This window comes from Gastrolobium bilobum, unplaced genomic scaffold (assembly GCF_033153095.1).
Source record: "Gastrolobium bilobum isolate Gb01-03AN ecotype WA unplaced genomic scaffold, APGP_CSIRO_Gbil_v1 utg32013, whole genome shotgun sequence".
In the NCBI taxonomy this organism is placed as follows: Eukaryota; Viridiplantae; Streptophyta; class Magnoliopsida; order Fabales; family Fabaceae; genus Gastrolobium; species Gastrolobium bilobum.
In genome coordinates, this window is record NW_026896584.1 from 182245 (window position 1) to 239309 (window position 57065).

Here is a 57065-nt window from a genome sequence, read left to right on the forward strand (position 1 = left end):
TCGTAACTAGCATCTTAAATTCCCTTAGGGTGTGTTTGGTTGAGGTTTTCTTTTGGGATAGATGGGGAAGTATGGGTAGGTATCCCAAAATGCTATGTTTGGTACAAGTTTATGAAAAAAAAGGTCTAGGAAAGAAGTTTGCATAGGAAACCATATTTCAGTTGATTTTGTGCTCAAATTCACTGTTTAAGAATACCTCTTGATATGTGGTATTTATGGAAAACTAGAGAAGTAGAAAACTGAGAGTGAAAATTGTGACCAAAGTGACCCTCCATTTTGTATTAGAAAACTAACTGTGACATTTTCGTAATTGAACAGAGATCTTTTGTTTTACATAAAATTAAAAATTATTTTCAAGACCATAATAGACTTTCGTAATTTACAGTTATTTTAAAAACAGGGACATTTTCGTAATTGCCACTTATTTCCCCATCTATATTTTACCTCAAACCAAACATAGACTTTATAAATCTTACCTAATTTGCCCGGTTAAATTTTTTCCAACCAAACAACTTTTTTTACATTTTCTTACCAAACTCATTTTTCAACCATTTTCCTATCAATTACATTTTCCTAGTATTCAAAAAATTTCTTCTCAACCAAACGCCCCCTTAGAGTGTGTTGAAACGCGCTCTCACTGGGAATTTTTCACGTACTAGTGCATTAAAATGTGCTTTGGCAAAAAGAATTGGCTTGCTTCACGTGATTAACGCATTAAAATGAGCTAACACGCTCATTGACAAAAAGCACATTATTTTCGTGTTTTGAGCAGAACTTGGAGCTATATTCGTCTAATTGATGTGATCTTGGTCTTGTTGGAAAGATAAAAGAAAGATTTACAATTTCTATGCAGAACACAAGATCCAAATTTATCATCTTTGTTACGAAAAAGTGGCCGAAAAATTGCTTCAGGGAGATTTTCACTAAATCATTATTCCTCACTTATCTCTTTAAGTCTTTTTAGTTTAACCATTGCACCAATTCAGCTCAATTGTCCTACAAAACAAGCAAGAATCATTCACATGAGTCAATAATTCACAGTTAATACTTTTTTAGCCAAATGATTCTAAATTTTCATGCTTTTGATTAGATATTAGAGTGATTTTAGTTTTTAAAAACATGATTAACTACAAGTGTATTATGAAGCAATGGTCTTTGGGCCTTATAGGCCTTGCATTGGTTTGGGCTTCCAATCCCGCATGAGATGAGTTCAGATCAAGAAGTTTTTTTTGTTGATTTTTTTTAAATTAAGTAAATTCAAGCACACAAAAGTAGTTAAAATTTTAACAAAATATACAAGAATTTGTTTGATGAAATAAACAGTTGACAGTCGAAATCTTAGGAAAATGGAAGAATATTTATTGAATGGATCGGAGTAATCATTCCAATAGAATTGCTTTTATTCTAGCCATCATCGAGAGACAATTGATTTGAAAGGTCCCAGACTTTAGTATTAATTCAACATTATATTGATTACTTATTTGAATATTTTAAGAATAATGATAACGTATTGCCTATGACACACTAAATCATTATCCATTGCCAATCACAGGTTGAGTAATTGCTTATCCATTAATGGGCTACAAGGCCCATATGTTAGTTCTTGTTCTTTCATTTGAAATGGATGCTCTGTTAGAGTATCTACTGCCACTCTTTTGTCATGAAAACCATTTGTTGGAACTAGGTTAAAAAAGGGAGATGATCTTTTTAGATTTGCATAATTGTTATCGTTAAGAGTTAACATTGAACAAGGATATTAACTTTGGTGGTGACACTAACAATAATGATGATGCCGACAATATTGAAGTGGACTGTGAGAACTTTTTTGATTAATCTAAGCCAAAACTTCATGCAGCAGAAACAATACGAATTAATACTAGTTGGTGAATATAATTAAGGTAGAGAAAAATCGGGATTTTGCTTTTTGCTTTTTCTTTTTCGTCCTACTGATGTGGAAGCACCTTTGTATATAAAACGATGTGAAATCTACAGTGGTCGAATATATGGCAGAGCAAAATAGGGTTTTCGATTCCCCCTTTACTATTGATGTGGATTCACCCTCTCTTCCGGATGGCCCAATAACTCTGTAGTCCAAAGGTCAGGGCCCAATCTCAACCCAAGATCCACGTCAGCCCTATCAGCTGAGATAATACCCCAACTCCCAACAGGGTGACTCTCCCAACAGGAAGCACCAAAATATCCTACATTGGGACCATAACCTCCAAAGGCAGTCGCCCCAGATGCCATAAGGGAAAATTGCCCCCTTTGCCCCACGCTGACACCACCAGGTATAGAGGGCGCAGCGCTGCTACAACAGTAGCGCCTGCCACACCCAACACTGCCACCGATAGTGAATCCCAAGAAGGGTTGACTCCCTTCTCACCAATCCACACCAGGTGCACACCACCCTCCCTTATAAATAGCCCCATGGGCATACCATGAAGTTATCTTATGTATCGTTATTCTGCTCATTTACTTTGAGTCATATTATCACTTACTTATCCATTGTTGATTGCTTGCTTATATTTGGCAAAATACCTCTTAGCTTGGTCTGTACCTATGCCAAGGGTATTATCCATACAGTGACTCATCCCTGAAGGGAACATAGTGGACTTGTAGATCCCAACGGTACACCTTCTATTTAAAACGAAGTGGTTGGTAATATATGCAGATCGAGGATAATGATTTTCAAGTTTATGACTTAAAGATACTTGTAATGAATGACTTATGTTTGGGTTCGAAGTTTTTCATTAGATCAACACTCTTGAGTAACATTGTTAGTAATATTATTTGGTTGTTACAATATCCTTCTCCATATATATATATATATATATATATATATATATGGGAATGATCCGTTTACAAACTTTTTTTGAATTTTTTTACAAATTACACTATGAACATAGTATAGTTTGTAAACAAAAAAGTTTGTAAATATAACCTGCCCCATATATATATATATATATATATATATATATATAGGCAGGATCCTTTGACACCGGTGTCATATTTGAAGTTTGACACCTCATCAGTGAGCCGTTAGATCAAAAAAGATTAACGATTCTGATTTGTAAGCATGTGACACCATTGATATTTTTTTATCTAACGACTCTCAGATGAGGTGTCAAATTTCAAAATTTGACACTGATGTCAAATGATCCTACCTCATATATATATATATATATATATATATATATATATATATATATATATATATGAGGAAGGATATACTTACCACAAAAAAAAATTACAACCTTTACAACCAACCTAATCACAATTAATTTCCATCAATCTAACGGTTATAATTTATTGAAAATTATTAGGTCGTATTTATTAAAAGTTATTAATTTCCAATAAATTATAACCGTTAGATTGACAGAAATCAATGGTGATTAGGTTGGTTGTAAATGTTGTAAACTTTTTTGATGGTAAGTATATCCTGCCCCTATATATATATAGGGGCAGGTTCTTTTTACATCAGTATAAGACTAATAAGTCTTACACCACATCTTAACCGTTGATCAGTTAGTATTTGTAGTATAATTAATGATTAATTAATATTAATTAATTCATATGACTTCCTAAATTATAACCATTGTATGTACGAAAATCAATGGTTGAGATGTGATGTAAGACTTATTAGTCTTACAGCGGTGTAAAATGATCCTGATATATATATATATATATATATATATATATATATATATATATATTCAACTAGCTAAATGATTAAATTTTAAGAACTCAAATGGGAGATATATAAAAAATTATTTAATTATTGAGTTATTTTGGCTTCTTTTGGTATGGGGAAGACAATAAAAAATGGAAAAAGTATGTATCTTTAAAAGAATAATCTTTTTAAATCAAAATAGTGTATTTTTTTGAAATTTAAATTAAAAAACTTTTCCTTTTATTCTCTCTTCCATGTTTTATTTCTTTATTTTTCTTAAAATGATATAAGTGTGTGTCCTTTAAAATAACACACATTTTTCCCATAAAAGATATACCAAAAGTAATTGTGAAAGGTAAACACTACTATTATTTTTATGTATTTTTATTTTTGTATCCATGATGTGTTCTGCCTTGTAATTTTCTAGACTATAGTTTTATGACCATTGAATCTGTTGCCTATGTACTCCCTATTTCAACTTTCACTCTCTTGAGTTTTCTTAACTTAAGTTCATCTCCCATTTTGGAACAAATCTTTGGCGCTATTGTTTTACCATACATTTTTTCTACAAAAAATAAAATGTGAGAATTTGAAGGAAAGTATGTAATTTTTTTTGAATCTAAATAGAATCAAAATTTTCTAATTTAAGAAACTGCTATACCGAGTTTGGTATAACAACAATACCAAAGAAAATTTCCCAATGTTGGTTTTACTTGGCCACTTTATTACACTTATAACTACTTATTTTCTATTTATTTTTGTGCAACTTTATTTATCGCACAAGTGTTTATTCTTCGTTGGTTGGTTGGCGTTAGTACTTGCAGTTAACATGGAATTCTCAGAAGAATGGAAGTCCTTCTTCCCGATCGGTGCATCCTCTATAGCCCCTCTTCTTCTATCTGAATCTAACTCTACTGCATTGGGTCCCATCCTATTTAACCCTGATCCTCACTCACTCACTCACCCTTCTCTTCTCTTCTCCTCTTTTCAACCTCTCTCTTGCCCCCACTTCATCTCCTTCCTCATCTCTCACCCTCTCGATTCCTTCTCTCCTCTGTGAACTTTCTTCCATTCTTCCCTCCACTGCTTCCTCCATTGCCTCCCTTTTTTCCTCGCCATCATGAAAATGACACAACTTCTTATTTCCTCCACAATCGCATCCACTTCCTCAACTACTCTGATCGCCCAAGCGTCGTCGTTTTCTTCCCTATCGGTGCCAATATGAGAAAGTTGGGTTTTTTATATTGTATGTTAAGGATTCTAAGTTGCATATTCAGCTTGATAACAATGGCAATATTTTTCGGGTTGCTAGTGGATCCTCTCACCGAATCTTGAGGATTTCAGTGAACCCAGTTGTTGATTTTGGTCTTGGAGTCTCTAGTTTGTTGGATAATCCTTCTCCTATTATTGGGTATTTGTTGGCTTCTACACTTTATTCTGTTTATTGGTTTGTTCTGAAGCATAATTCGGTTTTGGAGAGGCTCAATGTGCTTTATTTGGGTGGTAAAGTATTTAAGACTTGGCTTGTTGGAGTCCTCATATACTGGAAGAGAGCATGGTTTTTTTGGAAAATGACCAGTTGTTCTTGTTTGATTTGGAACCTAATAGTTCAAGTGCGAATTTCAAGGGAACTAGATTGAGAGTACCCTGGAATGATTCAGGTTTTTCCAAAATCAAAGTATGGCTGAGTTGTGAATTTAGTTGGCACCCAAGGATTTTGATTGTTGCACGTTCTGATGCCATTTTTTTGGTTGATTTTGTTGGGCTTCCTCCTTCAATACTAAGCCCAAACCCATAGAAAGGTTTCCTAAAAACCCTAAACCCTAGATCTCACCTCCTCTATATATTCATCAGTTGTGGGTGGAGGCTAGGTTAGATGAAAAAATATATTTGAGAGACTCTTGAGTGATACTTGAGAGATTTGAGAGCAAAGCTTTACGCTTTGTGTTTGAGAGATCTCTAGAGAGTTTGAGTGAAACATCTCTAGGGAGGTTTGATTATCACCATTGTTGGAGAGGTTGAGTTAACTACCACATTGGTGAATTTGATTATTTGTAACCATTATTTTCATAGTGGATTTTTGATCTGGACTAGGTCCCGTGGGTTTTTACTTCTTCATTGGAGAAGGTTTTCCCACGTTAAAATCTGTTTATTTTTCTTCTCTCTCTCTCTCTCTCTCTCTCTCTCTCTCTCTCTCTCTCTTTCTCTCCTATTTGCGTTTTTTATTTTTCGCTGCGCTGCTCGACCTGGTGAAGTTTAGGTCGAGGTATTGCCGAGATCCGAGATCAGGATCTTGCTGATTGACTTCCGCACAAAAAGGCTACTTAGCCAAGCTTGAGGGAACCGAATTCCCATAAGTGGTATCAGAGCCCGGGTTTGACGGGTTCTGAGGGAGACGAGATGGAAACCAGTGGCATAACCAATGATGGAGACATGTTCAAGCTGACCCCAGACAATTTCACCTATTAGAGACCGATGATGGAAGATCATCTCTACTACAAAGATTTACACGAGCCCATTATCTGTGATGGGAGACCGGAAGGCAAAACTGATAAGGAGTGGGAGATTCAGAGTCGTAAGGCGGTAGCTACAATCAGAAAATATATTGATAAAAGCCTCTTTGAGCACGTGTCCGAGTTTACAAACGCGTACGAGTTGTGGACGAAGTTGGAGTCTATGATTCAGAAGAAGACTCCTAGGAACAAAGCACACCTGGTTCACCGACTTGTGAAGCTGGAATACAAGGATGGCATGAGCATGATTGAACACCTCAATACCTACAAAGGTATTGTGAATCAGCTGTCAAAGGCTGAGATGAAAATTGATGATGATGCAGGCCTTGCTGCTGTTGAGCTCGCTGCCAGAAAGCTGAGATACTCTGGTGGTGACCTTGAATAATTCGACTCCAGATGGAAAATTGAAGATGGATGTCGTGACAGACAGCCTCCTGGGCGAAGAATCCAGGAGAAGAGAACGAGGTATTTCGAGCACGACTGAGGCCAACGTTGCTGATAATAGAGAGAAATCTGACTCCCGGGGTAGAAGCAAGAGTCGGGGTCGAGATCGTGATAGAAGAGGAAAGTCCAGAGGTCGATCAAAGCCGAAAAATGAGTTGAAGTGCTTTTACTGTGGAAAGACAGCTCATAAGTAGCCAGACTGTTGGACCCTACAGAATGACGAGAAGAACGGCTCTGTGAAGCCGGATCAGATTATTCCCAAGAAGAGGGAAGACAAGAGCACCACTGCGGTGGCTGCCAACTCGGATGCCGAGATATTCCTCCTTGGTGAGGATAATTATTTGAATGTTGCATATGATGACTGCACCTGGATTGTTGACTCCGGTGCCTCCTTCCACGTTACTCCACACACAGGTTTTTTCTCCTCTTATCGAGGGGGTGATTTTGGAGTCGTAAAGATGGGAAATCAAGTGACCAGCAAGATTGTTGGTGTCGGTGATGTAATCCTGACTACAGATGTCGAGTGCCGACTTGTGTTGAAAGATGTAAGGCATGTTCCTGACATGCGACTAAACCTAATCTCGGTAGGCAAGCTTGATGATGCCGGGTTAGTGAACTATTTCGGTAGTGTTAGATGGAAGCTGGCCAAGGGAAATTTGGTCATGGCCCGAGGTAAGAATAAAGGCTTCTTGTATATGATGCAAGGAAAGATTAATGGCAGAGAAGCCAATTCTGTCCGAGATGAACCTAGCTTGGAGCTATTGCACAAGCGCCTCGGCCACATAAGCGAGAAAGGGCTCCAGATCCTGAACAAGAAAGGATTACTGACCAAGTTGAAAGGCCAAGCGTTGGAGAGTTGAACGCACTTCCTAGCTGGAAAGCAGCATCAGGTTTCTTTTTTGAGACCGGATAAACCCAGACGACACATGTATATTATTGGCCTCGTCCTTACTGATGTCTGCTCCATGTCGGAAAGATCCCTTGGAGGAGCTCAGTACTTTGTTTCATTTATTGATGACCATTCCCGTAAAGTGTGGGTATATTTGTTGAAGTATAAAGACCAGTTACTCCAATCCTTTAAAGAATTCCATGCTATGGTTGAAAGGGAGACTGGCAAGAAATTGAAGGTGGCCCAATCTGACAATGGTGGTGAGTATTGCGGCCCTTTTGATGCATATTGCAGAGCGGCCGGGATCTGACTTGAGAAGACGCCCCCCAAGACTCCACAATTGAATGGACTTGCTGAGAGGATGAATAGGACTATTGAAGAGAAGGTATGAAGCATGTTATCCAATGCTGGGTTGCCGAAATCATTCTGGGAAGAAGCCGTCAGAACTGCTGTTGACTTGATCAACCTCTCACCATCATGACCACTTGAAGGAGAAATTCCAGAAGAAGTCTGGACAGGTCGTAAAGCGTCCTATAATCAACTGAAGGTGTTTGGATGCCGAGGTTTCGTGCATATCCCTAAAGATGAAAGGGCAAAACTTGATGCGAAAACAAAAGAATGCATCTATCTTGGTTCACCGAGATGTGAGTTCGGGTTCTGACTTTGGGATTCAATCAATAAGAAGATAGTGAGAAGCCGAGATGTGATCTTTCATGAAGATGAGAACATTCATGACATCTCGAAGCCCAAAGTCCGGGTTACTGTCAGACGTGAACAACCCATCCCTCCTGTCTGAGCTGAAGCATGGGGAGAAAATCAAGAGAATAAAGAAATTGAAACAAGCTGATGATGACCAAGACACTGAGGTCCGAGTTGAAGATGAGATCCAGGATGAGAATGATGAACCGGGTTCTCAAGTTGAAGAACAACCGAGATATCCAACTCGAGAAAGAAGACCCTCTACAAGATACCCATCTGATTAATACATCATTGTTGCTGAAGACGGTGAGCCTCATAGTTATGATGAGGCTATGACGAGCTCAGAGAAACAAGAATGGGAAAAGGCAACGCAAGATGAGATGAAGTCTCTGCACGAGAATTAGATTTATGAGCTGACCAAGTTGCCTGAAGGAAGATGAGCACTGAAAAATAAATGCGTCTACAACATCAAGAACGAAGAGAACGGGCAGAAGCCGAGATACAAAACCCGGATTGTAGTGAAAGGCTGCAATCAAAAGAAGGGTGTAGACTTTGAGGAGATTTTTTCTTCTGTAGTGAAAATGACCTCGGTCCGAACTGTGTTAGCCATTGCGGCTTCTATGGACCTCGAGGTAGAACAAATGGACGTGAAGACAGCATTTCTTCACGGTGATTTAGAAGAAGAAATTTATATTGAGCCACCCGGAGGGTTCCGAGCTCCATACCAAGAAGACTTGGTATGTCGATTGAAAAAGAGCCTTTATGGCTTGAAGTAAGCACCTCGGCAGTGGTACAAGAAGTTTGAATCATTCATGACTGATCATAAGTTTGAGAAGACAGAAGCCGACCACTGCGTATTTGTGAAGAGGTATGAGGCCGGGGATTTTTTGATTTTGTTGTTATATGTCGACGACATGCTTATTGTAGGGAAAGACAAGTAGAGGATAGCCGCCCTGAAAAAGGCGTTGAGCTTGTCCTTTGCAATGAAGGACATCGGCCCTACAAAGCAGATTCTCGGAATCAAGATTATTTGAGAAGATTCTGAAGAGATTCAGCATGGACAAAGCCAAAACAGTAAGCACCCCCCTAGCCGGACACATAAAGCTAAACCAGAAGCAGTGTCCGAGATCTGATGAAGACAAAGATGAGATGATGAAGGTCCCGTACCAATCCATCGTCGGAAGCTTGATGTATGCAATGGTTTGCACTAGACCCGACTTGGCGTATGCTGTTGGAATGGTAAGCCGGTATTTGTCAAACCCTGGCAAAGAGCACTGGGAAGCAGTGAAATGGATATTCAAGTACCTCCGAGGTACGACCGACTTATGTCTCCGATTTGGAGAAGGAAAAGCCGAGTTGCAAGGCTACTCGAATTTTGATTTAAGGGGAGATTCCGACTCGAGGAAATCGACAACGGGATACATGATGAGATTTGCCGGAGAAGCTGTCTCTTGGCAATCAAGACTTCAGAAATGTGTTGCACTATCGACAACTGAGGATGAGTACATTGCCGCTACTGAGGCAAGCAAAGAGATGCTGTGGATGAAGAAGTTCCTTATGGAACTCGGCCATGATCAAGACAAGTACGAGCTGGGTTGTGACAATCTAAGCGCAATCCATCTTGCGAAGAATTCGACCTATCACTCCCGCACTAAGCATATTGATCTGAGGTATCACTGGATCCGAGATGTGGTGGAAGGTGGAGAGCTCGAACTCGCCAAAGTGCACACTGACCAAAATTGGTCCGACATAACGACAAAGCCGGTTCTAGCAAAGAAATTTGAAGATTGCTGCGAAGGAGCCGGGCTGATGCTGAAGCCGACGCATTGAAGTCGGAGGGGGAGATTTGTTGGGCTTCCTCCTTCAATGCTAAGCCCAAGCCCATAGAGGGATTTCCTAAAAACCCTAAACCCTAGATCTCACCTCCTCTATATATTCATTAGTTGTGGGTGGAAGCTAGGTTAGATGAAGAAAAATATTTGAGAGACTCTTGAGTGATACTTGAGAGATTTGAGAGCAAAGCTTTACGCTTTGTGTTTGAGAGATCTCTAGAGAGTTTGAGTGAAACATCTCTAGGGAGGTTTGATTATCACCATTGTTGGAGAGGTTGAGTTAACCACCACATTGATGAATTTGATTATTTGTAGCCATTATTTTCATAGTGGATTTTTTATCTGGACTAGGTCCTGTGGGTTTTTACTTCTTCTTTGGAGAAGGTTTTTCCACGTTAAAATCTGTTTGTTTTTCTTCTCTCTCTCTCTCTCTCTCTCCTATTTACGTTTTTGATTTTCCGCTACGCTGCCCGACCTGGTGAAATTCAGGCCGAGGTATTGCCGAGATCTGAGACCAGGATCTTGCTGATTGACTTCCGCGCAAAAAGGCTGCTTAGCCGAGCTTGAGGGAACCGAATTCCCAACAGATTTTAGATTAAAAGAATGCAGTGTGAGTTGCCTAATGAAGATAGAAACATTGTGTATGTATGCTCCAAATGAAGACGAACAGTTTCTTACCTTGTCATGGGCGGGTCCTGACAACTTCTACTTTACCGTGGCTTCTAGTAGTCTTGTAGAAAATTAGAATTCAAACATGTTTCCGTTTTTATTTCCTATTAATTAGGATTGATTATGATTGATTAGGATTGATTATGATTGATTATGATTAATTGTGATTGATTAGAATTGATTGTGATTAGGATTGTGATAGGATTGATTAGTCATCGCTTAGTCATTCTTAGCGATTCTTTCTTGTATAAATACTCACTCATGTAATTTATTCAATATCAATATACAAAAACTTCTTTTCAATATGGTATCAGAGCGGGTTCGTTCCTACCCTAATTCAAATCTGAAATAACCATCCAAACACTTCCATCACCGTCAAACACCTCCTAAACACCGCCTTGAATCTGTCCAACACAGAAACCTAGTTTACTGACCTCCGATCAAAAAAAGTGAGGTGACCATTCGACTCAGAAGGATCCGACGAGTCGACCGCCGCTGGACCCATCGCCGTCAGCCGCTGCACGCGCCACCACGCGCCGCCTTCCAGACGTTTTTTTTCCGTCGCGACTTGCACAGACCTTCTCGCCGGCTTCTCCCCTTCCTGTTCCAGAGGTCAGATCAAAAGTTTACAAAACTTGATTTTTCATCAACGGTCAACCCTTCTCTTTTTATTCATGGCTTCCTCAAAACACTCTTTTTATTACCACGAGCAACCTCCTAAGGCCACTAGTCATGTGGTCCAGCAAGGTACAACTTTCCATGTTGATAGTCAAAATCATTGGATCCTTGATTCTGGAGCCTCTGATCATATGACAGGTAATCTTGGCTTGTTTTGTTCATACACTCCATATTCTGAACCTTCTCGGGTCAAGATCGCCGATGGCAGTTTTTCCCAGATTGCGGGACACGGAACCATTAAACTTTCTGAGCTGATTACTTTGACATCAGTTCTTTATGTTCCTTCTCTGACTTGTAATCTCATTTCCATTAGCAAGCTCACCTCTGAGTTGCATTGCTTTGCTAAATTCTTTCCACATGGTTGTGTTTTTCAGGAACAGGACTCGGAGAGGATGATTGGCAGTGCTAGAGAGGATGGTGGACTTTACTACTTTGAGGAGGATGTGACTCATGAAGCTGTTTTCGTAGAAAAAAACTCTATGTTTCCTTTTGATTCATGTAATGATGTTATGCTGTGGCATCGTAGGCTAGGCCATCCAAATTTTATTTATCTTCAGAAGTTGTTGCCAAACTTATTTATTAATAAAAGTCCAAGTTTGTTTTCTTGTGATATTTGTCAACTTGCCAAGCATACTCGTGCTCATTATCCTTCTAAAGTTCACCATGACTCTTCCCCATTTTCCTTAATTCATAGCGACATATGGGGTCCAGCCCGTGTTAAAAATATTTCAGGTACTCGATGGTTCATTACCTTCATTGATGACCATTCTCGAGTTTGTTGGGTGTATCTTCTAAAGGATAAGTCCGATGCTGCATCCGTGTTTAAAAAATTTCATGCCATGGTTCAAACCCAATTCCAAGTTGCTATACAAATTCTTCGTACAGATAATGGCAAAGAGTATTTTAACTCTATTCTTGGAGAATATCTTTCCCAACATGGCATCCTTCACCAAAGCTCGTGTCCTGACACACCCCAACAAAACGGAGTTGCGGAAAGAAAAAACCGACATCTCCTTGAAGTTGCTCGGGCTCTTATGTTTACCACGAGTGTTCCTAAATATCTTTGGGGAGAGGCAGTTCTCACTGCCTCGTATCTGATAAATCGAATGCCATCTCGCATTCTGAAATTTCAGTCTCCTCTTTCTAGTCTTGTTCGTATCTTCCCTTCCTTCCGAGGTGTCTCCTCCTTACCTCTCAAGTTATTTGGTTGTGTTGTATTTGTCCATATTCGCTCCCATCAACGGTCTAAGCTTGATCCTAAGTCTCTCCAGTGTGTCTTTATTGGTTATTCTCCTACTCAACGTGGCTATAAGTGTTATTCACCCTCTCTTCGTAAGGTCTTTGTCTCTATGGATGTCACTTTTTCTGAGAATGACCCTTTCTTCCCCTCGACTTCTCTTCAGGGGGAGTCTATAGGAGTAGATGAAGATCAGTCATGGGAACCTATTAATGCCACAGTATTACCTCTACTTTTGGAAACAGGGGGAGCTACAGAATCCTCACCATCAGGAGCCTCCTCAAAATGGGGACAAGATTATAGCAGGCGGAAGCCTCCTCAAAGTGTGAATAACCCAGAGCCTCTACACTGCCAGGATTCTGAACCATGTTCTAGTTCCAGCACCCCAATACTTGAGTGTCATGGTGAAAATGATCTACACTTGCCCATTGCTCTCAGAAAAGGTACTCGATCTTGTACTACTCATCCTATTTCTAATCATATTTCATATGGAAAGTTGTCCCCAGGGTTTCGTGCTTTCAATACTATGTTGGATAGTACAAAGATACCGAGAAATATACATGAGGCTCTCAATGATAAAAAATGGAGGGATGCTGTCTTTGAAGAAATGAATGCTTTAGAAAGAAATGGAACTTGGGAGATAGTGACCCTACCCAAAGGAAAAAGGCAGTAGGATGCAAATGGGTGTTTACAATAAAATTCAATGCAGATAATAGCATCAACAGATACAAGGCAAGATTGGTTGCAAAGGGTTTCACTCAGACTCATGGGATAGATTATCATGAGACTTTTGCTCCGGTTGCTAAAGTCAATACCATCCGAGTTCTCTTATCTCTTGCTGCCAATCTAGATTAGCCTCTGCAACAGTTAGATGTGAAGAATGCATTCCTAAATGGTGACTTACATGAAGAAGTCTATATGGATCCTCCACCTGGTTTTGAAAGGGGAAATGAATCAGTGTGTAAACTAAAAAAGTCTCTATATGGATTGAAACAGTCTCCTAGAGAATGGTTCGACAAATTCACACAAGCAGTCAAAAGAAGAGGCTTCATTCAAGCACAGACTGATCATACTCTCTTCCACAAACACTCTAAGGATGGTAAAATTGCTATTCTTATTGTATATGTAGATGATATAATTCTTACAGGTGATGATATTGAGGAATTGAACACCTTGAAGAAATTTCTAGCAGCTCAATTTGAACTCAAAGACCTTGGCACTCTCAAATATTTCCTTGGTATGGAAGTTGCTAGGAGCAAAACAGGCATCACTCTAACACAAAAGAAATATGTTCTAGATCTTTTGTTGGAAACAGGAATGTTAGGGTGTAAACCTGCTGAGACACCTGTGGAACCTAATACCAAGTTAGGTATTGAAGATGGGAATGAGGTGGATAAAGAACAATATCAGCGATTGGTTGGTAAACTAATCTACTTATCTCATACGCGTCCTGACATTGCCTTTGCGGTGAGTATGATTAGTCAATTCATGCACTCACCCAAGGAGAAGCATCTTAGTGCAGTCTATAGGGTGCTTAGATACCTCAAGAATACTCCAGGAAGAGGATTATTCTTTAAAAAGGGGTATAAAAGGACAATTGAAATCTACACTGATGCAGATTGGGCAGGCTCATCAGTAGACAGAAGATCTACCTCAGGCTATTGCACCTATGTGTGGGGAAATCTTGTTACTTGGAGAAGCAAAAAGCAAACAGTGGTTGCAAGAAGTAGTGCTGAAGCAGAATTTCGAGCTTTAGCTCATGGAGTTTGTGAAGGAATCTGGTTGAGAAGACTTCTTCAAGAGTTGAAGATTTCATATTCCCTACCAATAAAACTATATTGTGACAACAAGGCAGCTGTTAGCATTGCTCAAAATCCTGTGCATCATGATCGAACAAAGCACGTGGAAGTTGATCGTCACTTCATCAAAGAAAAATTAGATGATGGAAGTGTGCATTTGATATATGTTCCAACCAAAGAGCAAACGGCAGATGTCCTTACCAAGGGCCTACACCGTCCAGCATTCGAAGACTTGATTGGCAAGTTGGGAATGATCAATATTTACCTCCCAACTTGAGGGGGAGTGTAGAAAATTAGAATTCAAACATGTTTCCGTTTTTATTTCCTATTAATTAGGATTGATTATGATTGATTAGGATTGATTATGATTGATTATGATTAATTGTGATTGATTAGAATTGATTGTGATTAGGATTGTGATAGGATTGATTAGTCATCGCTTAGTCATTCTTAGCGATTCTTTCTTGTATAAATACTCACTCATGTAATTTATTCAATATCAATATACAAAAACTTCTTTTCAATAAGTCTTTTACTTCTCTGTGATGTAGGGAAGCCTTTGATGCCAGTATTACAATGGGTACATGGTATTGACAGACCATGCTACGTAACTGTATTAAGCTTGTCTATGTTGAGGTCCCACTCAAGGGAAGATACTTTTAAGTTGGCTTCTGAATCTGGATTTTGCATTTTATTGGGATCGTTTTTGAATTGTGAGTTCAATATCTTTTGCTATGGATCTACATTGCGATTTCAAAAAGGATCTATTGCTTTGAAGCTTTCAAAGATTAATAACACCACCTTCTGTGCTTGAGGGCTTCCATTTGAGATCAATTTTTCTAGTTTTGAGTCTCATTGTGGAAGTTGTCTCTTAAGGGAAAGAGTTGTCTAAGGATGCTCTTCCTGAGTGGATTGATTGGCAGCTAAAGAAAGAGATAGCTTTGGGATTTGGCATTTTATGCAATGACCTTGCTGCCTTACTTTGTGAACCAAATGAACATGGTGGTTTTACATTGATAAGGCTAATGTCATCAGGAAAGTTCGAATTGCAGAGGTATCATGCCTCTTGGGCTCCTGCTAAAAACTTAATAGATTGCCATGAACAGGTATACGTTTGGACATACACTTGCTATATCCAATGAGTGCAGAGAAATATAAATTTCCAAAATTTCTTCATTACTTAAAATTGGATTACCTTTATGCATATTCTAGTGGTAATCTTACTCAATTCGTATTTACAAAAATAAAAGATACCTGCATGGATGCTCAGGACAAATAACCTTTTGCAGCAGAAGTGCATGAGTTCTTGTGTGAGAAATTACATGCTTGTGGATTTGGCCAATCAAGATCATGTCCTGCAATTATTGCTGTTTTTAATGATGTCAAGCTGCCAGCAAGCTTCCATGAGATTGCTTTAAGAAGATTGTGGGCTGATTTGCCTTTGGAGCTATTACAGTTGGCATTTTTGAGTTCTTCTGAATGTCATGAAGTTGTTGGAGACCTAGACCAAAATTGGGTAGCTTTGGAATTTTTAGCTGTTCAAGACCTTTCCTTGGATATAGCTCATACTTCTCATGCTAATAAGGGCCCTTGTTGTCTGGGTGAAGTGGATATAGTACAGACGAGCTGGACGTAGTCTATATTAGGTGAACTAGGATAAATCACCGTGTCAATCTCTTTTCTCTTTTCTCTTTTCTCTTTGTCGATTTTGTGTGATTGTCAATTTCCAACATTCAATTGCCTCCATTTTTTTTAAGGAAATCTTCACCTCACAGCAATAATGACGTTATAGGTCCAGTTATTCCTTTTCCTATTCTACTTGTGCTCAATGAATTTCGCAATGGGTGCTTATATTCGGAAGGAGGTGAATTTTCCGTAGAAGCAGAGTTAGACCTCAAATACAAGGAAGTTATGAAAGTGGCTGCTGAGATTGCACCTTATGGCTCTACGCACCTCAATGATCACGCAATCTCACTTGCTGATTATGGAGAGGAAACTTGGGTTTGTTCATCGAAACCAAAATCTTTTTCGCGACACCATCCAGTTGCATTCAGTTGCAGTGCCCCATACCTTGTACAGGGAAACTCTGTTTTTAGTGATACAATTTATAATGTGTGAGGTTTGTTTTGAGATGATCTCTCTGTATCTTTTTTCATCAATTCTCTTTGATTTCCTTCTTTTAATCATTGGTTGACTACTTACATGACTTCTTTTGTGACATAGTCCAACTGAAATGAGGTTCTTTTTATTGAACTAAACCTTTTGTGCTGGTAGGGGGCTGCACATGCTGTTAAGATGGCTAGAGAATACACTGAAGTGATGATAGAAGAGAAAACCTTGGAGAATCGATTCAATCTTGACTTGGGAGAGAAAAAGTCTAGCAAGAAGGTTATCCTACTGCCAATACATGCTATTTTAAATCTCCAAGAACCAAAATATAGGTGAAGTGACTAGTCAATATAATTCTTATGGTGTTTCTTTCAGGTTGGGGATGTTATCCTACCTACCCTCGTGGACCAAAGGTAGTTCTAAAGAGTTCATCAGTAAGCATAGGGAAGCTCTTGAATCTGATTATGTCTCGGAAAATTGGCATCAATGGATTGACCTCATTTTTGGATATAAACGAAGAGGGAAGGTGGGTGTCATTGCTTGTCCCCCCATCTTGTTTGACTGTTCTTGTAATTTCTGAATCTTATTATTACATTGTTAAAAGTTTTCATTAACTTTTATTGTTGCAGGTTTAACTCTCCAATCTAATCTCACTTTCTTTAATCCTTTGCATGCATTTATTTATGTGGAAGGCTCTAATCTAGTTTGCCCTTGGACATGACCATGATGGTCTCGCATGGTGAAATATTCTTTATGCTTCATTTTATTTTTGAAGAGCAGGGGAAAATAATGTTTTTATTTCTTGTACTGCCTGATATTTTGCATCCATCGTACTTTGTAATATTAGCATCTTGAGTTGCATTTATATTTTTGGGCATGTAAAATCTTTCATTTATATATATATATATATATATATATATATAGGTGTAGGTTATATTTACAAATTTTTTTATTTACAAACTCTTATAAACTATATTATCTTCTCTCAGGAGAACACTAATCACATTATCTTTTCCCGGAAGAACATAGTGCAATTTGCATAAATTTATAAACGGATCATTCCCTCTATATATATATATATATATATATATATTTTAATTCGTACAAAATGACATGCATCGTACCCTTATTTTATTTCCCCCCTTTTTTTTTTTGGTTTTAGTTTATCCTTTAACATTACCAGAAAAACTTTTCTACACACATAACATTTTGTGGAGCCCACACTTTTTAAAGCAAAAAAAAAAACTATGACACGCAAAACGAATCTTTATAACATTACACAATCACTTTTTCTACAACATAACTCTTATAAAACCCTTTTTTTTATCAATAACTGCGACTTGGAAGCTACGTTACATCGTACATGTCAGATCTGGGAGAAGACTAAGAGCCTGTTTGTTTCACCTTTTCCAAAAAATAGCTTTTATCTCTTTCTTAATTTAGAAGTGCTTTTTACAAAAGTTAAAGCTATTTATATTTTTATAAAAATACTTAGTTTTTGAAAAAAATATTTGACTTTTGACTTTTGCTTTTTTTATAAGTTGAAATTTTTAGCTTCTGAAAAAGTAAATTTTTGGCTTTTTTTGTAACTTCTGCTTTTTTTAAAAGCAACATCCAAACGCACTAAAAATGAGATGTGCTTTTTTTCAAGAAAAAAAGCAACTTTTAGAAGAAAAAAAAGTCCATCCAAACGAGCCCTAAAGCATCCATTCATCCATATTTATACATATCAACAAGAGGCAACAAGTTTTTCCAATACACTTAAAAAGATGTGAGATTCATTTTAATTTTTTTTTCTCTTTCCTTATACAGAGACTCACATAAGTTTGTGAATGCAACATGAGATATTTTATCTCCTGTTGCATAAGAAAATATAATCCCTATCAACAAATATCACATTAATTGTTTTCAAACTCTTATAATTAAATCTTAACCGTTAATTTTTATCAATTCAATAACTAATGAATTAATAATTGAGATTTAATAAATTATAACTGTTAAATTAACGAAAATTAACTGTTAAGATTTAGTTGTAAGAGCTTGTACATAATTTAATTTGTAAATATAACCTTTTTCATGTAAAATATATTTTTATCATTATATTATATTTATAAATATTTAAATTTTAATATTTTTATACATATTTTTATGTTTTTTAAATTTTAAAAATTTTGATGAAAGGAGAATTTTTGACTTGTGGATAAACTTCAACACAAGATGCTAAATCATAGGATGTTGGGGTTAGGGTTAAAATAGACCTTACCACAAAGTGGGTTAGGGCCGAATAAGGTTTTGCAGCCTTACTCGCGCGCTACAATCTATTTCGACACCTTTATAAGACACAACAACTTTTGTTAGGCTACGAGGGTAGGCAAAAACAAATAAGAACTTCATCTTTATACTAAGTAACAAAGCATAGACTTCAAATTATATTTTAATCCGTACTTTATCAGTCACATTTGATTTTTAATACTATTTTCTTAAGTGGAAGTTTCTTCAAGTATTAATGAAATATAATGCACAACATGGGTTAAGCACAAACACAAATATTAACCTATGAAGCACCAACACTTCAAAAATCTTGACGTGTCGTGTCCGATACTTTTCGACACTCATCGACACTCCGACACTTCCTGACACTCCAATACTTGTTGCAAAGATTCAAAAAAGGTTTAAAGGTTACGTTGTATTGCATTTTGATTTTCAATTATTAGATTCGTAAGATTACGATTACGATTTTATTGAGTTTAATATAAACATTTTGGAATATTTTATGTTTCTTTGCAAAACTGATGGGTATTATAAGTTTAGCTTTATTTTTTTGTTAAATTATTGAATATTAAATATAATATACACTACATAAATTAAAAATATTATATAATATCAAAACGTGTCCTAACGTGTCAAAAGTTAACAATTTATAGAATTAATGTGTGGGAGTATCGTGTCGTGTAGTATCCTGCGTTCCGTGTCGGTGTCGGTGCAACAAAGATATTAACCATCATTTTCAAATATTCGTAACTTAACAAAATTATTGGTTTTGATACTATTGTTCAGTGTTTTAAAACCCCACCCCACCCCCCGAGTTGACCTGGGTCAACCCTGACTCCTCCCCTATGAGGGTTGGGATCACAAGTTCGACCCTATATGCATATCGACCCTTCCGACCCCCAAAACTCAACCGGGTTTCAGTGACTCCCGGGTCAGAGAGGTCACTGCATGTATTTTTTTTAAAAAAATTCCACGAAACAACATCATTTTATTGAAAAAATAAAATAAAAATGTTTGCAAACCTAAATCTAATCGTTCTCTTCTCTCGCAGCGACCTAGATGTCTTCAATCTTCACCTCGCTACCGTGAATCTTCTAGAAAAGGTAAGAATTTTATCCATTCAAATGAAAACCTTACGGTCGTCGATGGAAAACAAAAACTCATTCTTACTTCCTTTAAATTTTTCTGTCAGAGATCTTCTCAAAAGAGACAGAACCAGGTCAGCGTAGCGACTCAATTAGAATATGAGTTTTGTACTTTGGTATCTTGATACTTTAATTAGGTTGTGTAATATTGACTTGTGGTTGTAATTAGTGAATTATGTTAAGTATATTTTGAATCTTTGATGATTGGTGGTGTGTTTTTTAATATTTTCATATATGATATATATATATATATTTATATTTTTTTAATATATAAAACCGGGTCAGCGTAGTGACTCCGTGACCCCCTGGTTGAACCCGTGACCCCATGACCCCTGACCTCGGCCGAGTCGATGGCCGGGCCGGATTTTTAAACACTGCTATTGTTACGAAATTAGGTACCCTCCATCAATAAGTTAAGGTCTTAAGGAGAAAGATTTTACACCACATATTAACATAAAATCTTAAGACAATGAATCTATATATTTTTTCATTTATATAATCCTTCCTTAATTTATTCTTAACTAATTAAATATTTTATCACACACACTTAAATCTTGAATAATATTTATACCTAGGGTGTGTTTGGTACAAGGGTATCAAAAAGATTACTGGTAAATCTTCTTTGGTAAACCTCACTTACCATGTTTGATAGAAGTAAAAAAAATCAGGTCCCGGATATTCAAGGTTTACCGGTAATTTGATTTACAAAGAAAAGTCACTATTTAGATTACCATAAATAATATGGTAATTCAGAATTCTAAGTAAAAGGAAAGCACAACAACAATTTTTGAGACAAAAATATCTCAACACACATCAAAATCTAGACCCAATCTATCAATTACAAAAGTAAAAATAGTTTGATAAAATAACCTCATATTTCAAGTCATATTTCGTTTTAAACCAAACATGGAATCAGTAATCTTTATCCAATATTCCCGGTGATATTTTGGCGAACCAAACATCTTTTTTGTAAATTTCGAGTAAACTCAATTTTTAGTGTATTTTCAGTAATGGTGATTCTCGAATACCAAAAAATTTCTCTTGTACCAAACACATCCTAATATATTTGTATTTGAACAGGGATGATAACGAATCGCTTGAAAGCAAGTAGTTATCATGCGATGGAGAATAGTCTCACACGTGTAGATAAGATCAAAAAATTTAATTCATTGTTCATGTGACTTGCTTCCTATTCAAAGTAAAATGGGATTGGAGATTTGAAAGCACAAAGTGCTAGATTCAAGAAACTGCATTTATTTCACTCCTTTTTTTAGTTTAATGTCATATGACTCTAGTTTAGGAATATGTACTTCAACACTACTTTGGAAATTTAGTGGCGAAAGAGGACATAATTAGTTCAAAATGACGACATCCTACAGTAGATTTAATTCCTGTTTTTTTTTTTCCCCAAATAAGATGGAGGAAAATTCGGTTCAAAATGACGACATTTAGTATCACACATTATCCCTGTAACGAGGAGCAGCCGCAAGAGACTTTGAATGGGAAGCGACCCATAAAAGCCGTGTTAACAATGTTGTCATGCGCTCGCCACATTCCAATTTCTTGTCGCTCCAAGAATCTCGCTGTCTTAACTTCGAATACTCTTTTTCGTTTCTCTTTTTTGAATCCAACAACGTTATTTAAATCTCAACATTGTTCTTCTTCGTCAATCACAAGTACTAAGACTAGGAATAGAATGGGTTCTCTCTCTGCCTTTGACCAACCTATCCAATATCCCAATGCTCGTAGAGACGACTCCGTCGTTGACGACTTTCACGGCGTTAAGATTCCCGATCCTTACCGTTGGTTCGTAGTTCACCTTCAAATGCAATGCCTCCAATGCAATTCGTTTAACCGTTATTGACGCGATGTTTTTTTATTTTATTTTATTTTATTTGTTAGGCTTGAAAATCCTGATGCTGAAGAAGTGAAAGAGTTCGTGCAGGAACAGGTTCGGTTAACGGATTCGGTTTTGCAGAAATGCGATATTCGGGGTAAGCTTCGTGAGACAATTACGAAACTGTTTGATCATCCTCGTTATGAAGTTCCTTTCAGGCGAGGTAATAAGTACTTTTACTTCCACAACACTGGCCTTCAGCCCCAGAGTGTTCTTTATGTGCAGGTTTGACTTTGATGCCTTTTTGTTTTTTTAATGTTTTGAGTTTTGAGTTTCTCGGATTCAATTGTTGTTGCGTTTTCACTTTTCAGGATAGTTTGGAGGGTGAAGCAGAGGTTTTGCTTGATCCCAATGCCCTCAGTGAAGATGGTACTGTCTCACTCAACACGCTATCTGTAAGCAAAGATGCTAAGTTCTTGGCTTATGGACTTAGTTCCAGTGGTAGCGATTGGGTCACGATTAAAGTGATGTGTGTTGAGGACAAGAATGTTGAGCCTGATACATTGTCTTGGGTGAGTATGTCTTTAATTTGGTCGTGATAGAATAGAAAGTGAGGGAAGGATAACCGTTAATTTGTCTATAGATGGTTCAGTCATTTCACATAACCTCATGTCATTTGAAAGTATCCATTTCCCCTTAATTGGGCATAGAAAAATGAAAGTAATGAACTCTTCATGGCTGTGTTTCAGGTCAAGTTTTCCTCTATTAGTTGGACTCATGATAGCAAAGGTTTCTTTTACAGCCGCTATCCAGCCCCTAGGTAGATTATCTACTTTGCAATTTCTATTTGGTGTTATTTATGTGGAGATATTGTAAATAACTTGATCATAGTGATGATGGTACTTGATTGAAATTTTGAATTGATTACTTTGCCCAATTTACACTTTAGGGATGGAGATGTAGTAGATGCTGGGACTGAGACAAATGCAAACCTTCGTCATGAGCTCTATTATCATTTTTTGGGTACAGATCAATCGGAAGATATTCTGTGCTGGAGAGATCCTGATAACCCTAAATATTTGTTTGGAGGAAGTGTTACCAATGACGGGAAGGTACCTTTTCTTCATAGCCTTAGAACTATGTGATATTATCTGTATTCTTTTTGTGTCCATAATATAAGAAGATTTGCTACCAGTGTAATGTTTCCGTTCTTTTCAAAACTTTAGTGATGGCAATATCATTTATATGCTTGACTGTTTATACCTTACCGTACATATTTTTTTAGAAGGCATCTATTTAGCCCTTCTTGTTTTAGCATTTGAATTGGGTTTTGCTTTGAAAATCTGGGTCTCTAGTTAATTGCTTAGCATAATTTCCATCAATGCATGATTTAAGTGGCTGAGTGTTATAATTATTTTCTGTCATATTACCACGGTCAGATTTTTATTTTTATTTTTTTCTTTTACAAAATTAGAATGGGTCTTTTTCTTGTCAAATCTTGACATAAAAACCTCAATCTTTGTTATGTAATTATTTTAATATATATACTGCCATGAGAATATAGATTCATTAAATAGCATTAGCGAAGGTTCAGAGCAAACTATAGTATCCATTGTTTACTTGCAAATTCTACTAAATCTTCATAATTTGTAGGAAGCATACTTCATATTTGTAAGAACTATGGTTAAATTCAGAGCTTTGTAACTCAGACATGGGAGTACGCATAATTTGATTTTCCTTTGCCAAGGGGCATTTGTGTAACAAAGCATGCAAATGATTTTAGGTATATGATTCCAATTTTCCTAAGAAACTGACCGTTTTTGTTGATTGTGCAGTATGTTCTTCTCTATATTGACGAAGGGTGTGATCCAGTTAACAAGCTTTACTACTGTGACTTGTCTGAACTTCCCAGTGGACTGGAAGGTTTTCGGAATGAAAACTCCCTCCTCCCATTTGTCAAGCTTATTGATAAATTTGATGCACAGTATCATGCTGTTGCAAATGATGACACCGTGTTTACATTTTTAACCAATAAAGATGCTCCAAAATATAAACTAGTCCGAGTAGATTTGAAAGAACCAAATGCTTGGACTGATGTTATCCAAGAGTCTGAAAAAGATGTGCTTGAGTCAGCATGTGCTGTAAATGGTAACCAACTGATTGTGAGGTACTTGAGTGATGTGAAGTATGTTGTGCAAGTAAGGGACTTAGAAACAGGTTCATTGCAGCATCAATTACCAATTGACATTGGCACAGTTTATGGAATTTCTGCACGGCGTGAAGATACTGTGGTTTTCATTGGCTTTACAAGTTTTTTGACTCCTGGTATCATATATCTGTGCGACCTGGGAACACAGATTCCTGATATGAAGATATTTCGAGAAATTGTGGTCCCTGGATTTGATCGCTCTGGCTTTCATGTCAATCAGGTAAAAAGAAAAAAAGAAAACTTGCTGATGCTGATGATAAGTTGTTATCTTATTTTAAAGTTCACATTATTAATTAGGCTCTTTCAAATTTCATTACTCTGTATAAGTATGGCCATTGCTGCCTCTTGTAATCTGTGTTATTGTTGTTTCATCTATTTGTTTTATTCTTTGATGTAAGTTACACGTTTCAGGTTTTTGCGCCTAGTAAAGATGGTACCAAGATCCCAATGTTCATTGTTGCCAGAAAGGATATTATATTGGATGGTTCACACCCTTGTTTGTTATATGCATATGGTGGTTTTAACATCAATCTTACACCATATTTCAGCGTCAGTCGCATTGTACTTACAAGACATTTAGGTGCTGTTTTCTGCATAGCAAATATTCGTGGAGGTGGAGAATATGGGGAGGAATGGCATAAAGCAGGCTCTCTTGCAAAAAAGCAAAACTGCTTTGATGACTTCATTTCTGCAGCTGAATACCTTGTATCTGCTGGTTATACTCAACCCAGAAAGTTATGCATAGAAGGTGGAAGCAATGGTGGGCTTCTTGTTGGTGCTTGCATAAATCAGGTTTGATTCATTTGCTTGGTGAATTTCAAGTCTCGTCCTTTGTATTGAGCTTTCCGAATTTACTGTTTCCAACCATTTTTTATCAGAGACCTGATCTTTTTGGTTGTGCACTGGCTCATGTTGGTGTTATGGACATGCTACGGTTCCACAAATTTACCATAGGTTTGTTTTAATCTGTTTTGGTCTACTAATTTGTTATAGTAGTATCACATGTTGATTTAATTTTGTTATTCAGGTCACGCTTGGACCTCAGATTATGGTTGTTCAGACAAGGAGGAAGAATTTCATTGGCTAATCAAGTGAGTGTGATTAAATCTATGGTGAAATATCAAGGATAAATTTGTTTATTACATTTGGTACATAATAGATTATGGATAGATTCCTCTAAATTAGGTACATAATAGGCAAATAAATAGGTAAATACTTATATATAACCCAGACAACCAGCTTTAATCATTGGATTGATAGGTATGACTTTAATCTGATTCCATCAGCATGTAATTTAGATTTCCTTCCAGGTTTTAAGTTGAGAATTCTCAATCTCACTCTACTTGAAGTATATCAGGCAAAAAGTACTAATATGATTCAGGGACTATGATTTCTCATGTTTGATGGGTTTCTTTTGTGTGTGTGATATGATGTTTCTTTAATACGCTGTTTTAGGTACTCACCATTGCACAATGTCCGTAGACCTTGGGAACAGCATCCTGATAAGTCAATTCAGTACCCATCAACAATGTTGTTGACGGCTGATCATGATGATCGTGTTGTGCCCTTGCATTCTTTGAAGCTATTGGCGGTTAGTCTGCTTATCATAACTCAAAAGTATTGATTTGGGGAAATTTCAATTTTGATTTATTGAATTATTTTACTAGCTACAAAATAAATAGTTACAAACTACACTTCACTATATGCATAATGAAGATTTTGGGTGCTGCTGCTGCTGCACTCTCACTTATCCACCCCCTATTCCCCATTTTTGTCCCATTATTTCTCTATAACATTTATTTCAAATTTTTATCAGACCATGCAGTATGTCCTCAGTACTAGCCTAGATAAAAGTCCCCAGACGAACCCTATAATTGGTCGCATTGAATGCAAAGCTGGACATGGTGCCGGGCGTCCGACACAGAAAATGGTAATAAGTTCATCTTTGGATTTTTTTTTTTTTTTTTAAACTAGAAGCTATTTATAAATAGAAGTTAGACCAAACAGATTTTGAAAAAAATTCTTATTATAAAAGCTCTTTTTTTAGAGTCTGTTTGTTTGGACTTTTAAAAAAAAGTAACTTTTATCTCTTCATTGTTTTATAAGTGTTTTTTACAAAAGTTAAAGCTATTTATATTTTTATAAAAATATTTAATTTTTGAAAAAAAATATTTAGCTTTTGACTTCTGCTTTTTTTAGAAGTTAAATTTTTTAGCTCCTAATAAAATAGGTTTTTGGCCTTTTTATAACTTTTACTTTTTTTTAAATCAGACATCCAAATAAACTTAAAAGTGAAAAATGTTGTTATCAAAAAAAAAAAAAAAAAGTGAAAAATGTTTTTTTTTTCTTAAAAAAAAAAAACAGCTTTTGGAGGGAAAAAAACTCACTCAAACGGGTCTTTAATAATAAAGAAAAAAGTTAAAAGACAAAAGTTCGAGCTTTTTTTTAAGTTCTTATCGGATCTTCTTGAATTGTGCTTTTTTTTTTAATGAAAAGCTATAAAGATATATAGAGAGAGAAAATTTTCTTAAAATATGTGCTTTTAATTAACTTTTAAGCTAAAATTTTTATATAATCACTAAACAGTTTTTAACTTTTTTTTTTTTTTTAACTTTAACTTATAAATAGCGTCTAACTCGAAAAAAAAAAATCTAAACAAACTCTAAATTCGGTTTTTTTTTTTTTTAGCTTCCATTCCGTATTGTTGCGGTGCCTTTTGAAGTTAAATAAGTTGTTGTCCGCAGATTGATGAAGCTGCTGACCGGTACGGTTTTATGGCTAAGATGTTAGACGCCCATTGGATTGAATAGATCCTACTCAAACGTAATGAAGGGGGAAGGGAGAAGAATTTCAGTGGCCCCAGGCCAACATTTACTCAATAGTCGGGATCAATCAAAATCATACAACAAATAAGAAGAAAGAAGAGAGAACAAATAAAAAATAATTTTTTGTTCAAGTGTCACTCCTTCAATCGAAGTACCACATGGGGCGGCCGCTAGTACCAATAAAAATCCGGGGGAAGGGAGAATGGAATGCTTTGCTTTTTGCCATGACAAGAAAGGAACTGCAGTCGGTGATGTCTTGAACACTTTTTCAGAACAGTCATTGCAGTGGCCAAGAGAGGATGTTATTATTTTTCACTATTATTGTTTTTTGGGACAAATTGTATTTGTGTTATTGGAATTGAACAAGCTTCCCTTCCTTCCCTTAAAAGAACCGAAGAAAAAAAAAGGAATACCTTCTTAGTGCTTTGCTAAATTGTCGAGACAAATGAATTTTTAAACACGATTATAGAAAAACATTACCATTGAACTGTTTTCATTCATATGTTGTTAAATAGGAAAAATTGTCCAAATTGAACCAAAACATGCCCAAGAGTCTGCAAGCTAGTTCCTTTGAAACGCTTACTTCCGTTATACCTAGTGAGTAGAGTACCACAAACCATGACGTGTAAAGTAAAAGTTTCGCAACAACTGCGAAAGCTTGTCTTTGAATATAAATGACATTTCAGCAATTAAATCACTCATAGGCTCATAGCTGCCCATTAAGCACGTTTGTTAAGGGGAAAAAAAAGCTCTAAAAATTACGTCATAGAAATATGGGAAAAGTATTTACAAACGATAGTGTTTTACTCTGATAAACTCTTATCATAATACGGTGTAAGAATGAATACTTGACATTTGTTTTTGGGGCGCGGGAAAGCACATGCCTTTCAAAATCTCTCTACTCTGTTTCTATCTCTCTCTCTCCTGGGAAGAAAAACACTTTCAGATTGAAGAGCACCTAATTAGGGAACCCCATAATTTTAGAGCTTAATCTCGTTGAAAAAAAAAATCTGCAAATAAAAGAAAGAAAGAAAGAATGGCAACACCTTCTTCCTTCGCTGTGGTAATGACGATGGCAGAGCTGAGTAACTTGATGGGAGGGAGTTGGGAGGTTATTGAGGGAGTAGAAGAATATAAAAAAAATATGGAGATTCCCGCTCAAAAGACTATGCGAGACTGTTGCAGGTGTTTTCTTCACTCTTTTTGCCTTCTAGTGTAGGTTAGTTTCCAGAACTGTTTTTGTTGGCAAACGACAGTTTTTTATGTTAAGTGAAACAATGTCGTTTAAATTAAAATGATACAATCTTCGATACTTTAAAAGGACAAATATTTTTTTCAATAAATATTTTTTAAACTAATCCAAATGCACCCACGATCTTTTAGTACAATCTGAGTGAATCATAACTGTATAAAGTTGAAACAGCAGGATGAATTTCTGGTTCAATGGGAAGCCATCTGAAAAACATTAGAGCCATCCAAGATCATAGCAGAGGAAGTAGCCAATCCAGGGATCTGTTATTATACAACATCTAATTCCCAATCACCTGAATAAAACTATAACCGCTTTTAGACTTCTTCCAGATTGCTCGAGTGCACAAAGGGCTACCGAAATAAGAGGCTTGTCTGTACGAAAGGGTACAGCACTGGGAATACCTTCTAGTTTACTAGAAAAATTAGCAAAAGTTGAAGATGCACGCGTCTTTCATCAATGCACCGTTCACTACTATGTAAGTCAACCAGGATTTGAAACCGGATTATCAGATAACCTTACTAAGTCAGGAAACATTCCATTTTGATATCTGTGACATCAAGTTGCAAAATTTCAGCTCTACAACCCAAAATTGATCCAATGCTGCAAAACCAAAAGTAATAAATAAGGCACTTGCCAAGATGTAAAGCATAGAAGGGGATGGAGGAAATGCATCTTTTATCAGTTCCGAGTAGTTGAAAGTATTGTTTGTCATACCTAGGATGGGTTCGTCCAAGATCCCCATGAACAAATTCCTTAATGTAGGTCCCCGCCTGCACAAACATATTAGATCTTTAACTAAGTAGTTATTACAGATTTCACAGTAGATAATGCCTAATAACTATTGGTGGGGTAAGGCGGGAGGGAAATAAAAAGCTCATGCTAGGTTCTTCTATAGTTTAAACCACTCAAAACTCAAGACCAAATGGTAGTCATTTATTTGTCCTATGTGATCATTCTATCCACCCAAATAAAGTACTTGTATTAAACCTATTTGACATATATTATCTGCCAAATTTTCACCATTCATTGCCAATCAAGTTTAAAAGCCTGTGGAGCAAGGAGCTGTGAAGTTAGTGGTGTTAAAACCATAACTTAAGTCTAGCTCTAATTAAAAACTAATTCAGTTATTGTAAAACTACATTTATATAAGAGAGAATATAAAACAATACCTGCGTACAGAGATGCAAAAGAAAATATTGTGAACTTCCAGCAATTGTCTCAATTTTCATCCTAAGATTTGAGAAACAGAAGGCATCGCGAAATTTCAGTTACTAGTCTGAATGTGGCCTTGATTGTGAACATGGCATGTAACTATCAATATAAAGAAGGATCATACCAATGAATAATCTTTTCACGCTCTAAAGGACTGCGACGGTGTAGCACCCTTATTGGGGTCCTCTGCAAAACTTTCTGCACAAAGCAAAAGAAAAGTTTGTGATCTCCGAAGTTACAAATTAAACAAAAAACTGATTATAAGCAGAAATCCCAGTAGAAATTATCCCAGTTTTTATGAGCATGAGACAAGGTGAGACAAACCTTTGCTAGTGCTAGAGCAAGTCTTCAAAGGAATCAAGAATATGTAATCAAATATCATGTTCAATTCTCATTTTCTTGCGAGTTTCTGCATTTTTGCCTAACAACGAATTTCAATCTATTATTTGAAGTTTAAACATGGGTCCTATTATTTCCATTAGCTTATTGGATGAATAAAATTCTGATACCAAATTGTGTGATTGATTAGATAAATCAAATTGACTAGTAACAACAATCAGAACTTCTTTTATTATTGATCAAAACTTCTTTTTATTTTCGTTATTCTGCTTAGAAGGATATCTTATCATCTTCCCAAGTGATATTTCCTCTTTTTCTATAATAAAATTATTTCTTTTACAATTTTTTTTGTACAAAAAAAATCATAGCAGTAGATGTTGTTGAGATATATAGTCTCACATTGGTTGTATGTGCAACTAATGTGGAGTTTATAAGGTCTTGGGCACTCCCACCCTTTGAGCTAGCTTTTGGGGTGGTGTATCCCAAGGTTCTTTACATGGTATCAGAGTCTCGCCACCCCCCACTTTCTCTTGTGGTGTTTTTTAGCACAGGTAGGCTGGGCCTGTTGCATTGTCCACTCTTCAAGCCCAATGGGCTCTCGTGTGAGGGGACGTGTTGAGATATATAATCCCACATTGGTTATATGGGAAACTAATGTGGAGTTTATAAGACCTTGGACACTCCCACTCTTTGAGCTAGTTTTTGGGGTGGTGTATCCCAAGGTTCTTTACAGATGTAAATGCAATGGTATATAAATATGAGCACTGCACAGGAATGGATTCAATGAGCGTGCATATGAAAGTATGAAATGGGTAAATCACAGCCTTAAATGACACAGAATTAGAATCAGGACATGATAAAAAAAAGACGGACACATCTTCGAGCACTACTCAGCCTAAATCAATGATGCTGAGACAGAAAGCAAACGTTAAGTTCTGCCTGTGTATGTTAAACTTTTCTTACAAAATACAAATTTGATAATAAGTTGTACACAGCATAAACACTCACCAAATCCTTTAGTGAAGACACACATTGAAAATCTTCATCCTTCAGAGGACGAGAAATCCACACTAAAGCAGCATATTGCTTCTACACAATTTCAAGATTGTAATAGTAAGCATGATTCAGATAATACAATGGACAAAGCAAAGCTGCAAACCATGAACTATGAAATAAAAGTAAAAGACTAAGAAGCAAAATGAAAGACCTGCTTCTCTGCTTCGCCTTCACGCATAAGGTTCCAGCCATGACTACCAACAAGTTTCAGATTTTTCACCCTAACCTATATGAACATATCATATGCATTTACTCATCATGAAATAAATAACTGACATAGAAACATCACAAATTCAGCTACAACATTACCAATTTACTCTCCGTGTTATTTATCATTTTCTCAATATCTTTTACAAACAATTCAGATGGGACATGCCGTGTGTTTTGCACCTCAACAAGGAAAGGCCTGCCTGGGCCCAACATTCGGACCTAGAAGAATAGTTCCATTTTAGATAAGTTCATTCACCAAAAAACTTGAAAAAGACCTAAAAACCACAAGTTTTTATTACATCAATATCTTCTCTGCCAGCAGCATGAAACTTAAAACTATCGCCTTGGCATGCTTGCAGGATTTTTCCACCAATTAGTTCCTACAATGTAAGTACACATTATTGTCACCTTCTGCGATCAACATTTATAAGGTAAGATAGAATGACAACAGCTATTTGCCAGAGTAGACAGTACCTCAACTGATGATTCCCCCATTCTTTCATCATCAATGATCCAGCGTGTTTGACTCACATTCCGGGAATACTGCCATGAAAGTAACAGCATAAATTTGAAGTTGCACAAACTAAGTTCAATCTTAGTCGATCATAACTTTGCAAGTCATAGATATATGCTTATGTGCTTATGTCTAGACCAAATAAAGGAAATTATATTCCATAGATGAAGGATCTTTTTTTGGTGACAATAGTCAATTACAATTTACAATTTATTTCACTATATATTTCAAAGTGCAGAAATCAACTTGCAGTCTGCATTAAGTACCATCGAGAAACATCTCCACATAGTGTCTGTCTATACACAAGATACATATCATGAAATATCAGCTGATTTGCACATATAAAATTATGAGAGCTGCTTTTGAGTAAAGAAATGCAACGTTTATCATGTTTTAGGACAAAGCTAGATGGAAAAAAATCTATGCTGATGCCATCAGAGAGGCTCAAAGGAGGCAGGGACTTGTCCCGTGGAAGGAAGTTTGTTTATCAACCCACATGAGAGTATCTTGAACCCCTTCACAATCAGCTTCCACACACAGAAGGGGGTGGGGAGGGGGGAAGAAAACAAATAGATCAAATCAAAGAATGCAACAACTTTTGAGAACCCCTTTCATGATATAAACCAAGAGAGATTGAAAAGAAAAACTCAAAATTGAAAGATAAAGCGTGATTGCAACACACACACACACACACACAGAGAGAGAGAGAGAGAGAAACCGATACAGATAGATCAAAATTGAAGATGTCGAGGGAACCTATTTGCCACAATGATCATATCAGACAATAAAAGTTCGCACATTTTATTTCTTTGATGGGGTTGTTTCACAATAAGGTTAAGCTAACTGTTTTTTTTTTTTTTTGGAGATATTAAGCTAACGATAATACGATATCACTATCTTTTGTCAAAAGTTTAAAATATAACCATGGCAAAGAAAGTTGAAATGCTGAAGAGTTGTTGTATGTTAATCTAAAAAGGAGGGGGAATGGGGTGGAAATTAAAAAATTTTACCTTCAGATATGTTCCATCAAGATAGACAGGTATGACACAGACAGAGAGAGAGATAGAGAGAAAGGGGAGAAATAGCACATAGATTAACATCAAAGACGGACCAGCCTTGAGAGTGAGAAAGAGGGAGCGAGGGGGAAGGAGAGCACCTATTAGCCACAAAGACCATATTAGATAATAGGTTTTGATCTTTGATGGGGTTGTTTCATAATAAGCCAATGATATCATTAGACATTTTCAGCTTTCTCTCAAAAAATGTAAAAATATGACAATGGAAAAAAAATTTGATGTATCTGAAGTATTTTAGTCCAATTATGAAAGGAAGGGGACGGCGTTGCGGTTTTTTTTTGGTTTGGGGGGGGGGGGGATAACAAATCCATTACCTTCAGGTATCTTCCACCAAAATAGAAAGGTGTCCTGTAGCAAACGTAAGTAAAATGGCAAGGTTCATTTGCCTGAAAAGCAAGAAAAACCAAGTTAGCAATATAATCATATCTTAATAAGTTAATAGGCAATGAACAAATGAAGTCAGTGGATCATTCCCATTTACCCAACAAATCAGCAAGGATTTATGATACAGAGAAATTTGATACGAAGCATTCTGACAAACATGAAATTATCATGAAAGCAAAGCAATTTAAATTCACAAGACATTCAATCATAAACAAAAGAGAAAAATCACGAAATACCGTTTCTAGCAAGAATTTACAGCAGTCAGGGGATTCATTTTCGAGCAAACTTCCAGTAGTACTTTCTCCAACTGAATTGAATTCACCTATAAAAAAATCCAAATGGTCAATGCTAGGAACTGTTAAATCATTGGCAGTGCCTACACCATTGTCAGACCTACAGACAATATTAGCATATGTAGGAGCAGAAGAATTGCTAAAAGGAGACAAAATTGGATATATGACACTGTCTGCCTGTAAAAAAACATTTACAGACTGAAAAAGGCCTATTTAAGGGGCAGAAATTCTGAAGCAGAATGGAAGGAAGAATCTACATTCTACAAGGAAAACTACTTTTAGCAGCCATTTAATAACAACTATTGTTTTAGTGTACAACATGAAGTTCTACTGAAAAAGTAGTACAATATGCGAAATTTTTTTGCATGGATTTGAAATTTTAAGCGACCCAACAAAGGATCCTTTTTTATGGCAGCATTTTACTGTAAAATAGATTATTCATTAAGAATAATATTTACACAGTCCCATTATCATAAAAGGAAATATCAGTGCAAAGGATGAATACCTCATGCAGAATTAATAATTCTGCAACAATGATGCACAAAGGTATAATAATACAATATGAAATCAGATGAAATCAAAGTACCAAAAAGCAAAGTCAATCACATAATCACATTTTCTAGCATAAATAGTCAGTAAAAAAACAACACAAAGCAAAGTAAATAAACTTAGACATGCCTGTTTTTCTTTTCTTGCAAATCTCGGCATTATCAGAACATTTCTCTGCCCCTTTTGACGCTCTAGTGTGATTGTATGTCAAACGGATGCGGAAAGAGCTCATACTCGATTTACAGTCCTACAAAACTTGATTTCTGTAAAGGGTTATTGGATAACAAATCGACTGAAAGATAACATCTTGACTCATACGAAGAAAAGGCACTTTTAAGATCAAGTAACTTCCATTCTCACGCGTGATGACCAGTGCCAAAAAAAAAAAATGCATAAAATCTTAAGTTTTACTCACCAGAAGATTTTCAAGAGGATATACTAAAGAAAATTTTAAGGCATCCTTTATAGAGATGCATCCAACATGCAACTTTTCTTGGAACCAAGGTTGAGATTCATATTTCGTTTTCATATATGACCTACAAAAATTTAACATGAGAACATGTTCCCATCAATATTAAGCACATAAGATAAATAGAATCTTAATTTAAATATTAGTGCAAGAGAAGTATAAAAACCATTACTGTGGCCTTCATCCAACAACTTAAACTTTTGGATTAAAATGATTGTTTACATAGTATCAAAGTTTCTGAATGACCAAGTGGTCACAAATTCGATATTCAACACATTTAGTTAGGCCTATACATTATCCAATCATGAAATGAAAAGCATACTAAGAGTTCTTAGAGTTAGGGTTGTCATTCTTTATTAACAGCTGATTATGTGCTTCTCATCTAATATAAGCCTAATTTGAATTGGTTTGAGTTTAGTAAAATAAAGGTTTCGCTGAAGTGCAGTCACAGAATAAACTCTTACCAAAGAGAGGTATCGTTTTCAATGATAATGGGTGGGATGGAAACTTCAAGGGAAAAGCTATCAACCTGATAGCCCTCTTTTTTAACCATGTCAGCAATTAGAACAGCCATATCATCATCATTTTTGGGCAAGATTTCTCTGTCATTAAAAAATCTGAACTGCAGAATCCCTAAGCAAACCCTGCAAAGTTTAACTTCCTTATCCGTTGTTGCTCCTTGTTCAACTTCAACAATAGAAGCGAAGATAGATGATGATAACGAGGAAGCATAGATGCGACCTTGCACACCAAACACCCGAAAGATGCAGCGAACACATATCTGTTCAAAAAAAAAAGTGAAATCAGTGAATGAATTGGAATATAGAATTTGGAATTACAAAAAACAGAAAGTGATTCCCAACCCCGAGAGACAACAAGTACTTCACGGCGTCGGAAGGCAAAGCCTGCACTACGTCTTCTAACGGTTTTTCCGCGGTTTCGCTCGTGCCATTCGCGGCTTCCTCCATTACTGTTTTTGATCACTCTGCTCTTCTCTTCTCTTCTCTGCCTCAACACTTCAATGTAATAAGTTCTGTATCTGTAATGCATTTATCTTTTTGTTAACAAATCACGGAAATTTATTATTATTTGAAAAAAAAAATTTATTTCCGAAACTTGCCTCCCACTAAGATGACCTAGCTCGTTCAAAAAAAAAAAAAATGGATTAAATACTAAAAAAAATTGGATTAATTTTTAAAATTACATTTTTGTTTAATGCGAATGTTACATGGGAAATCATATTTTTATATTGCATGAAATTAATCTCTCATGTTACTCTTATTTCGAAAAATATGTCTTTTTTTTTTCTTCTAAAAATTGGTGAGTCCATTTTATTTGTCTCTTAATATGAGAGAACTTCTGTTATATAACATGATAGAAGTAATTCCCATGTTAAATATATAACAAACAAAGAGGTTAATCTTAATTCTCATGTCTACGAGGAAATAAAGTTATTTGTTTTCGGAAGAAAATAAAGTTAATTCATATTTGCGGCAGAAATATTATCCTGAATAACAAAAGGGAGTTATTAATCTCATGTTACTTGAGATAGTTCTTTCATGTGTGTGAGATAAAAATATGTGGTCCACACTTTAAAAAAAAGAAAAAAAAATGGAAAAAATTGACATAAAATTCAATGAGTGTATAAAATTAGATAGTTATCTCCAACAAAATGAGAAAAATATTTCCCATAACAAAAATAGGAATAATAAATTTATATTCATCGATAGTGCATAAATTTTTTTCTCTAAATACATGTTGTCCATTTGAAGTGTCATTTTGGTACGAGTTGCTATTTTCCAGCTTTACCCTTATACTTTAACGAAGTAATTAAGAGATAGTGTGATATAATAAGGTGAAGCAATTAATTGTTGAAAATTGTACACGGATTGTTTAGTAAAAATTTCCATAATTAAAACTTGGTTGTGACTCTTAATTCTTGTTTGTGCCTTTGCATCAAAATAACACTTAAATAAATCGCGGGTATACTTTATGAGTGTAATTTGAATATACTGTTGATATTAAAAAAAATTACATTATATATTGCCAAAACAGTTAATGAACTTGAGATCTCATGTACTATCAAACTAATTAAATAATTGTTTCATAAAACATGTTTCTTTGTGACAAGAAATCATATATTTTCACGTGGATCAATATTTCATACGGATATAAGATTTATATTATTTCAAATTCCATTCGGTGAACACTATATCACATCACTACATGTGATCTTGCGGGCATTGCCTAAATTTTGACGTTGCTTTTAATCTTTTTGGTTGATATACATAATAATTAATACATTACCGAATATTTCCTGCCGGCATCAATATTGCCATTTGTGATTAGGGGTTACTAACGCCAATTTGGTTTGTGCAGATAATGCTGAAGTTTCAGTAATAAATAGAGTTATATTTATTTCATGTCGTAGAAAAATAAGTATTTCATGTTATAGAAATAAAATTACAAATAGAATTTACAGATAAAAGGAGAGAAAAAAATAGATGTGAAACTCACCTCCACTTTGTATATATAGAAAGCTTATTTATCTTATGTAACATAAGATAAATATAATTCATAAATATATCAACACATTACGTCTGCTGCCAACATCAATCAGTTCGGATTATCGTGTCGAGCATTATATCACAAAAAGGAAAAAAAGTATAGTACTTGGGCCTTTTGACCCTACTAAGTTTTTTTAAAAAAAGTTTGACCAGATTAATTTTTTGGTCAAACATATTACCAATGTAATGCATAACGACGCGGCGATTTGTGTACCACGTTAAGACGCGGCATTTTTCGCAATGCTTTTATGTGAAATTTCAAGCGATCAGACTATAGCATTTATTGAACTGAGACACGGTAGTTTGACTACCATTTTTATGTATGACAGACTAGAGCTAACGCGGTTCCCTACATACCGCGTTCAGTGGGAAAGCAGCAGCGTCTGTGTGATGGGATGTGGCATTGACAGTTTCTTATATTACGAGTGATAAACCCTTAGTTTACCATGTTTTTAGGCTTAATTATGTTTGATATATATCATGAATTGCATGAAAATTAGGATTTTATACTCTAAAGTTACAGTAATTGAATATTTTGCTAACATGTTGTCATAATTCTGAATTCAAGGGTTTTTGATACCTATTATGGTATTTTGGAATCAAAAGAAGATATCAAGTTGAGTTGAAGTCACAAGAAAGCAAGTTTTCAAGTGTGTACCAGCTGAAGAAGGACGTTTTGGCGTCCATGAATCATGTTTAAATGCACAAAAGGAAGAAAATAACCATTACTCCTTGGAGGAGAGCGTTTTGGCGGCCAAACAGCACGCCAAAACGCTCCTGAAGCAACCAAAATCCTTCGAAGAGCACGTTTTGGCGTGCTACTGGACGCCAAAACGCTTGGAGGCAGACAAGAATGCACTGTAAGCACGTTTTAGCGCACAAACAGCACGCTAAAACGTCCATGCACGGCCAAAGCTAAACTCCAGGAAAGATTTGATCAAGATATGCAGCGGATTCTATAAGATACAAAGAGGAAACACAACAACCTTGATTGAGATAAGATATAACTCCAATAAGAAGATGTGATGGAAGATCACAACAAGATTTAAAGCTCAAAATCGTCAACCAATCTCCAAGATATCAAATGCAAAAAGGAAACAAAGATGAAATCAACCACAAATCTGATATGGATTCATTGGAGATTTAATGAAGAATACAACTCCAAAAAGCTATAAATAAAGAGCTTGGGGTCAAGACCAATACACAGACAAGTCCAGAGAAATACATAGAGACCTGAAGGAGGAATCCTGTTGCGGAGCACTAGAACACTGAGGAACCAAGTCAATATCACACCAATGGAGGCTTGGGGTTCTCTTTTCTTTATTAATTTTTTCCAATTCAGTATGCTAGAGTAGTCTTTTATGTAGTTAAGGGTAGATAGAACCCAATTGAATCTTTATATTTATGAATTAAATTGTCTCTGAATCCTGTTCTTTTTATAATTGAATAAATTATCTGTTTTTAATGCTTTCTATGAGTTTGTTCCTTATAGAATGATTTTGGAGAATTGTATGACAATAGGGATGTTGGTGCAAGAACCCTGACTTGATAATTTATCATAATCCTTGTGATCTAGGGATAGACATAGGGTAATTATGCAATCTTGAAATTCTTGATCTTAATGCATGTTTTCTTGGGGAATAATCGGGGAACTAGAGTTCTTTCAAGATTACATAGATTTAGGGTAACAAGGAATTGAGCCCTAATTAACTTATAAAGAATTGATTGGCAATATATTAAGAAACAGATTCATGACTGTTTAATTCATAACATATTGAGGAAATTGGGGGAAGTCGAAACCTTAACTACGCTTGTTTTAAATTCTTAATCAAACATCATCTTCTTTCATTCTTTTAATTCTGAATTTCCTTAATTGCATGATTTTAATTGTTTTTAATTTTTTTGAATCACAACTTTCTTCATCTAAATTCTTGATTGTCCAACTAAGACGCGATTAGTGAACTAGTGCTTGAAAATTCTGATCCTCGTGGGAACGATCTCGTACTCCGGTACACTTTATTACTTTACGAACAGTGCACTTGCCGAGTCGCAACAAGTTTTTGGAAAATCGTCAACCACTCGTAAGATGTATGACAGACTATAGCTAACGCGGTTCCCTACATACCGCGTTCAGTGGGAAAGCAGCAGCGTCAGTGTGATGGGATGTGGCATTGACAGTTTCTTATATTACGAGTCATATATCTAATGATTTTATCAAATGGAATGGAAAGGGTTAAAATTCAAGGGGCAAGGTATATACAGTCCAAAGAATTGTAATGAAATTTAATATATAAGGTCAAAAAAAAATTGGGTGCTATATTTATGTTTATGTTTATTATAATGGCCTGAAATTTTATTAAAGATATTATTAAATTTTTTAAAAGTGCTATATTTATATTATTTACTTAAAAATTTAAATTAATTTTCATCACAAATAATAGGATGCAATTTGTTTGTAGATTTGGAATCCTACATACCATCATCACAAATAATAGGACGCAATTTGTAGACAAGAACTGCAACAAACCCTCGAAAGAACAATAACTTATGCATATATATACTTCCGTGGAGCACCCTCAAACTAACGCAAACAAGGTCCTTAAAAGAGGTTGGAATAATGCTTAGAAGAATCAAAAGGTGACTGGTCTGATCACCTGGATTACGTCTTTTGGGGATATAAAACAACACCACACTTTTCTACAGGATAAATCCCTTTTAAAATGTCATATGGAAGTGAAGTTATGATCCTTATTTAAGTTGGTGAACTCACTTGCAGAAGAATATACTTAGACATTGAAAGCAACAATCAGGTTCTTCTCAATAACCTTGATCTTGTTGAAGAAGCAAGAGAATTGACTCATATCAAGGAAACCACATTAAAACAAAGGATCACAACAAGATATAACAAATAAGTGATCCCGTGAAGATTTCAAGAAGTTGAATTAGTTTTAAAAAGAGTGGACGTGGGAAACAATATCGCAAAGGATGGAAGACTAGCAGCAAATTGGGAAGAACCATGTTGCGTGATTGGAAAAATAGAAAATGGAGCTTATCTATTAAAACCACTAACAGGATTAAAAATCCCACAAACTTGGAACATTGATAAAATTAAGAAATTTTATAGTTGAAATCTTGAGCTTAAAGTCTTAAAGAAAGAAACTTTTTCCAGTTTAAAGATTCAAGTCTTATATCATCCGAAATTATTTATCTTTAATGGCAACCCAAACTATGAAGAATCCCGGGAGATTAAGTTTTCCTATAATAGGTGTGTAAGATAAAAGAACCTCAATAGGGAAAATCTCCAGTGAAAAATGTCCCCCAACTTGCTCTTGGGGCTCTTCCTTATCATGCACTAGACCCTATGCAACCTACTAAATAGTCAGCCTTCTTGCAAGAATCTCGATTTAGGAGGAATAGCATGAGATAATGTACACATTACCTTAGTCTTACTCAAGCACAAGTGTTGCAGTTGTTTCTTATACATAGAGCTAATTGCATTATTTATGCGAGTGTTTTTCAGATCAAGAGTAGAGTTTCACCAAGCTACTTATTGATTATGGTAGTGACTTTAAGTAAGTCTTTCTTAAGCCAAGGCACCTCAATCCAGAAAGTCTTGTAATGCTTTTAGGCAACTTGAGCTTTTGAATGCGTTCAAGATCAAGAACTGTAGCAGTTAAAAATAATTGCTCCCAATACACACTTTCAGAAAGTCACCTATGTCTTGGCCAGGTTTACTTCATTCTTGATCATCAAAGGATAGAAATGAGAAAACACCCTTATAGAAGGTTCTCAGGGAAGCTGAAGAAATTCTGGTGTTATCATGAATATTATTGTGCCAACTAATATTATCTGTTACCCAACGTCTAATGGACTTTCGGGTACTTGAAAAAATCTAGATTCTTTAGCTTTTGTCAAACAGAGTTCTTGCAAAGCAGTACAGAGACAACATGTTATCATTCACTTTCTCTTAGCAACATGAATCATGTTAAGATCTATCAATTGTGTCAAGTACCTATCTGCAACTTGCTTTGGGGGCTTTTCCTTTTCATGCACTCGACCCTTTACAACCCATGAAATAATCAGTCTTTTTACAAGAATCTCAATTTAGTGAGAATAACATGAAATAATATACGCACCACCTTAGTCTCACTCGAGTACAAGTGTCGTGATTGCACCTTCCAAATGGAGCTAGCTATAGTATATATGTGAGTATGTTTCAGATGTAGAGTCTGTAGTTTTACCAAGATGCTTATTAATCATGGTAGTGCCTTTAAGTGAGTCATTCTTAAGCTAGGGTTCCTCAATCGAGCTGTAATGCTTTTAGGCAACTTGGGCCAGTAAATGCCTTCAAGCTCAAGCACCAACAATAGTAAAAAAATAATTGCTCCTAATACACCATTTCAAAAATTTATGCATGTCCTGGTTAGGTTTAAGTCAAAGAACTTCTGGTGTTATCATGAATATGATTGTGCCAAATATTATTTTGGTCAAGATTATATGTCACCCGACGTTTACTGGATCTTTCGGGTACTTGAAGAAATTTAGACTCATTAGCTTTTGTCAAACAAAGTTCTCACAAAGCAGTAGGGAGACAACATGTTTTTACCTTGCCATTCTATTTTATTTTACCAACTTGAACCATGTTTATATATCAACTGTGTCAAGTACTTTTTTGCAAATTGCTCTAAGTGGCTTTCCATATCATGCATCAAACCTTCAACAACCCACAAAATTAAAATAATCAGTCTTCTTGTAGGAATCCCCGACTTAGGGGAAATAACACGAGATAATATACACATCACCTTAGTTTCACTCAAGTACAAGTGTTGCGGTTGCAACTTTCAAATAGATCTAGTTGCAGTATTATGGAACTTTCAAGTACTTTAAAAAATCTAAACATATTAGCTTTTGTCAACCAGAGTTCTCACAAAGCATTAAGTATATAACATGTTTTCACCCTGTCATTCTGCTTTCTCTTAACAACTTGAACTATGTTCAGATCTAACAACTATGTCAATTGCCTTTCTACAACTTTTCTATGGGGTTCTTCCTTATCAAGAATCAGACCCTCTGCAAGATCATCAACCTTCTTGCAGGAATCCCGATTCAGCAAGAAATAACATGAGATAATGTACACATCTCCTAAGATGTAAAGGTAATTTTGTATTGAATATGACAATAATACCAAACCACTATTTTTTTATCATGATTGTACAATTAGCATATTTGGCCATTCCTCCTTCGTGATATCTTTGTTTGAAAGCAAATCACTCATTTTTACTAATTCTAATTGCATGCCCTACATTTTATCACAATTTCTTTTCCAAGATTCATTAATTCAGGGGAAATGTCCACCTTCAAATAATCTAGTCACATCTCATCAACAAAATTTCATCTGTGTAGAGCTTCATATCTCATTGCCAAAAAAACAATATTATCGTTTATTGATGCTTTTTTATTTCAAAAAAAAATTACAAAGCCAATATATAAAAAAGATGTTATTTGCACAATATTCATGAAACTAATTTTAGGATTCTCAAAAAATCAAAAATCGATCCAATTGAAACCCAAAAAAATTGAATTAGATCGGATCAGATTTGAAAAAAAAATCCAAACTGAATGGATGATTACATGATCAAACTGAAGGGATTGGATTGGATGATTTTTTCTCCCAAAACCGATCCAATCTAGACCGCGAACACCCCTATTCGAAATTAACCAATTTTTTTTTCATAGTTCATTCTTTAAGAGTTATCTTCCATATTGTTGATAATTTGCTCCAGCATCTTTCTAACCCTGTATTTGTCAAACAAATGGGGAATTCTTCTTCTCCTCCTCCTGACTGATTTGATGAGGAAAGTCTATATGACATCCTTTGCATCACCAAAATTTTTCCTCAACTTCTCTGTCTTGTTGAAGGTTTTTTGTTTGGCGTGTTCTACGTGCTTTAAGAATCCATGCATTAGTCTCAGCTCCTTTTCTATCCATTCAACTTGGCTTATTACCGCAAAGAACAATGCCATTCTTCAATTAGGACTTTAGCTAGTTTGTTTGCAATGACTGATAGGAAGTCACTGATCCTAGGTATTTCAGCTATACTGACTATAATTGGTTTGATTTCAAGTGATTTGGTATTGCCAACCCTCTTTTGTTGTGAAGGTCAGTGATACTCCCTTATCCACGGCCACATTCTTCACAAATTGTCTACCTCCTCCCACTCACTCTTTTTTTTTGTATATTAACTAACTTCCTCCCTTCTGTTACATGAACAATTATGTTCTATATCCTTGTTTAGTGTTACTATTCTCCAACTAGATCACTATCAACAATCTTCTGAGCACTTGGGCTCATCTTTTTCCCACTTAGGCTTGACACTTGTAAAATTGGACCTGATAATTGTCCCTATAAGTCTTCTGTCATTTGCCCATTTGTTTGGCTCGTATATTGTCCATTCACTTCAGCCCCTATTTGCCCATTTGCTTGGCTCATTGCTTGTCCATCACTTCAGCCCCATCTCTTTCTCTTTCTTTTCCTAATATAAACCTTTCCGTGAGCCCCATCACTATCCTCTTCCTTAAAATTCACGGAACAAGGTGAAAATGAATGAATTGAGTCTGAATTATAGCTAAGCCCTCTCATGAGTTTTCACAAGCAGGAAAATCAATCCATTGCACCAAAATCTCTAGCTACCCATTCAACAAACGTTGACAATCCAAAATAGCAGGAATTACTTGTAATTCCATTATATTAGCCAAACATTTGAGAATTTCAAAGACTGGAACAACAGAATCAATGAATTTTTTTAGTTATGAAACGTGGAAAACATGGTGTGTTTTAGCATAGGAATGAGGTAGCTTAAACTCATAAGCCACTGGTCTGATCTTTTGAATAATTTCAATGGGACCATAAAATCTTGGCTCAGTTTCTGATTTAAGCGACTAGCCAACCACTTAAGCTTATACGACTGCAGCTTCAAATAAACCTTCTCCCCAATAGTATACTCCATTTCCCGTATGTGCTCATTAGCCTGCACTTTCATATGTTCCTGTTCCTTGCAAAGATTATTTTTAATTCCTTTAAAATAGTGTCATGCATGCTCAAAAGTTGATCCATTGCCCCTAATTTAGTACTACCCACCTCAAATTGCACCAGCATAGGAGGATCAGGACCATACAAGGCCTTGAAGGGAGTCATATCAAAGGACCTGTTAAACAAAGTGTTAAACCAGAACTCTGCCCACGATACCCACTTTACCCAGCTCTTAGGATGCTACCCAACAAAGCGACGAAGGTACATTTCCAATGTACGATTCACCACCTCATTTTGACAATCCAGTTATGGATGGTATGCCGAACTGAATTTAGTCTAATGCCTGCCAAACAAAATAATTCACCCCAAAATTTACTAACAAACACCCTATCCTTATCAAAATCAATAGACTTGGGAAATCTATGCAACCGAACTACCTCCAGTACAAATATTGCTGCCACTTTTTGGGCAGTGTAAGTATGTGATAGTGTAAGGAAATGGGAAAATTTCGTAAGGCAGTCCACCACTACCAAAATTGTATCTACCCCTTGGATTTTGGTAAACCATATATAAAACCCATAGATAACTCTTCTCAAACCTTATTGAGAATATCTGAAGGTTGGAACAGTCCAGCGGGAGAAAGATGGGAATATTTTGTTGCTAACAAGTATTACAGGACTAAAAAAATGTTGTCACCTCTCTCTGCAAATTGCATGGCAAGGTTTAAGTTGATCAAGTTTGTTGAAGTTCAAGTAAGCCTTCCTATCGAACAATTTACTATAGACAAATAGTTGTTCCATACAAAACATATTTTGTGTAGTTAAATCACTACATGTCAACTGAAAAAAAAAGAAAACAAACACACAAAAGTGAGGCAGCTTGTCATGCATTGACGAAATTTTACTGAGAGTTATCCTTTAAGAGTTTAAAATTGGGGGGAAACCAATACTTGTCAGTTTCATTTTCCATTGTCATGTTTGTTAACTTCAACTTTAGAAGAGTGTTAACATGCTTTAGTCCATCAGGAAGCAATATTAGGCATCGACACGATATGATTTCCACTTGTTTGAGACATGTTAGCACATTTTCCTCTATTTTCAAGTCCTCTAATTTCTTTAGCTTACAAACTTTCAAAACTTTTGGGTACCTGAAGAAATTTAGACTCATTAGCATTTGTCAAATAGAGTTCTCAAAAAGTAGCAGGAACGCGACATGTTTTCATCTCGACATTTGGCTTTCTCTTAGCAAGTTGAACCATGTTTAAATCTATCAATTATATCTAATACCTTTTCTACAACTTACTCTGCAACCCGCAAAGTAATCAGCCTTCTTGCAAGAATCCTCGATTTAGCATGGAAAAATACTAGATAATGTACACATCACCTTAGCCTCACTGAAGTACAAGTGTCACAGTTGCATTTTCCAGATAGAGCTGTTGGAATATTTGTACGAGTATGCTTGAAATCAAGAGTCTAGAGTTTCATCGATTTGCTTATTAAGTATGGTAGTGACTCTAACTAAGTCCATCTTAAGCTAAGCTACCTCAATTGAGAAAGTATTGATATCCTCTTAGGCAACTTAGGTTGTAAACTCCTTCAGGATCAAGCACCCATAGCAATAAAAAATAATGGTACCTAATATAGCATTTCATAAAGTTATTAATATCTTGTCCGGGTTTACTTGTGTGTCAAAGGACAAAAATGAGAGAACAACCTTGTACAAAGTTTCTAGGGAAGCTGAAGCACTTCTAGTGTTATCATTAATATAATTGTGCCAGATATTATTTTAGTCAAGATTATCTGTCACCCCGACATTTAACGAGACTTTTTGGAACTTGAAGAAATCTAGACTTAGTAACTATTGTCAATTAGAGTTCTCATAAAGATGTAGGGAGAAAACATGTTTTTACCTTGTTATTCTGCTTTCTCTTACCAACTTGAACCATATTCAAATCTATCAACTATGTCAAGAATCTTTCTACAACTTGCGCTTGAGGCTCTTTCTTATCATGCACTAAAGGTCTTCCAACCCCCAAAATAATCAGTCTTCTTGCAAGAATCATCAATTCAGCCGGGAATAACACAAGATAAAGTACAAATCACCATAATCTCACTTAAGGACAAGTGTTGTAGTTGCATCTTCCAGATGGAGCTAGCTATAGTATTTATACGAGTATGTAGTCTAGAGTTTTATCAAGCTGCTTATTGATTATGGTAGTGACTCTAAGTAAGGCCATCTTAAGCAAACGTACCTCAATCGATAATATCTTGCCATGCTCTTAAGAAACCTTGGCTTGTAAATGCCTTCAAGATCAAGCACTCATAACAATAGAAAACAATCACTCCTAATATCCCGTTTAAAAAAGTTACCCATGTATTGGCCAAGTTTACTTCCTTCTTAAGCATCTATGAAGCACCAACACCGTAGAAGAGATCCATTGCCGACGTCCGATGTAAGAACCCGCAACGTTAATTAAGGAATTTAATTAATAAATTACGAGAAAATAGGAAATGATTCCATAATTGACCCTAATAATTATTTATGAGGCTTAATAATCGTAATAAGTGATTAAGAATGCTGAAAGTCGCTTTTCAGAAGAAAAGTGCAGATACCGGTTCTGCTAGTCGGTATAAATGCGTGCCGAAAAAGTATCCCGGAAAATTAATGTAAGTGCATGATAATTACTAGAATAATATGTAGGACTTGTAAAACGAGTTTCAAGTCCAGATAATGAGAACTGGTGCTGGAAACCGGTACTGGCTTGGAAAAGCGCGTACCGAAAAAGTGCTCAGAAAATTATAAGAAAAATATGATAAATCTTAGAAAATTATGTAGTTTCATAATCCAAACTTTGGGATTAAAATGCTAAGCGTAGCAATTAAAGTTAACACTGTGTGTTTAAGTGGCTTGGGCTATAAATACCCTTCTAAGGGCACAATGCCCTAGAAAACAGATTTTGAACGTGAGAGTTGAGGGTGGCTGATCAGCTTGGCTGACTTGTGGGGTTTCTTCTCCATTTTGGGTCCAAGACACTTCCTTTCTTGATTTTTCTTCACACTTTCACTTGGGATACACTTGGTGAGGGTGAGAGCTAGCCTTGGGACTCTATTGCTGGTCTTTTCTGAGTTGAGAGAGCTGCTGTGTGTGAGGTTTTGAGGCTGACTTGGGTTGGTTGTGTGTGGAAGCCTTTGTTTTGGCATTGTGAGGTCCAAGAAGCTTCCTTTGTGTTGAAAGGTCCAAGCTTGTTGATCCATTTTCGTGCACCTTGTTGAGTCAGTCTTGAGGGGCTGATTGTGAGCTCCAAAGAGCAACCTCTTCTTCTGTTTTGGCCTTGGTATGTATATCAACCTTTAATCATGAGTTTAATGCTTAAAAATGAAAGCTTGATGCATGTTAAGGTTAAAAGATGATAACTTGTTGTTGGGTGAGGCTTAACACATCTAGAAATGCATGATTAGGTGTTTAAAATCGGTAAAAAGGGAACCTTTTTGGGATATCTTCACGAAAATGCAGAAATTGCATTCTGTCGTGAGATATCCGGATATTTGTCGAACTGATATCCGGATATTGGATATCCGGATACGTGGTTTTGGGATATCCGGATATTGGATATCCGGATATGTGAATCTGTATATCCGGATATTGCATATCCGGATATGGACAGTGAGATATCCGGATATTCTGGGATTTCGCAGAACAGCAGCTGTGCTATGTGTACAGTAGGCTATTGGGGGTTTGTGGACCCTAGTTTGATGAAGTTGAACTTCTGTATTTAATGGATTAAGCCAGAATCATGGGATTAAGGGCTTGTGGCCTTGTTAGAAGCTTTAAGACTTGAAAACGTAATGAAAAGGCGTTGTCTTAATATTGTATGCTTGTGGTGCATGTTGTTGATGTATTGTTGGTCCATAACAGATTGTGAATCTGCTGTGTTTGGACTTTGAGCTGTGGACTCTTGGCTTTTGGAGTTAGCTTGCAAGGTAAGCTTTCGTGTCCTCGGTTTAGCTATGTTGTGGTTCCACCATGTCCCATGGGGGTATGGTTTATGCATGTTATGTACATGCTTTTGAATATTTGATATGTTGATTGAACTTTACATGTAATGGCATGATTATCTACTGCATTGCATCGTTTTAGAAATGATAAATGATAAATTGCTTTTGAACTTATATTGCACATGTAAGTGAGCTTGGGGTGGAAGATCCTTGAGGACTCACTGACTTACTGAGATTTCTAGATTAGAGATCTTACCTCACGTTTGGGGAATGCTTATTTCAGGATCAAGTAGTATGGGTACTGATGCCTCGGGCGGCAGGAGGCCGGAGCTTAGCTGATTATGTTTTACTGCTTTATGTTAGCATGACTGGATTTGGGATGCTGTTTATGTTTTCCGCTATTTATGATATGTTGTTGTTGAGACTGATGTTGGGCATGTTGCCTTATTTGAGTGAGCATGGGGATTGTCCATGACACTTTTGTTAGTACTTTTAGATTGGAGTTGTATAAACTGTTAGATGGTCCGGTATACATTGTTGTAGTTCCGTGACTAGAGCCACACTTATATTATCTATGTTATGAGGTATTTCAGTTAGCTGTTTTATTGTAATTACATACAGGAGATGTTTTAATAAATTGATTATTAAGCAAGTTGGTAATGTTAATGGCATCATAATTGAAAAGAAAAAGTAATTCTGCAATTTAATTAAGCGCAGCTTAATACGATATTATGATAACATTACCGGACATATACGGGGTGTTACATTTATGGTATCAGAGAAATGGTTCGAGGGAAAAGCCTGTATGTATTGCAATTACTAGGTTGTTTGGTTGTGTCTGTCTTTGTGTTTACTCCGTCGAATTTTATTATGATGATGTATATGTGATCACATTGCGTGAGCCTGATCAACTCATAATTTGTGTAACTTGTGCAGAGTCATGGTAAGGTCCGGGAGAACACGAGAGACTTCTGAGGATCAATCTGATCCTATCCTGACTGCATTGGCTGAGATGCAGGCGGCTAGGTCAGCCGATCAGGAGGCCACTAGATTGGCCAACGCGGCAATGATGGAAGCTGTTCGCGAGGCGAACCGGATAGCCGCAGCTGAGGTTCGTGAAGCGAACCGGAGGACCACTGAGGAAGTCCTCGAGGCGAACAGGATGGCGAACATGACGATGATGAGAGTCATGTTGGAGGAGATGAGGGTTGGTCCTGCTGTAGGCCATGCACCACCGCCGCTGCCACCACCGCCACCGCCTCCACCTAGTGTTCAGGAGGAGAGCCATAGTCACATCGACAATGCTACTCATGCCGCTGAGACGGGGGAGCCCCTTGTGGGGATTGCTTAGGATCGTGATGTGATTGATCGCCGGCTGAATACTTTCAGGAAGCATAAGCCACCTGTGTTTGAGGGGTCTTTGGATCCTATTGCTGCTGCGAGATGGCTAGAGTCGCTGGACAAGATCTTTCGGGTTATGCAGTGTACAGACCCACAGAAGCTGATGTTCTCAACTTACATGCTGGAGGGCGATGCCCATGAGTGGTGGACGCACACCTCTCGTGCTTTTGAGAGGCAGGGCCGTGTCATGACGTGGCCATTCTTTGAGGAGTGCTTTCTGGGCCGATACTTTCCCTATGATGCGCAGGAGAGAAAGCAGGGAGAGTTTGATCGTTTGGTACATGGCTCGATGTCTGTTGATGAGTACCTGGCTAAGTTTAATGAGCTAGTGAAGTTTGCACACTTCAGGATGGTTCCTCCTACTCCGTTATTTCTGGCAGCTAAGTTCCGCAGGGGACTTAGTGAGGTGATTGCTGAGCATCTTGCTGGTGCTGCTTCGAGGGACTTTGGTACACTGGTACAGCAGTGTAAGGACATCGAGGATGTTTGCGTGGCAAGCAAGGCCAAGAGGGTCAAGGTTGAGGAGAGCAAGGGAACAGGTGGTTCCATTCCTGCTCCTACTTCTTGGAAGGACAAGAGGTTTGCTGATAAGGGCAAGGGAAAGCAGTTAGCGACTAGGCAGGCGCCTGGTCAGTTCAAGAGAGCTGTTTCACATCAGAGGAGTTCTGCTAGGCCTCCTACCACTCCGGGATGTTCGGGATGTGGGAAAGAGCATGTGGGACGCTGTGCTACGGGGCAGTTGCTATGTTTCAAGTGTAGCAAGGAGGGCCACTTCTCTAGAGATTGTCCGTCGTCGACGGCGAGAGCTGCAGCTGTTCAGGAAGTTCCTTTGCAGATGGTTCCGATGACATCTTCTTCGGCACCTGCAGTGCCACCTTCTGTTGGGAGAGTGTATACACTGGATAGGCAGCAGTCGGACCGCGCTCCGAACCTTGTCAGAGGTACTGTGTCTATTGGTGATTCTTTTGTGGATGCTATCTTTGATTCCTGGGCTACTCATTCGTTTGTTGCTACCCCGATTGCTTTGAGGCTGAGTTGCCCAGTGTTGTGCTTTCTCCACCGTTGCGGGTGACTACCGCCACCGGAGAGATTTGTGATTCTACCACTGTACATCGCGATGTAGCATTTCAGTGGGATGGCCGTGAGTTCTCGGTAGATCTGATAGGATTGCCGATGGCCAACCTTGAGATTATTCTGGGCATGGATTGGTTGTCTAGAAACTGTGCTTTGATTGATTGCTGTGCAAAGCGCGTGGTGATGTCTCCGTGTGATTCCACAGCTAGTTCCTCGCCATACATTTCACTACTGCAGGCCAGGAGAGCGCTGCGAGCAGGGGCATTGGGTTATGTCATGTTGGGTGGTTTGATGAGTGGGACATAGGAGGATATCACTGGCATTCCTGTGGTGGGGGAGTTCCTTGAGGTGTTTCCTGAGGAGATTCCTGAGTTTCCGCCACAGCGGGAGATAGAGTTCTCCATTGACTTGTTGCCCGTGTGGGGCCGATTTCTTTAGCTCCTTATCGGATGTCGCCACTGGAGTTGGCTGAGCTGAAGAAGCATATTGAGGATCTTTCGGCGAAAGATTTCATTAGACCGAGTGTGTCTCCTTGGGGAGCACCGGTCATCTTCGTGAAGAAGAAGGACGGGACAATGCGATTGTGCACCGACTACAGGCAATTGAACAATGTGACAATCAAGAACAAGTATCCTCTTCTTCGGATTGATGATCTGTTGGATCAGCTCAGGGGTGCTTGTGTGTATTCCAAGATTGATCTCCGGTCCGGATACAATCATATTCGGGTGAAGCCGGAGGATGTCCCGAAGATCGCGTTTCGTTCGAGATACGGTCATTTTGAGTATTTGGTGATTCCGTTTGGACTCACAAATGCGCCGGCAGTGTTCACTGATTACATGAACAGGATTTTCCATTCGTATCTGGATCAGTTCGTGATTGTCTTCATTGATGATATTCTGATCTACTCCAAGACTGAGGAGGAGCATGCGGAGCATCTGAGGATTGTTCTGCAAGTGCTGAAGGAGAAAAAGCTTTATGCTAAACCTTCTAAGTGTGAGTTTTGGCTCAAATCAGTCAAGTTTCTAGGGCATGTGATTTCAGCAGATGGAGTTGCAGTGGATCCCAACAAGATTGAGGCCGTGTTGGATTGGGAGAGGCCTAAGACAGCTACGGGGGTGAGGAGCTTCTTAGGTTTGGCCAGTTACTATCGGAGGTTCATCAAGGGTTTTTCCACGATGGTTATCCCTTTGACTCGCCTTACCCGAAAGGAGACTCCATTTGTGTGGACTCACGAGTGTGAGGCGTGCTTTCAGGAGTTGAAGGAGAGATTGACTTCTTCACCTGTGGTGATCCTTCCTGATCCTGAGGAGCAGTTTGAGCTTTACTGTGATGCTTCTTGAAAGGGGCTGGGTTGTGTGCTGATGCAGTCTGGTAGAGCTGTTGCTTTTGCTTCGAGGCAGTTGAAGCCTCATGAGGAGAACTACCCGACTCATGATTTGGAGTTGGCTGCAATTGTGTTTGCTTTCAAGATTTGGAGGCATTATCTTTTTGGTTTGAGGTTTGTGGTGTTCAGTGACCACAAGAGTTTGAAGTACCTGTTCGACCAAAAGGAGTTGAACATGAGGCAGAGGAGATGGATGGAGTTCATAAAGGACTACGACTTTGAGCTAAGGTATCATCCTGGCAAGGCCAATGTGTTAGCTGATGCTTTGAGTCGAAAATCCAGTAGTTCATCCAGTTTGCTACTTGGTAACTTCGATGTGGTTGAGAAGTTCCGCCACTTGGCAGTGACCGCTCCGTGTGCGAGCGTACTTCTCGGGTTGGAAACATCAGATGTTGTGAACGAGCTGCTAGAAAAGATTAAAGAGGCACAAGTTCAGAGAGAGTGTCTGGATTATGTGAAGAACCAAGACGGTGTGTCTTGGAATGATGATGGATTACGTTTGTTCCAGCGGAGGATTGTGGTTCCTCGAGGTCCGTTGACAGAAGAGGTTATGGCAGAAGGCCATAAGGGTCAGTTTTCTATCCACCTTGCTGCTACTAAGATGTATCAAGACTTGGAGAAGAACTTCTGGTGGCCGGGCATGAAGAAAGATGTTGTTATCTTTGTGTCCAAGTGTTTGGTTTGCCAGAAGGTGAAGATTGAACACCAGAAGCCGTCTGGTAAACTTCAACCTCTTGAGATTCCAGAGTGGAAATGAGAGAGCATTTCCATGGACTTCGTTGTGGGTCTGCCGAAGACTCAGGTTGGCTGTGACTCGATATGGGTCATTGTGGACAGACTGACGAAGTCTGCCCATTTTCTTCCAGTGAAGGTGAGCTTCAATACAGAGCAGTTGGCCAAACTGTATGTTCGCGAGATTGTGAGGCTTCACGGGGTGCCCGTGAGTATCATCAGTGATAGGGACCCGAAGTTCATATCTCGGTTCTGGGAGGCGCTGCAAGGAGCTTTTGGTACACAGTTGAGATTGAGTACCGCCTATCACCCTCAGACTGATGGACAGACTGAGCGGACTATCCAGACCTTGGAGGACATGTTACGGGCTTGCACGTTGGAGCAGGGCTCAGCATGGGATAGGTACCTTCCATTGGTAGAGTTTTCGTATAACAACAGTTTTCATGCTAGCCTGGGCATGGCACCTTACGAGGCGCTCTACGGTAGGAGGTGTCGTACACCTACCTGCTGGTCGGAGGTTGGGGATTGTGAGTTGTTTGGCTTGGACTTTGTCCAAGATACCACCCTGCAGATCCAGATGATCAGGGAAAAGCTGAAGCAGGCGCAGAATCGTCAGAAGAGCTACTACGATGTCAAGCATCGACCACTGGAGTTCAGTGAGGGTGAGCACGTGTTTGTGAGACTTTCACCTGTCACCGGTGTTGGACGGGCACTCGGAGTGAGGAAGCTGAGCCCGCGGTTTATTGGGCCATACCAGATTCTTGGTAGAGTAGGACCTGTTGCCTACTGGCTTTCCTTGCCTCCGAACCTGGCCAACATCCACGACGTGTTTCACGTGTCTCAGCTTCGGAGGTACATAGCAGATCCGTCGCACGTGGTGCAACCGGATGATGTGGAAGTTCGGGAGAACTTAAAGACTCCCGTAGGTGTTAGCTATAAATTATGATTATTTTAATGGCTTTGTTTTTACAATATTTGAGCTAAAGACTAGTTATAAGTGCAAAGTAATGGGCCAAATGAGTACCAATCAGCCCAATAAGGTAAAAGAGAGAGAAAGAGATAATTTGATGATTTACTATCCTCTTTTACTATTTTTACTGCAGTTAGAGAGCCATATGAGTTACTTTTTGGAAGTGAAAAAAAAAAGAGAGATGGACCGTTGGATGAGGACAGGCATGGATGAACAACAATGAAACTTTGGATCAATGGTTATTTTTAGTTTTAAATAGGAGTCTTAGATACAGAGATATAGACTAAGCACTCTCCTGTAAAGTTTTAGTTCTCAATTCCAGAATTTCTTTTCTGCTCTTTACTTTTTGTTAAGTTCGAGTCTTTGTTCTTCAAATTCTCAAATCAAGAGCAAGCGTGAAACTTCTTTCTTGGAGGGATCCAAGACTCAGCTACATGCAAGCTTTGGTTCTTCATTTTCCTTTTCTAAGCTTTTCATTTGTTAATATGAATTTCTAAGTTTCTTTTTCTGGGATTCACGATGATTGGGTGATCTTTTATTTTTCTGAATACTGTGATGGTTTGCTTTAGTTTCATTTGATTAGCAAGATTTTGATTTTAAGTTCAAGAACACCATGGGAATGGATCTTGAATATATTTTGCATAATTGTGATTGGGAAATCAGGTTATGACCCTTGTTAATTGAACCCTTGAGGTTAGGGATAACCCAAGGAGGTCTTTGATACAATTTTTAAAGATTTAGAAGACTTTGGGAAAAGATCCTTCTAAAGATTAAAATCTGGAACTGGGAAGTTTCAGATAAAATAGCCATAGTAATTCGAATTCTGATACTAAAGTGCCGTAGCAGTTATAAAACGCAGGAATGCGAAATTTTTCCTTCATCCATGATTCAAAGAATTCCAGAACCTTATAATTGTTACATTTGTGAATCGATATCCCTCTGTAAAATTTTGTTTAATACAAATCTGATAAATACCTTGTTTGATTTAGTCTTTTCTTAGTTTTAAAAGATTGATCACTTAATTTCAAGAAATTAGAAATAGGAATTAAAAAAGGAAAACTAAACAAACCGTTCCCTGAGAACGATAACTCTTTCTTTCGAAAAATTACTACCCAACAAAATGGCGCCGTTGCCGGGGAACGGTGTTTGATTTAGTTTCTTTTTGAAAATTCTGTCTTTTAGTTCTTGAATTGGTTTTCTTTCATTTTCATTTTTAATTTTTCTTGAACTTACATTTTCCTTGTAGATTTTGCAGATCAATAATTTTTACTGTGAAAACAAATTGATACACTTAGAATTCTGCCAAATCTAAAAAAAAAAAAAAGTTTGGTTGTTAAACACTTTACAGGGGGATCACAATGGCATTGGCAGCTCAACTCGCAGCTTTGCATAACACAATGAAGGATTTGGTCATGGTTATGGAAGAATCCAAGCAACCAGCACCTACTCCAATAGTTGCTATAACACCTATATGCTCACTTTGCTATGGTGCTCATGCCTTTGAAGAATGCCCCAGCAACCTAACATCTGTTCTTTATGTGGGAGACTTCAACTACAATTTTATCAACCACAACCAATTTGATCAGCAAGGATGGCAGAACCAAGAATGTAATTTTGCCCAAAATCAAGGCCAAAATTACCAATACCAGCAGCCTTATCATGGATGGCATCAGTCATTTGAAGCAGAAGAGCCTTTTTCACCTTGTTTTATGCTTCCTCCTTTTGTTGAACAGCTAGAACAACATGTTGCAGAAGCTCAACCTCCAAATGAGCAGTGGATGAATCAAATGCTAGAAAACCATGAAGCTATGCTTCAAAGTCATGGAGCTATCTTGAAGAGCCTTGAGATACAAATGGGGCAGATTGCTTCTGCCCTTAGTTGTAGACCTTTGGAGACACTACCAAGTGACACAGAAATACCTAAAAGGGATGGAAAAGAAGTGTGCAAAGCCCTCCACTTGAGGAATGGGCAGCAAGTGGATAACATTGTTACAGCCCAACCATCAACCACTCAATCCTCACCTCAAGACAAAGATGATGAGAAGGAAACTACAACTGAACCAGTGTGGGCAGCATTGAAATCAAACGAATCAGACAAGCTAATGCAAAACATTGAAGTTCATCAACCTATATCAAAGGCAATACAGATCCCATTTCCTCAGAGACTCCAAGAGCAGCAACAAGAGCACTATCTCTCCAACAATTTTTCATCCAAGCTGAAAAATCCAGGTTCTTCTTTAATTTCATGTGCAATAGAAGAAACGAATATTGTCCCTGATGGAAAAATAGAGAACAAATTAGTGAAAGTTTATAGGTTTATTTTTCCAACAGATTTCATGATAGTTGATTTTGAAGCTGACAAGGATGTGCCCATTATATTGGATAGGCCATTCTTAGTTAAAGAGGATGCTATAATTGATGTTGAAAAAGGAAAATTGACCATGAGAGTTAATGAGGAAAAGATGACTTTTAATGTTTTAAAAACAATAAATGTCACTGATGAAGATGTTAATGACTATTCTGCTATTTCATTTTATGATCATTTGGTTGCTCACAACTTGCTTTTAAATAGTGAAATTAGCAATTTAGAAATGGGCAGCCTCAAACATGTGGAGGAAAAGCAAAATGAAAGTGAACTTGTGTCAGCCTTTGTGTCCCCACCACCCAAATTCTTTGGAGACAAGAAATTTGAACCATTAAAATTTCTTGAGAAAAATCTGAGCTACAGCTTCTTATATCAACTGAGAAGACTTAGTCTAACCATGAAGGAAATAATGCAAAAGAAAATAATCAAATGGTTAGATACAGGGCAAATTATTCTAAATTTGAAGAGTGTTTAATTTTAATTTTCTACATAGGTTTTAGCTTGTTACTAGTGAGTTTCGATTTTTTTTTAGATAATACATAGGAGTTCTTTTGTCTTCTTTTAAAACCAAGTGTTGTTGTTGTCCTTGTATGTTAAAAAAAACACGAACTTGAGCTGATAAAAAGGGTTGACTGAGAATACTGAATTAAAGTGGTATTGTTCTGCCAAGTGAACCTTATGAGAATGAGCAACCTCGTGAGTTTGGGGTAGCACAGTGATAGGAAGTACTAGGTATTAATTTTTTTGAGACTTAAATTGCTTATCTGCTAGTTGTCAGCAAATGAGGTTTAAAGAACAAGGCTATCAGTTTCAGTAGGAAACCAATGTGTATTAGGTGGACTATTTGAGCACATGACTGTTGAATATATAAATGAGGATTGGAGAGATGAGTTCGAATTTGTGTATGACTGAGTTAGTTGATCCGCAACTTATTGGATTAGTTGGATATGTGATTTAGACAAACACATTGAGTTTGAGGTTCAATTCTTTATTGTGTGATGATATAGGAACGAGACATCAAAGTTGGATTGTATAATGATGGTGATCAGCTCACGTTGATAGCTTAACCGTTACACATTGTTGAAACCGTGTGATTATGGTGCTATGTGAAACTATTGGGCTAACCCTTATATTAAAGCAGGCTGGTCTATGGACATATGTGAGGTATTTGAGGTGTGAAAGTAGTGTGTTAATTCTTAAACTTGAAATGTTTTGTGGTACAGTTGTGGGTTGTGATTAAATTTTCCTACATATGTTAGGTTACTGTCCAGCAATGTAATTGGGTTGCTTTAGTTGGGTGAATAAGCGTACGAGTGGTATATAAAAAATTAATGCATGGGTTGAATATGAGAATAGTAAGCCCAATGT

At 37.2% G+C, this 57065-nt stretch overlaps 3 protein-coding genes across 6 annotated transcripts; 2 read left to right on the plus strand and 1 right to left on the minus strand.

Moving 5' to 3' along the window:
- Positions 1 to 21538: 21538 nt before the first annotated feature.
- On the plus strand, positions 21539 to 27301 carry LOC133300756 (uncharacterized). Of its 3 annotated transcripts, none has more exons than XM_061500343.1 (12): positions 21539 to 21761; positions 21858 to 22077; positions 22164 to 22364; positions 22542 to 22612; positions 22742 to 22904; positions 23628 to 24221; positions 24413 to 24793; positions 24880 to 24955; positions 25029 to 25092; positions 25457 to 25592; positions 25818 to 25931; positions 26746 to 27301. In XM_061500343.1, exons 1-12 carry the CDS (start codon positions 21652 to 21654, stop codon positions 26809 to 26811), a joined length of 2196 nt encoding a protein of 731 aa, XP_061356327.1. In that variant the 5' UTR covers positions 21539 to 21651; the 3' UTR covers positions 26812 to 27301. The 3 variants fall into 3 exon arrangements, with proteins under 3 accessions (XP_061356327.1, XP_061356328.1, XP_061356329.1); XM_061500344.1 differs by having other exon boundaries at positions 25827 to 25931; XM_061500345.1 differs by having other exon boundaries at positions 21647 to 21735.
- Positions 27302 to 28169: 868 nt separating this feature from the next.
- LOC133300762 (uncharacterized) lies at positions 28170 to 35185 on the minus strand. 2 transcript variants are annotated; one of them, XM_061500351.1, is made up of 15 exons: positions 35044 to 35185; positions 34645 to 34961; positions 34127 to 34247; positions 33841 to 33958; positions 33106 to 33191; positions 32800 to 32871; positions 31370 to 31438; positions 31195 to 31275; positions 30995 to 31114; positions 30837 to 30911; positions 30638 to 30718; positions 29415 to 29488; positions 29248 to 29308; positions 28793 to 28848; positions 28170 to 28625 (listed from the first exon to the last, which is right to left on the minus strand). In XM_061500351.1, exons 1-15 carry the CDS (start codon positions 35146 to 35148, stop codon positions 28559 to 28561), a joined length of 1503 nt encoding a protein of 500 aa, XP_061356335.1. In that variant the 5' UTR covers positions 35149 to 35185; the 3' UTR covers positions 28170 to 28558. The 2 variants fall into 2 exon arrangements, with proteins under 2 accessions (XP_061356335.1, XP_061356334.1); XM_061500350.1 differs by having other exon boundaries at positions 28170 to 28678.
- A 19505-nt stretch (positions 35186 to 54690) lies between these two features.
- Positions 54691 to 56172, plus strand: LOC133300759 (uncharacterized). The gene has a single exon (XM_061500348.1). It carries the CDS (start codon positions 54691 to 54693, stop codon positions 56170 to 56172), a length of 1482 nt encoding a protein of 493 aa, XP_061356332.1.
- Positions 56173 to 57065: the final 893 nt, after the last annotated feature.

Coding starts and splice junctions, on each gene's coding strand:
- LOC133300756 (XM_061500343.1), top strand. CDS start 21,652: ATGGGTTCTCTCTCTGCCTTTGACCAACCTATCCAATATCCCAATGCT. Junction 22,078..22,163: donor AGAGTGTTCTTTATGTGCAG/GTTTGACTTTGA, acceptor TTCACTTTTCAG/GATAGTTTGGAGGGTGAAGC. Junction 24,222..24,412: donor CTGGCTTTCATGTCAATCAG/GTAAAAAGAAAA, acceptor TACACGTTTCAG/GTTTTTGCGCCTAGTAAAGA.
- LOC133300762 (XM_061500350.1), bottom strand. CDS start 35,148: ATGGAGGAAGCCGCGAATGGCACGAGCGAAACCGCGGAAAAACCGTTA. Junction 31,115..31,194: donor CTGGCAGAGAAGATATTGAT/GTAATAAAAACT, acceptor CTATTCTTCTAG/GTCCGAATGTTGGGCCCAGG. Junction 30,912..30,994: donor ATAACACGGAGAGTAAATTG/GTAATGTTGTAG, acceptor ATGTTCATATAG/GTTAGGGTGAAAAATCTGAA.
- LOC133300759 (XM_061500348.1), top strand. CDS start 54,691: ATGGCATTGGCAGCTCAACTCGCAGCTTTGCATAACACAATGAAGGAT.